At 41.9% G+C, this 59236-nt stretch overlaps 2 protein-coding genes across 4 annotated transcripts; both read right to left on the bottom strand.

Moving 5' to 3' along the window:
- Positions 1 to 387: 387 nt before the first annotated feature.
- Positions 388 to 25037, bottom strand: LOC308305570 (phospholipid phosphatase 2-like). The gene is made up of 6 exons (XM_080750382.1): positions 24660 to 25037; positions 7530 to 7681; positions 6682 to 6944; positions 5687 to 5744; positions 5080 to 5256; positions 388 to 1561 (listed from the first exon to the last, which is right to left on the bottom strand). Exons 1-6 carry the CDS (start codon positions 24718 to 24720, stop codon positions 1418 to 1420), a joined length of 855 nt encoding a protein of 284 aa, XP_080606508.1. The 5' UTR covers positions 24721 to 25037; the 3' UTR covers positions 388 to 1417.
- Positions 25038 to 26660: 1623 nt separating this feature from the next.
- Positions 26661 to 48905, bottom strand: LOC308305671 (interleukin-6 receptor subunit beta). 3 transcript variants are annotated; one of them, XM_080750502.1, is made up of 15 exons: positions 48796 to 48905; positions 47854 to 47916; positions 46544 to 46697; positions 37468 to 37667; positions 36900 to 37063; positions 36022 to 36187; positions 35716 to 35798; positions 34092 to 34326; positions 33555 to 33743; positions 32781 to 32885; positions 31004 to 31150; positions 30504 to 30638; positions 29412 to 29511; positions 29018 to 29099; positions 26661 to 28542 (listed from the first exon to the last, which is right to left on the bottom strand). In XM_080750502.1, the coding sequence occupies exons 2-15, from the start codon at positions 47891 to 47893 to the stop codon at positions 27625 to 27627; spliced, it is 2718 nt and encodes a 905-aa protein (XP_080606628.1). In that variant the 5' UTR covers positions 47894 to 47916; positions 48796 to 48905; the 3' UTR covers positions 26661 to 27624. The 3 variants fall into 3 exon arrangements, with proteins under 3 accessions (XP_080606628.1, XP_080606629.1, XP_080606630.1); XM_080750504.1 differs by lacking the exon at positions 29018 to 29099 and having other exon boundaries at positions 28413 to 28542; XM_080750503.1 differs by lacking the exons at positions 37468 to 37667; positions 47854 to 47916; positions 48796 to 48905 and having other exon boundaries at positions 46544 to 46638.
- Positions 48906 to 59236: the final 10331 nt, after the last annotated feature.

The following is a 59236-nucleotide window of genomic DNA, read 5'->3' on the forward strand; positions in this document are numbered from 1 at the left end:
GCATTTGAGGCGCTAAAAAGAAGCCCCTCCACCTAATGTCACATCTATTTTCTGTTTTTTGTTCGACAAAGAGTAAATTGGCCATTAAAAGAGTTCAGCAAACAGCTGTAATGTGCAAAACAGCTGGATATAGACATGACACATACGTTTTATGATTTAAAAGTCCAAGGGAGAATTTTGAATCTTGTCATGAGAATAATCAGCCCAATTAAGCCAAAACAAAGAACATTGCTGTGGATGTGTGTGGAATTAACATTAACATTAATCAATGCACCTCCAAGGCTCTAAAAACCCTTTACTAAGCACATTGAACAATACTTGTGTTCATTTTCTCCTCTGGCTTTCTTGTACTTTCTTGTAATGTCAAAACAAAGTAGTGGAAATGCATACTTAAAAATAGTTTATTAGATAGTTATAATAAAGTAGAAATTGTTAGTACTGTACAGGTACATAATGGTACACATATATGACAATTTCAGCAGTCCATCACAACACTGGTATACAGTAGGCCTATATATCACTCACAAACATTAAAATGCAGACATGGCACAGAAAATAAAAAGTTTAACCTAAAGCTAAGGTGACAGGGCGTAGATAGGCTACAATCTATTTCCAGTGTAGACAATATCCGCATAAAATAACTGGAGTCTTATCAGACCGCCATCTACTGCTGAAACAAACCTAGATGGCAACAAATTGAGGAACAATCCCATGATTTAGTTGCTCTGTTCAAGGACAGAGAGATGGTTTTGAAATCTGCACATAAAATCGAACACATAAAATATCCTCAGTGTTAATTTAACTCTGAGATGTTGCTGTGTAGCTGTCTTTGGCAGTTTACTCATAGTTTAACATCATATCTTCATATTGGAAAATTACTATCAAGTAGCTTAAAACTATTTGTCTATAAAAACAAGTTAAGAAAAACAAAAGATTATAAAGGTTGCTCACTGTCAAATATTGAACATACTCAACTTATATAAATGCTACAGGTATAGACAAAATACTCATCTCACACACATTTGACACACAACCACAACATTCATGCAGACGTTTCGTGCACACAAAGTCACTCTGACGCCTGATATCGACTTGGTTGTGTGGTGCCGTCTCACACCGAAAATAGTCGTTCTTAGCATGGCAAGTTGTGAGCTCATAGATCTGCTTTTTCCGTGTAAGACACGATGCGCAACCAAATATAACTCAGACATTTAAGACACATACACAGTAGAACATTTGTTCGGGTTGATTATTAGGTACCTCTGATACCTGTAAAACGGTTCTGAAGACATCTTCAGGGTGTGTGTCACGATTGAAGGCCAGTGGTTATTGTCTTTATGAGTCCACGAGTTATCATGGATGTAGTGGTGCACAAAGCCGGTGCGTTGTCGTATGGCTGTTAGTTGTGGTAATGTGTTCATGCATTGTAGTTGTAGTGGTTTCCTTGTTGCGAGTCAGGGGCCTGCGGGGAGGGTTTACGTTCCAGGTGTTCATTCTCTGCCGGGTCTTCTCGTGTACAGTGAAGGGGCCGCTGCTTAAAGAAGTCTGAGACATAACGAACCTGAGAGGAGAGGACAGGAGTAATAACACTCCAGTGAGCAAGGTGGTACTGACCAGTGAGCAAGGTTATTAAAGGTTTGTATTTTGCCATTTTCTGACCAATTCGATTTTTCTACCATTTCGCATTTTCAAAACTCACTTTTTTTTTTACAATATACTGTAGATTTTGCCTGAAACTCATACAAAATCGGTACAAATTAACACTGGAGACCCAAAAACGCTAATGAAAAGAAAACAAGAATTGACACAGTCAATATATAAGCTGGTCAGATGGAAAAAAAAATGTTTTTTGGAAAAAAAAAGTTTTGAAAAAACTCGGGCGTGCTCAAACAACAGTAATAACTGCGTATTACCTTACTGTACTTTACTGTACTGTATACTGTACCTCACTGTACTGTACTGTACATATTCTGTGTTCTATATCTATTAAGTCTGTGTTCTAGATCTATGAATTTTGTCACTCCCCCCCCCCCCCGTGTGTGTGTGTGTGTGTGTGTGTGTGTGTGTGTGTGTGTGTGTGTGTGTGTGTGTGTGTGTGTGTGTGTGTGTGTGACTTTTACTTATAACTGAGTACATCTACAGTGCAGTATTGATACTTTTAAGATACTTTTAAAAAAACAAGTGTAAAACATTTGAGTACTTTTTCCAACAGCTACTTTCCCCCATAGCCTGGAGGACTCCTGCTAAGTTTACAGTTGCCATATAGCCTATTACTCTATAAATCTATCTGTGATGTCTGATTTTACTAAAACTAGCATGCTTATTAGGCAGTAGTGGGAAAAGTACTCGCATTCTTTACTTAAGTATCATACAAGTGGAAGACTTGTATTCAAAATTTACTTGAGTACAAGTATAAAAAGTTTGTATTGAAATGTACCAAAAGCAGAAAGTACGCATTATGCAGAACTTAATGTAACCAAGGTGTTCAAATAAGTGTATTGATTGTAGGCATTTTCCAAAATCTTGTGGTATTTCACTGCTACATATCGTTCTAAATATATGCTTTCTTGTCATTTAGTACAATGAATGTGTTACCGTGTCTCTAGAAATGTGCTCATTATTTGTGAAGATACTAACTGTAATTCTCAAAGACTCGCATTGGTTCATTCAGCACATCGTTTTTGCTCTGTTTCATTTGATATTAAAATGCAACTCGAATTAATCTACTGTGTGGACACTGATCAGATGACAGGAAGAAGCAGCTCATCAATGAATGTACTTTGTGTTGCTTTTGTAAATTGTGTAGGGTACGATATTTTCATGACTTCACACCAAAGCCCATATCATGGTCATAGAGTTAAATCATTGACAACTTGCATACTCGTTCAGTTCATATGTTAATGCAGATGGTATGCAGATGGTGTGACACATCACCTACTACAGCCTACAACGATGCCCAGGGCAACACTGCATATTGTCTATAAATGGCTCACAGTTTAAATAACGTACGGTTTATTTGGACAATCATCTGTAACAGATGAAGTATAATTAAATACGACGTGATTAACGTTTGTTTGACATCCTCATCACAATTACATTGGATGCATCGCGTTGATTAAAGTGAATGGCTGCTATAGTTTTGCTAGTTTTCATCACCTAATCACCTTCCTTTCATAACCTAATCTCTACGTTTAGAATTGAAAGAAGAAAAATAATGTTAATGTTAGTATGAAGCTAATTATAAAGCTTAAATGGATGATGATGTCAACAATGACTTGTGAAAATCAAAGAATGATAGCCGATCTACAAGCAATCATACAAACATTTTGTACTTTGATGCCAATACTTTTGTACTTTTACTCAAGTATAGACCTCTCTTTTCTTCTGTTTCATTTATCACAAGCAGGCTGGCCACAGGCACCGCCTCAGTGTGAAGGAATGGTGCTCCCTGCTGGACAAAATATTTCATTACAGCAGTACAGATCTGGAGGGCCTGGCCAATGGATCATGAGCTCGGTGACCATGTGACATGGACAGCCAATCGGCAAATAGGTCCCCTAGGTCCCCTGAATGTCTCAGGACAATGTAATCTGTTTAAAGAGCTGGTCCTGCTGACCAGCTAAAAATCTAATTCCAAGGCCCAATTGGTTCAAAGATTTTTTTTTTCAAATAATAGAACCGAACCCGGATGATTTCTCCCAATGACGTTCAACCAACACATACCAGTTAATGGAATCTAGCAGCTACTGTATGTTGCAGCCTACAATAAGAAGAGACAATGACATTACACGTTTTCACCTCAATAAAGGAGGAATCCATAATCACTTATGTCAAGGTACTCGATTCCATGGAGGTATAGTTTGATATAGTTTGAGCTCTCTGCTCTCCCAAGTCACTGAACTCACAACTGGTACTGGTCACCTTATTTTGCATTGCAGTATTCTGATCCCAGGTCAGCCTAATCATCATGAAGCACTGATTTTCTCTACTGATCATCATTACGGACTACGGGTCTTCATGGATCCACTCTGGTATTACACATAGTGATTAACCCCTAGTTTAAGAGCCAGGCACTAGTTTAAGACTTCTACTGGAATGAATCTAATTTGAATCACATTGAGGGTCCCCTAAACAACAGAAACAAAAGCGATTTTACTTTCACCATAAATGTCACTGTTTGTTGCAGAAACAATTTGTTTTCACCAAATTAGGTATGCCATTTGACTATGACCGTCAACATGGTTTTGAACCTTAAAAAAATATGTGGGAGCCATACCCCGCTATATATCATGAACAGAATAAATTAAAAAACAACTTAAAACAAGTTAAATTGGATTTGCATGTTGAGGGCCCTCTATAGAGCACACCTCTAAAAGTGCTTTAATTCACAAACACAAGTTCCCCCATAGTTAACTTGTGTCCTGATGGCTAACCCAGCCTGGCAGAGATCTGTGCTCTGAGGAGTGCACTAGTTTTTATTAGTTTCACCATTTGATTCTTATTATACTACTATGGCGGTTATGTGTCAGGGACAAGATTTAACAAGTTCAGAATAGGTATTGTGTAATAGAAACACCAAAGGCAGGTACACATCTTAATGAACACATGCACCAATACCTCCTCTTGCTTGTTGTGTTGACACATTTGACAACATTCACAAACACTAAAAGTTATTATATTTTGTGCATATTTGTATGCCATTTTTGTTTTCTGTTTTTTAACAACTAGTTTTAAGTTTAGTTTTAGTTAACTCCAATAATCTTGGCAGTGTGGATTTTCTGGCAAACTACAAGCACAATAAAATGCATTTAAATGTTATATGTCTAGATTAATTTTTGAAATAAATTACTCTAAAACCCATTTGGGGTAGAATTAAAGTACAGTACATTACACAGCATTCTAAGGTTGGCTGTATATCTTTATGTATGTAACCCTGTTTTGTCCCATGTGTTATGTCAAATGTGTGTATATACTGTATATGTTTTACATACTTGGCTGCTGTGTCGCAAGACAAATTTCAGTGCAAACTGACAATAAAGTACTAGACCATATCATATCATATCACACCCATATACTTACAGTGAGCACAGCGATGAGGGCTCCTTGAAGCATTCCCACCAACACATCGCTCCAGTGGTGTTTGTAGTCAGACACGCGTGTGTATGCTACGTACACAGCAAATGCCACCAGGAAGAACTGGATGGTGGGTCTGACCAGGCGTGTCCATTTGCCCTGCATACGCGCCTGTACATACAGCTGCACACAGTGATGGAAAAAGTGCCCAAATGTTTTACTTAAGTAAAAGTAGCAATACTGCAATATAGAAATACTCTGTTATAAGTAAAAGTCCAGACTTCAAAATGTACTTTAGTAAAAGCACAAAAGTATTGGCATCAAATGCGTTGCATTGCAACATGTTGTGAGATATGCTATTCTCCCCAAAGGGTCGCATTAGAATAAAGATGCTAGGGTTCAAGTGGTTAAAACTAAGAAAAAACAGGCGTTTATTGCTTTATTAGACACAGCCATTATTAGGACACTGAAGAGAGACGGGAAAATGGCGTAGCCGTAGAGACAAAGGCTCTTTAAGTTTCTACTGTGCAATCACAACACTGAAAAAAGGCATAACAGTAAAATGATTTTTGTCATAACATGGCATAACATGTCAAAATGATGTGACACTTACTGACAGAAAGAGCATGCAGTACATCCCAAATGAGGAGTGACCAGAGTAAAATGATAACCTAGGAAGGAAGATAGAGATGGGAGATCATTCATTATCTTTACAATACATTTTACATGTACGCCATGCTCTTCATACATACAGTACTTGAATAACATTCTAGTTGCTTGAGTACAAGTTACATTATTTCTTCATCACAGAATGTACATCATCTCTACAGTCATGTGATCAACACGGATCTGTGAAATATTTCATATTCCATCCTGATTGGCCAAGATTGGCAATTTGGCAGGAGTGGCTCGTTTTGAACAAAATGCCTCAAATCATGAATGCAGTGTCCGATTGCATGCACATTCCCAATAGGCAGAGGAAGAAATGCCACACATTAAACATCACACAAATCTATACACATTATCTCTATAGTCCAAGTGATCAAGACAGATCTGTCTGATTTTTCATATTCCATCAACAGTGCTGGCCTAAAACCAGTAAGACTCCCTAATTCGGGAGATAAGCGACCGTCATGTCGCATACAGAAACTTTAGAAGGCAATCGTAGCCAATCAGGAGGGAATGTGGGAAATGGGACAGATCCATGTTGATGACATGACTTTAAAGATACTGTGTACTGCTTTGCGTGATTTTAGGCCAAAATCTGTAGGAGCAGTGTCCAAAAATGTGTTTTGCAAAGATCAACCTGATGGTGGCGCTAGAAAAGGGCCATGTGAGAAATCAGTTGTGATTTGCCATCCAAGAGTGTGTGTGCAAAGTTTGGCATCGATAGGGCCAACGGTGGCAGAGATAAGAGTAGGGGCAAAAGTGTGACGTGACGTAGCCGGACCTTGCGAAGGCCTGTGCTCAGAGGAGCACCTTTTCCTAAGAGCAGCTTTTCCCATTATTGTTATCGTTATAAAATCCGGCAAACACAAGCATCTCCATAAAAGTATAGTTGTTTATAGTATAGAAATGCTTCTGCACCAATGAGTGATGAAATCATACCTGGACTCTGTGACATTGCGGGGGTTGCCGGTGCAGTTGATGTGCAGTATGTATCCATTGCAAACGCTTGGAGCACATACGGCGAGGAAGTTTGGGCGGGGCCGGCCTATGGTGAACTTGGCCAGGTCAGTCAGCGACTGGCTAACGGCAGCTCCAAACAGGAAGGTGCCCACCACCTTGTAGAGTGCTGCGAGGTACCGGTTGAACTGGGAGTTGGAGCGAAGTCGCTTTGTGTGCACCAGGTACGCCTCTCCCGTTGTGATCTGTGGAGTGAATTGGGGGTGGAAGTGATGAGGTGCAATTATATTATTATGTTATATTGTTTAGTAGTGTCTTGTGTGTCTTGGGTGTAAGAAGTGTGTACATGTGTGTGACTGTTACAGCGCTGTCAATAAATGTTTTCTATTATCTTTTAACATCGTTTCTGAGTCAAGGTTTGCTGATCTTTTGAGAGCTTCAATTCCGCTATAAAGTCCATAAATTAAGTAGGATTTCTACGTCAAAAGCACCGAAAATGCAGTGGTGATAATAATGGATGTTGCTAAGAACATTGTTGCTATCCTTATTTTCACAACACTCAGCACAATATAATTTCCCTAAATAATCACTTAATCGTCTCTGGTAAAGTTCTATTCATTATAAGTCATGTTTACTGTCTATTACGTTTGTTTGTGTCTTTGTTTTAGAGGCTATTTCTTTCCAGGGAGACTTTTATCTAGCTTCTAATTCCAATGACTAATAATGACTTTATTACAAACCCTTTATAAAGAAAAACAAAGACGCCAGGCAGAGTACACAGTAATTACGGGTCCATCATTACACTATCCTATGTAGCTGTTGGTACTCACAATGAGTATGGAGCTGCTGATGGTGACCGCCGCCATGCCCCCATGGGAGATGGTGTCCCTCTTGTACGGGTAGCTGATGCTTTCGTCATCACAGTAGATTCCCCTCTCGTAGGGGCTGAACATCACAGTGAGGATGACTGAGGGCAGGCCCGCTGGAGAGAGGAAGGGTGAAGAACAGAACGTCAGCGGTTCCACTTAGCCACCGTGACTAGAACATTGACACTTTGACAGACTCGACACATTAACACACAAATAGGGATGGGACGACAATTGTTATCGTGATAAAAAACACTTAATAATCGTATCGTGGAGATTTCGATTTATCGTGAAATTATCCTCCATCATGCACTGGGATCAATTCACCTTTTATTTGTGAGCTGAAAATCCTGTACTATTTAAACCCTCTATAGTTGGTAAAACGGACCTGGAAATCACGTACTTGATACAGCTGATCAACAAGCTCACAACACATTGCAACGCGTGAGTTTGTATGCTATTCTTTGGCATATGTTCCGCCCCAGGATAATGGATGTTGGGGATATTTTGATTATCACGATAATATCGTAAATCACAATTTCTTTGGTCACAATAATCGTGACATGAAGTTTTGATATCGTCCCATCCCGACACACAAAGTTCAAGGACCTACTTTGAGGGTGGTAAACAAGAGTGTTTGACCCCCAGCAGCAGAATCGGTAGCTCTCTCTCTAAAGGATGTTCTCATGAAACGGTACAAACCCAATAATGCATTTCTGTAACTTGTTCTGTGAGCAACACAATCCAATCTAATGTGGTTATCCAAATAAAGAGGGATGTACTGTCATGTGTAGCAACATTCATTTGCAAGTTAGATAAGGCTGTCATGCATTAGTCAGACTGGCACCGTGTCAGCAGAATATTACTGGCACGCAGCCCCGCACACATAAAGGAACCTCACAATAATAGAGGACCTGTGTGAGAACTTGGATAAAAGACACGGTCGAGCACGCCAGCTGTAACGATAAAGGAGTTACAGCACTAGTCTGCCACTAATGATGAATTGATGTTTGTTTGTTATCACTGTGAAAAATCATGACATGATACAGACATAAATAATACAGAACCAAGGTCTCCCCCCCCACCCCCAGGCCCCCACATACACACACCCGTAGTACCGTTGCAACATACTGTACTACTTGCAAAAGATTGACCCTTTTATAGTAATATAAATAGCAGGCTACCCTTTTCTCAGATAAATTTGATTTAGGTAGTATAGTCAGGGGAATACCAGAAAAGTCGCCCTCTTTCAAAGTCGCCCCAGACTCGTTTCCCAACGGGTCTGTGGCCTTAAGCTAGATGCAGACTAAAATCAAATCTGTGCTTCTGGGGGTCCCTGGAACAAAAAAGTTTGCAATAGGGGTCCATCCGTGGAACAAAATATTTTGAGATGGGGGTCCACGGCCAAAAACACATTTTGGGGGTCCTTAACCACTGATAGGCACATTCTATAATGTCTTCTAAATCATAACAATTTTCTGAAAAATAAAAAACGTATGTTGCCATCAGTGTTTCTCAAACTTTGTCATGTGAAGGACCCCCAGAATGATACGTATTTGGCTACGGACCCCCATCACAAAATATTTTGTTCCAGGGACCCCCAGAAGCAAATATTTGATTTGAGTCTATTCTGCATCTAGCTTAAGGCCACAGACCCGTTGGGAAACGAGTTTGGGGGCGACTTTGAAAGAGGGCGACTTATCTGGCTACCAGTCAGGGTAACTAATAGTTTTTTGCAAAATCACAAAAGCCCCTTGGGAAGTCCACCCAACTGAGGGCAGAGCAGAGTTCAGGGCAAATCCATCAGTTCTGCGTTGACAAGTCACACGCCACTCTGCCACGACATACTGTAGGGTCTCAGGAAGCAGCCAGAGACGCTGACAAAATAATCTATTGGCCAACAGGGCGTCAGGGCAGGAGGTCTTATTGTACCAGGGACGAGCAGAGAATGTTAGAGAGGCAGGGGCTGACATTTCTAAAAGGGCCTTTTGGTGGAAATATCGAAAATAGCAGACCTCCAAGCTCACAATGCGCTGCGACACGTTGTTTGAGGTCGGCTATTTTCGGTGCTCTCTTGAATGCTGCCTTCAGGTATGGCATGGAAAGAGGGCATTTGCATTTCTTTCACCATAGTAAAAACTGAGTTCATGGTCTGGAGAGGGCACTTTTTACAGACGGATAAAAGGGCAGGGGCTCAAGGCCCCTTTGATGTCTATGTGTGCACGTGCCTGTATTGTACCAAACAAACACGGAGAGTGTTTGTCACCAGCTCAGCTCAGTGAGGAAGGCTCAGCCTCTAGAAGCAGCATCCCCTTCATCTCTCCCCACAGAGGAAGCTGCTGTCACCATGGATACACTGCTGGGCAGAACAGCCTTGACCCATGACCTTGGCGCAGCGTTTACAGAGTCAAGGGCCTGGGAGCCAAAGACTTGACCGGACGGATGTACAGCCCTCAATGTAAGTGTGTCACACAGAGAGATACACACTGACACACATATTGTAGACACAGACGCAGGCCTACTGGTCAGGCATTGCCACATAGGCATTGATGCCTGACGACGTCGCCAGTTCGATTCCCGATCCGGACGACCTTTGCCGCACGTCACTCCCTGTCTCTCCCCCCATTTCCTGTCAGTCTACTATCCTATCCAATAAAGGCATAAACACAAAGGACACAGACGCACACACTCACTTCACAAAATGAGCCTTCTTTTTCTTCCCCATTTAAAATGAACACTACAGTGTGCATGCATATATGTCCAACCAACCACACGTTTGTGCAAAAAGAAAAAAAAAAGAAAAGAATAGTGGAAAATATTATTTTCCCTAATTTCGTAACTTTCATATATTCAATCATCTGAAGTCAGAGTTGCTTAAATTTCCACAGTCAGTGATGATTTGGGATCCTATGGCATCTGCTGCTTCCAATGCTTTTTTACATAATATTCTAATTTTTTTGAGACAAAGCTGTACATGCTGTAAGGGGTTCAGATAACCATGTATTTATAGTGTCATCATGTGAAATTCCCTCAAACTGTTCTCTCACGGCAGAGGTCCTGTTATTTCTAATTCCTCCACCCCCATCTTCTTCACATGCTTGTGAGGAGAGAGACAAATAGAGGAGAGGGAGAGAGGGGGGCAGAGACAGGGAAAGAAGATACAGTAACTTTAGGTTTTTTGCACTCTAGTTCTCCGATTAGCATGAGTGAGTGTCGCAAGTCCAAGTTCCAGAGTGACGCAGAGGGAGCCCAGACAAAAGCTAAGGTCCAGACTGGCACATTGGCACCAAGCGAACATAAACCTGTCTCTTAAATCTGAACAGGACAATAGCCAAGCTCTACTAGCTTGATGTCAGGAACTTTCTACACGAAGCCTTTAAATAGCCTTCCTGTTTTTATGAACTATTCACTGTTCTGCTGTCAGTTAATGAGTGTGACGTGGGCGCGTGAACTGTGTATTTGTTCGTCAGAGTGTGTGAGCACTGGAGCTTTTCGGTTAGAGTGTGAGTCGTGGATTTATTTCGGTCATGCCTCAGTGAGGCTCTCAACATATTGTTTCCTTCCTGAAAAGAGATGTGCCACCTGCTGTGACAGGCAAGAACACACACGAAAACATCTTCCAGACAGGTAATTTTAGCAAGAAATTTCCAGAATGATGTCACTGTAGAGTGAGCACATGAAAATGTGTTTTTATGTGTGTAGAGTTCCCATTCCCAAGTCTGAGCTCATATATATTGTTGAAGTTAGGATCAGGTGTGAAGACTGTGACTGTGACCATTATACTGAAGTCTCCCCACTTCTACTTCTCCTCTTCCTCCCTCTGGCCGTGGGCTCAGTGTTAGTCCTCTCCACCGACGTTGCAAAGTGGAAGCGGCAGAAATCCTGCTAATACTAAATCGTGGTTTTGGGTTTCAACCGCAAGCAATTCACTGAACACAGAGATGCTTTTCTCTAGGGATTATACAGGATATAGTTCTCACCCATATTAGAGGAGGACATGGAGTTGGGTTTCTCACGGAGGCCCATAGGCCTTCCAGACGGCCCAGTGCAATGAAAATCAATTGCATTCCACTAATGTTTCATTCATTAGAAGAAGGAAATCCCCAAAAGATTTGTCTTCTCAGACAAGACCAAGTCTTATTTATCACAGTGTGTGGCCAAATACAAATCTATTAGATGATGTTCCTTAGCATCAATAACAATGGCAGAATCAATACAAGTTGTAAGCTTTGCCATCATGTAGATGTATTTAGACCTAAGGCCGACTCTAAAAACATCTCCTAAAACCTCAACTAAGGTTTCTGAAAACCTTCAAATTTGTATTCAAAAAATGTAAAATAAAGTAACCAGGTCTAAATGGTCTTAAATTTAGTGTTACAGTTCCAGTTTAATCACTTACAATTTCCCTTCTTTATTCTGTGTCAGTTCTCTCTGCTGCTTGGATAAAACTGGTATCACGACCCGAAAAATGGAACACCAACGTGAAACCAGCCCATGTCTCTGGTCAGCCATGCTCTCCCAGCAGGTCAAGCATGCATTGGGCTCTTCTTTGAAGTATGGGGCAATTAGTGTTTGTTCTGCAGGGTGCAAGGATAACATTTAGATAAGAGAGGGCTTGTTTGACACAGCTAGGTCCCTGGTGATTTGGGATGTGGGTGGACCGAGGCTTGTGTTGTGCACACATAACACACGTCCATACATGGACAAACGCATGCGCACGCGCACCATTACCATGTACAGTAAGTAGTACACTTGTTTACATAAACACAAATTTATGTGCCTCTTTGCGTGTGCGTGTGATGCACAAAAATAATTTCACAACAGAGGAACTGAAGGAAGTCAATTCCCTTTCATACTGCCCACGCTCCAGTGCCATCTCTTTTGGTGTACTCTCTGGGGGCAGAGCCCATAGAGAGAGTTCCTATTATCTTAGTGGAGCAGCCTGTTTTTATGGTGTGTATTATTCCAGGGGGCCTGGTATGTTTTTATAGGCCTCTGGTATAAACCCCAGAGGCTGGGCTGAGCTGGTAGAGATGGAGAAAGGCCAGGAGAGAGAGACACAGATAAAAGAAAAATGACCACGAGTAACGATAGAGCTCCTGACAGATAACCAGCAGTCTCTCAGATGGAACACTCTTGTAGTGACGACAGCGGGAAACATTTCTGTCCCGTGCCGTGGTGGAAAATTATAGTGTCTTCCTTATTTCATTCCAGACAGTGTAGTTGTAACAATTGAGGATATGTTTTTTACTGTTTGACAATGGCAAGTTGGAGACTGACAAACACTAGAGAATAATTATATTCTTTCCTTGAAAGTGACTCATGCATACTGGCACAGTGACACACACACACACACACACACACACACACACACACACACACACACACACACACACACACACACACACACACACACACACACACACACACACACACACACACACACACACACACACACACACACACACACACACACACACAGAGTGTTTCTATTTGGAAACAAAACAGACAGGATGACCAGAGAGCAGATAAAGGAAGCAGAGAAAGTATTGTTTTACACTTTCACAATCGCTTCTGGCAGCAGCATTGTGTCTGATTCCTCCATGAGAAAATAAACATGGTGGAATTTGGGATCGGACACAAGTACAACTTCCCCTTGACCTCTGACCTGACAGGAAGTGGAACAGTTCCTGAAGTGTTTGAGATAAGACGTGTTGGCCCTCGTCACCACTGTCACAAAGCTGCCACATCCAACGGCGACAACAGCAAATGACTGTGAACCTCTCAGATCACAGCCACCCCGTCGCCAAGGCTGAACACCTTTGGGAAATGAGTAAATGGACACTATTTATATTTTATAGTAAATGGACTGCATAAAGCGCCCTTCTCCAAAGCGTCTTAAGTTACGATGTGTTTCACAATCACCCACACCCCACATATTCACACCATCAGAAGCAGTTAGGGATTCAGTCTTTTTCGAGGACACTTCGACATGCAACCAGGAACTATAGGGATCGAACCACCAACTTTCGATTCCAACACATCCTGAGTCACAGCGTGTAATCACTTATAGGTAGAGCGACACAAACCTTCCTTTAAAGTCGGACTGAAATGGTCATTTTATTTTGAAGTATCAGTCTGAAACGGAACCCTTTGATTTTCTGAACCAATCAGAAGGGACCAGCCCTTCAGGTGATGGGACGGTAAAATCTGACTCAAGCATCACGCCATGCCTAATGTTTGTGTTTGACTTTGCAGCCATATTAGCCTGCAGACAGCAGGCAGAGGGAGATGGCCAGTCGGCCTGTTGTGCAGAATGTTTGTTACCAAGTTTCTTATTATTCTAACCTAGATTGTTTTCAGATACATATTTTAGTGTGCTGATTAAGTTTACAATGACTAATACTGGACGTCATCCTAAATGACATTCAAAACGGAGAAGCTCTGTAATTAAAATCAGCTGTATTTGGTGGAACGTACAGCTATGGGAATCAAACAGATGAATGTAATCAAGGTTCATGTACAGTATATTCAGTAAAGTCTTGCTATGTCATCAGCACGTTTTTGTTCACAGGAAATAATTACGTTTTTGCTTTTTATGGACTTGATATACTTGGACTGATATAAAAATACACAAAAATTGTTTATTTTCTCTTTTTTTGGCATCTAGTGTTGGTAATGCCCATAATGTTTACCACAGATAAGCTGATGAATCGATCATGGTTAAAATGGAGTTTGAAGTTACAATGGAAGTGTATGGGGAGCGGCCCTGGGCCTGGAGGGCCTGATAACATTTACATCAAATATCTAAATATTGAATCAAGCACATTAAAAACTGTTCAGGGTGTTCATAAAAGCCTGATTAGACGATAAAATGACCAAAAGTTATTTTGAAAGTGAAATACCCCTTTAAGCAAACCTTCCTCTCAGCATGCACCCAAATCTACTGACTTTACACACCATAGTTGTAGCGAGCACAGAGGTACTCTACCTCAAGCAACTTGTCTATTCTCTCTATAGATCTCTCCCTCCCTCCATCTCTTTTCACACAGGAATGTAAGGGAGCACAAGTCAACAACACTTCCCACTTCACACTGACACATACTTGGCAGAAACAGACTGTGTGTGTCGGTGTGTGTGTGTGTGTACTTGTGCGCACATTTTGTCAATAAAAGAGTTGGAGAGTAAAACGTTACAAATAGCGCATAAATAACGGTCCCCTGGGACGAAGTGCAGCAGCTGGTGACATCGATCCTTCATTGTGTCCCCATGTCCCTTGACTTGGCGTCCCCGGCCAGCTGTGGTGCAACTACAGTATATACAAGTGTTGAGACATCGCAAAAGCATAATCTCATGTTGTTGCTGCTGTGATTCACATGATGTGGCTGGATGCAGTAAATACGCTTTGAAATAGACATATTATATATTGTAATATATTGGATGGATATTATATATTGTATTAATATTGTAAATATTGTACTCAAATTATACACAAACGTTCAAAAATACATTATAAGCCCCATTTCAAATATAGTGGAAATAGCCGATCTACAAGCACACAGCTGTCTTATTTACGTGAGTATACACTTTGCAAATATTTAGCAAATATCTAAATGTTATTTTTGTTATTTAAAAAAATACATTTAAAACTAGGGCTCAAGTGGTTAACTCCACTGTCAAGAGGGTAAACCAAATGGGCTTGCAAGGGTTTAGGATTACATGAGTCGATGGCGTGAGCTTAGTTGACTTTAGCATATTTGGTGTTCACCAATGTCAGCACGCAGAGTCTGGAAGGTATAAAAGAACCAACTTTGGTTAACCTGGCAGAGAGGCCTACAAGGAAAACATTTTTCAGAAACCAACAGTGCACTTATTTTTACACTGATGCATGTGGAGGATTGCAATCACAAAATAGGTTTTAACAGATTTCAAAGGTGATCAGAATTACAGTGTGTGTGTGTGTGTGTGTGTGTGTGTGTGTGTGTGTGTGTGTGTGTGTGTGTGTGTGTGTGTGTGTGTGTGTGTGTGTGTGTGTGTGTGTGTGTGCGCGCGCGCGTGTGTGTGCGTGTGTGTGTGTGGTGTTGACTCTATACAGCAGACAATCGGAAGGTTTAACTGTAAAACAAGCCCTTCTCTAGAGGTATATCATATGATGGTACTACCGGTATGTAAGCAACCTGACACCATCTGCCTTTGTAAGATGCTGTGGCTGTAACTGACACGTGCCTATTATCTGGCACCCGAACAAATCACAACCAACAGCAGGAACTACACAATATTGATCAACTGATGAAATCGGGACAATATTTGTATTTGTGTATCGGGATGCAGATACAGTATGGTAGATTTGTTTCACAAATACTTTTGGGTTCAGTTTTGGTTCGTTTCAAGATACACATCGTTGATGAAGTTGTTGATTTTCACTATTCTACTGCTGTAAACAACAAGAGTGATTAAAGTGTGTAGAATGAAAGGCGTGTGCCCAGATAGAAGATGCCTTTTAGGCCAGGTAGAGAGTTCACTTCAATAGTTATGGACTAGACCTTACCCGTTCGAATATATGTGCTGCACAATATGTGCAGAGTGTGGGTTATGGGGAAAGTAACTGTAACTGCATGGTGCGTGCGTGAGAATATGTGGGAGCATCATAATGTAAGGAGCAGCCCATCGAGGAGTGTATATTTATGATGGATACAAATAATTTAACAGCAAAATTAGGTGAATAGAAGTATGAGGATGTATTTGCTCCACATAATTTTTCTATACCCGTTGGAAGATGAGACACACATCACCCGTTGCATGCGTGACCCATGCAGAGAGAGAGAGAGAGAGAGAGAGAGAGAGAGAGAGAGAGAGAGAGAGAGAGAGAGAGAGAGAGAGAGAGAGAGAGAGAGAGAGAGAGAGAGAGAGAGACTGCAACATTCCTAACTGTGAGAGAGGTGTGTGTGGGCCCGGGGCTACAGATCCCATGGCCTGGAGGAACGGACCGTAACCCTGACAACAGGCTGTAGAGCTGTAGAGTGAAGAAACGCTAATAAATAGCTAGAATTTGGGAAAAATGAAATTCGGGCTCCGTCACCGTGTGTATAATGCTAATGGCCAATGCCATGTTAAATTTGAGATCAGTCGCTGAAGCGAGTGAATAGATAATGCATTTTGTGACCTACTGACTGACTGACTGACTGACTGACTGACTGACCTCTCTCTCTAATTATAGTATAGATATCAGAACCTTTGAGAGAGAGAGAGACAACTGGGCCATGATATCAGCCTCACGGACCTTAAAAGTCCAAAATCGAGGTGTGGATGATGTAAATTACTCTGGAGCCATTGATTCTGGGCCATTGTTAGGGCTGTCACGATTATGACATTTTACATGACGATTAATTGTCACTCAAATAATTGCGATTAACGATTTAATTGTGTTTTTGTCGTTGACAATTACATTCCTGTTTGGCTTGTAGGCTTTGAAGTTGCACATGGCAGATATGACACATAAACCAAATATACAAAGAAATGAAGGACATATTTGACAACTAGCCGATGCGGCGCGTTATGAGCTTGTAGATCTGCTATTTCCACTATTTTTTTAATGTTTGAACATATATAAACATTTTTCAACATGTAAACGATTATGACGATATTGCGATTATGTCAAATAATTGTGATTAGACGAGTATGTAATAATTGTGACAGCCCTAGCCATTATGCTCTTGTCTCATAAGTTATGACCCCCCACCCCTCCGAGTATGACATAAGAGCAAAATGGCTGCCTTGTTAACATTGTCAACTGAAACAGCTGAATGATAAAAAAAACTGATTGGATACAGATGAATTCCGCAAGCCCGAAACAAAAAGCAGCAACAGCTGTGGTCTGAGAGATTGCAGCTCTTCAATGTGTCATAATGTACAAATAAGATGAGATAAACATGCGAGTAAAGGCCCATGGCCAACGATTGAACTCGGTAAACAAGTGGAAACAGAGAGTTACCCTAAAAGGCAAGACAAGCCCTATGAATCTTTGACAGACCTGAACGGAGCACATTATTTGTTTGCAACAGTTGGGCTGCTCCCTGCAAAACATGGTGTGTGTGTGTGTGTGTGTGTGTGTGTGTGTGTGTGTGTGTGTGTGTGTGTGTGTGTGGCATGTGTTGTGTGCTTGTTCCTTTGTGTGAAAAGTCAAAAATGTATGTGCATGTGTGTTTAAGCATCCTTTGTGTCAAAAGTATAAACCACATTATGTGCAAGGGTGTAAACATGTCTCTGCGTGCATGTGTGTGCGTTTATGGGTCCGTCCTTTGTCAAGTCTAAACTTTATGTGCAGTTGTGCAAACTGTGCGTGCGTGTGTGTGTGCGTGCGTGCGTGTGCATGTGTGTGTGTGTGTGTGCGTGTGTCCGAACAAAGACGACAGGAGAGTGAGAGGGATGAGGGATGTGTGGAAAAGAGCGAGAAAACGACAGAACGAGAGAAATAATGTCACAGAGAAAAACACATTAAGTGTGAGAAACAGACACCCAAGGACTGCCAAAGGAGACTCTTTGGGGGAAGAATGAGAGAAAGGGTGAGTCAGCAGCTAGGACGTGACAGAAATATATTCACATTAATAAGGGAAACATGAGAAAATCTGCGAACTAAATCGTTACCAAGAAATTTCTTCACCAATGTGTTTCTAAAGGTGTGTAATAATATGTACTAAAAGGTTGAAATTCAAGTCCCAGGGGAAACTTCATAAAAAACTGATGAAAGTGTGTATCGCATTAACCTAAAAGATACAAAAAATAAATCTGCTTTCAGTAGCATGTGAGGGGTCAAACTAGGGGTTTTTCATTATGCTGAATCCATTGCAAGCATTTGTTTTGCACGAAGAACATTCCTTGGGCTAAAAACACCCCCACAAAATGATGGTTTAGTGATGAGTCATAACTTTTCCAGTTTTGTGGGGGCCATTTGTAGCCCACGGAATGTTTTTCGTGCAAAACAAATGCTTGCAATAGATTCAGCATCATGAAAAAACCCTAGTTTGACGCCTCACATGCTACTTAAAGCAGATTTATTTGTATTTTTTTCCCTGTATAGTAAGGTTAATGGGATACACACTTTCCCCCGGGAGTTGAATTTCAACCTTTAGAAACACATTGGTGAAGAAGTTTCTTGGTAACGATTTAGTTCGCAGATTTGTCAAATATCGGATAAAAATCCCCTTATTACATAGCTGATGAATGAGAGAGATGGATAGAGAGAGACAGAACATGTTAGTGTAGGCTAACAGTATGAATAGCATGGGGACAGGGTTATATAAAAAGGGCAGAGAAGCGTTGAATAAGAGGACAGCGAAAAAGACAAAAGAGAATGACAGAGTGTCATAGGGAGGGAGGGGATTGGAATAAAAGAATGAGTGTGCTCCAGAGATCAGTTACAATTTGGAAACTCAGCACATTCCATCCATATCAATCTGCTGCCACACTGTGAGGAAACCCAGAAAGGAACACACACACACACACACACACACACACACACACACACACACACACACACACACACACACACACACACACACACACACACACACACACACACACACACACACACACACACACACACACACACACACACACACACACACACAAAGCAAAAAAAACAAACTAAGGCCTGCCTAGTGCCTACAGACCGTAGCAGATTATCAATCCCAAGGGAGACCAACACTAACAGAAATAGGGCGTAGGTGGGCATCAAGGGACAGGAAATCTTAACCAATTTGACCCTGGTGTCCCAATTCCGGCATGTCATTGTAGGTGAAATGAAAAGAATACTGAAATAATTTGGATAATTGGTTAAAGAGGTGGTGCCATAGTTTGTACTTTTTCTGTTTTGTATGTGTCTATGGGGTTAACATTATTCTAATAGATCCCCAGGTATAATACGCAAACATGTCTTCCCTGTGTACTTTTGGTTACTTCCTGAAAGCTGAAAGCCTCTGAGTCAAAAGGCCCAGTTGAAATACAACGATATAATGACATCACAATATCATCCCCTCCCCTTTTTAGAAAATCACGGCACCCCATCTTTAAGTGGTCGGTGATGGATTGACTGAAAAATAAAAGACAGTGTTAACTGACATCAGTGATGGGATTTGTGTAATCCTGTAGGATTAATCCATGTCTGATTCACCTTTTCTCTAGTCATGAAGTTATATGTTCAAAGAACATATAACTTGTGGGTAAGTGTAATTTCTAATAAATCACAATATGACTGAGGGGATCAATTCATTCTTGACCGATTCATTCTTCCACCTCAGAAACATAGCCAGACTCCGTCCCACACTCAACCTGCCAGATGTCGAAAAACATGTTCACGCCTTTTGTCTTCTCAAGGCTTGACTACTACAACATACTTCTCATCAAGAGCATCCAGAAGCTCCAGTACATTCAGAACAGTGATGATAGGATCCTGATGAGAGTATGGATTCTGTGGAAATATGAACATATCACACGCCCATGCTCCATTAGCTACACTGGCATCCAGTCTCCTTTAGGATAGAGTAAAAAGTCTCCCTTCTTACCCATCAGTGCATCCACAGCAACGCCCTCTCCTATCTAAAGAAACTCATCAAACCCCTGACCTCCACCAGCTCCCTCCACTCTGGAAACTCAAACACGCACAAAAAAAAAAAGAAAGAAATTACGGATCTCCAGCTGCGGAATGGCCTCCTTGACCAACTGAGAGCACCACAGTCTGTTGAAGCTTTTAAAAGGGGACTAAAAACCTTTTTAACAAGGCATTTGCCTGGATGGACTTGATGCCCCATAGCTCAGGGGTAGAGATAGAAACCGTCATTAGAGCACGAAGGGTTCCCAGTTTGAATCCGGGCTCCCCCTGAGTTAATGTCGAAGAGTCCTTGAGCAAGACTCTGAACGACTGAACCCCTAGTTGCTCTCGGTGAGCAGGTTGGTGCCTTGCCTGGTTTACTCCGCCATCGGTGTATGAATGTGTGTGTGTGAACTGTGAATGGGTGAATGCAATGCACAATCTATGTAAAGCGCCTTGGATAAAAGCGCTATATAAATGCACCATTTATGCTTTGTGTGTTTTTAAACTTTTTCTTAGCTGTGTAATAGTTGACCACTGATCTGAATTTCATTAATTTCTTTGCTTTTATTTGAATACTTTTTTAATCACACCCCACCTATGCTATCTGACCATGTTAAGTGGTCAGATGGGTGGCCTGTGTCCTTGACCCAAGACACTGGGTGCTGCTTGTCTGCGCACTGCTCGGGGCTGTTAAGTATGACATCATTTTGTAGGCAGAGGAGAATTTCTGCCCCCAGTTTCCGTGAATCTTTTTACTATTTTTACTATTTACACATTTTTCTTCTCTTTGTTGTTGAAAGGAAAGTGTTAGAATTATACTTTAGTCGTTATTTTTGTCTCAGATCTGTTGAAATAGCGAGGGACAGAAAATGCTCTGGGGGCAGAGTTCTCCTACACACACACACACACACACACACACACACACACACACACACACACACACACACACACACACACACACACACACACACACACACACACACACACACACACACACACACACACACACACACACACACACACACACACACACACACACACACACACACACACACAGAGAGAGCTGGTTAAACATGTTGCCTCATGCTAGATGCAGAATAGATGTGCCTCATGCTAGATGCAGAATAGATAGTAGATACACCATAAAAATGCTAATATACAGCATACGATTTGTGAAAGTGACAAACGGGCTTCACAGTTATGTCAGGTGTGTTCATATGCTTATGGTGATGCGATTTCAGATCAATTGCTCCAGCCACCGAGGAGAAACGCTGTGACAGACAGACAGACAGACACTCACTCACTCACTCACTCAGACATTCGCAAAATTATAGTATAGATATATTGACAATTTTGTCAAGAAATAAAAACGAGAACTAAAGAACTAAAAGACAAGTCATTTTATGTTTGGTTGCACTCAGGTCTTGCACTCGGAAAATAGCCGATCTACAAGCTCACAATGCATCGCGGCACGACGCGTTGTGAGCTTGTAGATCGCCTATTTTCAGATGCAACAAAATGTGTAAAATTAGCCAAAAAGACACCATCAAGGCTCGCCAAAAATGTTTTGTCAACAAACAACTAAAAACGTTTCAGATGACTAAAATATGACTATAAAACTAAATCGCATTTTATTCAAAAGACTACAACTAAAACTAAATCAAAAATGTGCTGCCAAAATCAACACTGCTTACAAGGAGGATGCTGGCTAAAACAAAACTAACTCTCCCTCTCTCTCTCTCTCTCTCTCTCTCTCTCTCTCTCGCAGATGCCTCCAGTATGACGGTTGAACCTCAGAAGCGTGGCCGTGGCCGTCCCAGGAAGAACCCTGTCTGTCTGCCCTCCCCTGCGCTGCAGTGTCAGTGTGTGGTGAACCAACCTCAGAAGTGCAAACCTGGCCGTCCCAGAAAGCATCAATGTGGCGGTGAGTCATAATTCTAAATAATTCTCAGCCCTGATTTACAGTTGGCGCGTAGCGCACTCACAACCAGCAGATTGTTTGATCTACAAGGTCATATCGGGATCACGCAACGCTATATTTTAGCGGTAATTACGAGACGATTTCACCTAAATTATTACAAAACAGCAGTACCACAGAGAAATGGGAATACATGTAAAATTAGATATAAACGTTTTTACTTGTTTTATTTTCAAGGCATTAAATTCACTGGCCCAAACGGGCAAGTCCCTGGTGAGTTCTGGTGGCCCTGTCACTCTAAAAAGTACATCCGGGCCAGAGGGCCATTTATAATGTCGACCCCTGGTGTTATGGGATGTACAGTATATTCTCAATGTCATTGTAAATGAGAGCTTCCTCTTAATTGATTTGTTGGGTTAAAACAAGATTGAATGAACGACAGACGGACAGACGGGTCAAATACAGAGGATACGTTTTATGTTATTTCATCCTGGATCCTAAGTCAGAGACTTGGACTTTGGAAATTCATGTTTGTCTTCTTCCACATGAACTCTTTTCATGAGCGGAAGTGGACCAATGCAAACATGTTCACGCGCGCCCACACACAGTCATGGGAGATAAAAGGGTAGCCATTATCATTCCTCCCTGTCATTCACCAGATGGCTCCACAATTCGCACGCACGCACACACACACACACCTTTCTGGGATACCTTCCACAGTTTCCTAAACACAGGTACTGTATAGAATCTGTGATTCACAAATCAAGTTTTCAGTCAGTGGAAAGGTTATACCAACCTGAATGAATTATAAGCACACTAAATGCCAAACAATAGCATCTCACTTCACAAATCATTTGTTTATACCTTTTTTTTAATAGAAAGTTAAGCTAACAAATTGCAATTTACTTTTCTGTTCATTTTTTTCATCATCTCTATCACCCGCATTGTGTGGATAGATGTGGAAAGATGCAGAAAGAGAGAGACTTTGTCCATCCCAAAGTAAGTCCTAAACATGCAGTTTTTCAACTCCTGGGCAAGTTGGAACAGATCGGTAATAACAATACACATCTCACTCACTCACTCACTCACTCACTCACACTCACACTCACACTCACACACACACACACACACACACACACACACACACACACACACACACACACACACACACAGAGAGAGAGAGAGAGAGAGAGAGAGAATTGTTCTCTTCTCACCTGAAGTCTAAGAGCCAGAGGGTACATGTAAATATGGGAAAAGGGTCATGAGAACAATGAAAAAGAGGCCATGCGGATAATGCCTGAACTGCTGTGCAACTTAACTTCCCTTAACCAAATAACCACTAACCATAGACACAGACAGACAGGATGGGTCAGAGATGGACAGGTAATTTAGGCTACATACATGCATACTGTACATAGGCTTAGGCTACTGTAAAAAGCCTCTCATACATCTCAGTTCATAAGATAGGCTACATTAGCAATTCCTAAGTCTAAAGTGGGCTGCAGCTGAACGCCCTTTCATAGTGCCAAATAACTTTCAATGCTTGTTGCTATAAAAAGATGCGTCATCTCATTTGGCTGAACCATCCAACCACATCTTCACTTCTGCTCCTTGATGACATCAGCATAACTCACAAATCATTACTGATGATCAATAATAAGATTCTTGCCACAGCTCTGGGTGTGAACTGTGAACACACACCAAAGCAATTTCATGTCACTCACTCAATGTGGTTCTTGTGAAAGACATGTGGCCTGTTTTAACAAGATATGACTGACACTGACATCCAATATTCAGTACAGGTGTTACTATAAGCACTGAATCACTACCACATCTAGATATATTATCCTGACCCGGGCCGGGGACCCCATAGCACAGTGGTTCTCAAAATTTTCCTGTCAAGGACCCCCAAATTGAAACCTACTACTTACTAGCCAGTGGACCACCAAAAGATATGCCAGCCAGGGACCCCCACAAGAGAAGGTTTTTACAGCAATGATTCCCAACCATCTTAATTTCAAGGACCCCCAGTTTGACATGCATTAGACTTCACTAGGGGCTCCTATATAATGGCATTTCTATCTCTGAGACCCCAATTTAAATAGTAAAATCAATTTAACTCGAAGAGTGTACAAATGGAACCAAATTCCAGTTCCATTTGTACACTCTGAGTACATACACAAGGGTCCATTTGGTTCCTACAGTAGCTATCATTTAGCCGGGGTCCCCCTGGAACTCCCTCAAGGACCACTTTGAGAACCAATGACATAACATACAACTTGTAACTGGTGGGTCTTTTCCACGTGGAAAGCCCAAACGTTAATTTACGGACAGGAGGTGACTCAAGTCACCTTTGGAATGCTTGCAAGTTGCAACCTAGGCTATATAGTAGCCTATAAATCGTCTGTCTGCAATTTTGCAGTTTGTAAAGTTTGCAAGATTGACGTTGCCTTTAAAAACATAATTATGTCTATACTTATTTTTTAATAAAGCAGGATCACGCACGATAACGCTAGACATATGACACGCATTTAATCTCAGCCATGTTGGCAGCAGGAGAAAACTAAATGTTGCTTAGGCTACTTACCAACGAGGACACAAAGGACATCCACCACAATCAACATATTCTTCTTTCCCTGCTCTGTCATGGTGCATGTGTTGCCGTTTTCACTTTCATATATAAATTAAAAAGAGGAGCTGCGGTCTGGCAGGTGTATTAATAAGCCAAATTTGAACGAGGTGGGGGGAGAGAAAAAAGAAAAAGTCAAAGAGTAACCCGATTTGCTCGTTCTTCCGGCTCCACTCCTCTACCTGTCCTACTCTGTTTACTCCTCTTGTCTAGGTGAGAACAGGGGACGGGCTTCCCACACGACAGCAGCGCAACACCGCGGCGTCCTGCTCGGCTGCTTCACGCACAGAAACGTGCTGGTGGTGGTGCTGTGCTGGTGGTATGATGGTGGCCGGGGTCGTGGTGTCGTGTTGATGTTGTCCACATTAGACTCTCCCCCACGTTTGACAGATCCAGAGATCCCTCCTCCTCCTCCTCCTCCCTGAAGAGTTGTCGGAGATAGGCGGGACCGTACCTATGTTCCCCAGGTTCTATGCTCCCCACTTACCCCCATACAAAAAGTTCTATGTTCCCCAAAAAAGGTCCTATGTCGCCCAGGTTCTGTGTTCCCCACCTTACACCTACCCCCACAAAAAAGGTTCTATGTTCCCTGCTAATCCAAAAATGCAGAAAACATTCATTTCTAATTATTAATAACAACTCTAAACACACACAAGGAACATAATGGGGAGAAATTGGGACCGGGGGCACTAGGGACATCTGGGCACCATCATTTTGTTAAGACTGTGCAATGGGCATCTGGACGAGTGGGCACCTGGACATCTGGGCACTATGGACATGTGGCCTTTTTTAGACGAGTGGGCACCTGGACAAGTTGGCACCTAGTGGTGGAGACCTCTGGGCCCTAGGGACATGTGCACCTGGACAAATGGACAGGTGGGCACCTGTTCTTAGTGCCCAGATGTCCCACCATTTCCTGCATTTGAGTTGGGAACATAGATTTTTTGGGGTGGGGAACATGGATCAGTTTTTGGTTGAGTGGGGAACATAGAACCTTTTTGGGGGGAGGTTGGGTGGAGAACATAGAACCTGGGGAAGATGGAACCTTTTTTGGGGGGAGGTTGGGAACATAGAACCTGGGGAACATAGAACCTGGGGAACATAGAACCTGGGGAAGATGGAACCTTTTTTGGGAGGAAGTGGGGAACATAGAACCTGGGGAACATAGGGAGGACACCGATTAGGTAACCAACAACGCCAGTGCGGAGTTGTCTCCTGTGATGTTGTTGGAGCTTGTTGGATGGAAAAGTCTGCAACGGTTTCAGAGTTTTCCAACAACAACATGAAGTATTATTATGTGCCAAACACAACAATCAATTGATTGATTGATTGAAAATTCTTTATTGACAAAATGATGGATGCATGCAGCCATGCATGCATAAAATTAAAATAGGACATCACAGGGCTGGATTATCCATTGGGCCGGTGGGGCCGGGGCCAGGGGCCCTTGGCTCTCAGGGGCCCTTGGGGGAACTGGGCCGCGTGGTCATTGACAATTTTCTAAAATTATACGTATAAGTTAATCAAATATCAAATGTGTGGGCCCCTCCTCTGTTGTCTACAGGTGATTTCTTGACCCACAGATGATCATCATGGCTTAAAATCTTAGCTTGGTTGTGCGCGTCGGTCGAGAGGGGGGGTTATGGTGGGGGGGGCCTCGCCCTCGTGGGGGATAATCCATCCCTACTGTCAAATCCAGAGATTTTATGATCATTTGAGTGTTGCCTAGTAAGTGTGTGTGTGTGTGTGTGTGTGTGTGTGTGTGTGTGTGCGTGTGTGTGTGTGTGTGTGTGTGTGTGTGTGTGTGTGTGTAATGGGGGTGGGGAGCCATTTGGCAGGGATAATTATTACAGAAAAATACAATAAAATCAATAGCGAATACATTTTATACAAACAGTAATAGCCAATAATAGTTCATAAAGCCCTTATGACCCTTGACTGATTGATTGAAAACTTTATTAGAAGTTTGCATAGGAAAAGGTACAGTTTCATGAACAGTTTTCAGTTCACTGGTACAAGGTCAACTAAAAGGATAAACCCCAAAAAGCCTATATGGCTTGATCTGTGTGTTGTAACACATACAGTACTGTGTAATACTGTGTGTTGTAATACATACGACTCCGCCTTCTCTGATTGCATATAGAATCTACGATAGCCTGAAGAATTCATATTAAGGAAAGGTTTTGTGGTTCTACTCCCGCCTTCAGGTAAAGAATCCTGCCTTTGCTTTCCGAACTACAAGCTCGCAACGCATCACAATAATGCGCTGAGGTCTCGTAGATTGACTATTTTTGGCAAATGTTCCCCCCAGAATAGACGTGCAGCTGGGGTTCAAGTGTTAAAGAAAAAAACAAGCAAATAAGTATAAGTAAATTACAATAGCCTAGTAAAAACAAAAGCATGCCTGTTATATAGCTGCATATGCTGTATCTACATTTCAACATACAGAAAATATTATTTTAAACAGCTTTAAAATAAATCTCATCTCAAAACAACAATAACATGTCAAAACATTGAATAGTTTCAGTTGCACAATATTACATTCACTGAAGACTTGCTCAAAACAAAACACATGCACACACACATTTTAACAAGAAAAATGCCTAGTCAGCTTGGCAAAAAAAATAAAACCAATAAATCATGAAATTACAGTAGTCATTGAAAACAGCTAGCCGTATTATACATTTAAATATAATGTGAGCATATACAGTAGAGCTGCATTTTCTTCTTATCTACATATCATCATACAGCTTCAAAATGTCAGAACACCCAAGTTAAAAGAACATAATAATCTGCATTATAATTTCAATCAACATATTGAATAGTTTCAGCTGCACAATATTGCTTCACTGATGAAGACTCACTGAAAACATAGCAACAAAAACACACGCAAGAAGAAACATAACATCTACGGTACCAAATACTAAATAGCCGTGGAGATGTACATATCACAGTCCTCAGAAAAGACATTGGAAATGAAAGGGCAGGACAATAGACCTGCCATGACATGATGAGGAATTGGGGAGAGAGCTGAAGAGAAAGTGTTTGGCAGAGACGCAGGGAGAGGGCAGAGAACACCAGGTTCAGGCTCTGATAGGTGAACAGGTGGGGAACAGGAAATCGGGTTAAAGTGACTCGGACAAATGGCAGAAGGGGGCCAGTCATAGCATCGGCATGAACTCTCTTCACCTGATAGGGAAAGGGAGGAAGAGGAGTGCCAGACGTTGGTCAAGTGAGAAAGGGGGAGGGGCTTGAAATGGCTGGTCGGAGCAAGAGAGAGGACAGGAATGAGGCCATTCTTCTCTGCCAGGGTAAAGGGAGGGTTCTCCAGTTGGTCTGCCTGAGACCGAAGTAAAGCTGATCCTCTGACATGTTCACCCTGCTCACACCTGTGTGGCTCACTGCCTCCACCTAGCTGCGGCTCACAGTCATGGAAGCCAACAGTAGTATACTGATAGTCCAGGTCAGAGTAGGACAGGGGAGCTTGAGAAATAGTCTGGGGCAGCTTAGAGGTGAAGACTTGGGTGTAGATGGAATCACAAGGGGAAAGGAGAGGTTCAGAATGATTGTCCTCCTCGGGAGCAGAGGTGTTGGGGGACTCAGTTGGGGTGATTGGTAGCAGCTCATCCAGGGGAACTTTGGTGGCATGTGGCGTTTGGACCAAGGCAGCACAAAAAGGAGTGTTTGTGTGTGAGGAATGCATGTTTGGGCTTTGGACTGTGTGATAGCTGACGACTTCAAAAGGGCCTGAGTTCTGCTGTGCAGCCTCATGAGCAGCTTCATCATCTAAAACCACTTGCTGGATGTGGGGCGTCTCTGCCTTCAGCAGAACACTCAAATTCTAAAGGGAAAGATCAAAACTCAGCTGTGAGATGTAATGGATGATACTGCTTTTAAATAACTGCTTTTTTCTCTTTGAACGTGATAACTATTCACTTAAATATGGGTATATATATAACACACACACACACACACACACACACACACACACACACACACACACACACACACACACACACACACACACACACACACACAACGTTACTTGCTTATTGATCAATCAATACATCAATCAATCATTCAATACACCACATATTGTAAAAAAAAAAAAAAAAAGTGCTACAGTATCTACTAAATAAACACAGATGCATTAATCAGTTGGTTCAATGAACTGTCAAATAACAATTTAGCATGTAAGCCAGGTTTAGATGAAAACCTATGAGCAGGAATGAGGGGATAGAGATTAGTGGGCACTGGGGGAGCAGAACAGGGGGGGTTAGTGCAGTGGTTAGAGTCCAGCAGGTGTTAAATGTCACCTCCAAGAGTGCCTTAGGAGTCCAGCGAGCCAGGCTGCTGTGAGAAGGGTTGGGGATGTCTTGCCACAGGGTCTGTTTCACCCTACAAGGTAATACGTTAGTTTGGGTTAAGATCGAGGCTCTTTAATCTTTCATCTATGGACAGTGTCTGTTAACGTTACCCAAAACCAAAAGCGACCCTAGTCATGCATGTGTGACTGTGTGTGCGCATGCGTGCTCGTGCATATGTGCAGTGCACGTGTGTAGACAGTGATAAAACATGTGTGCATGTGTGTGTGTGTGTGTGTGTGTGTGTGTGTGTGTGTGTGTGTGTGTGTGTGTGTGTGTGTGTGTGTGTGTGTGTGTGTGTGTGTGTGTGTGTGTGTGTGTGTGCATGCTGGTTTGGTGATCTTACATCTCATTAAATGCCAGGCAGGCTATCAGCACAAACACCACTGACGTCAGGAGGACAACTGGAAGGATCATGATCATCATTACATCTGCATTCTCAGACCCTACAGACACACACAAATGCATGACACACATGCACATACATTTAAAGTTGAGTTAAAAGTTACCTTCCATTATTATATGTTGAATGGCTGTAACATGACAAACTTCCAAAATCCATTGCAAAGTTTTGGTCATAGAAATGAACCACGCATACATGTATGCAAAGGTTGCATTACATTTTGGATGTTTGCAACCTACCGGTATGAGACTCCTTCACTCTTTAACATGGCCACACGTTTTTGTTCTATGAACCTGCTATAAACTTTCTACATTGATCAAATGCTATTTTCTCATTGACCGTGTGACTAAATAAGGCTATGGGTATAGAAATCATCACCCACGTATCCATTGTAGGCCTCAGTAAACAACCTTTGAGGCGGCTGTGTACAGCTCGGTTTGGATAACCTTTAGGTTGTTACTTTATAACTAGTTAGTTTATTTTGGTCATGAGTCATATACAAATATATATGTATATTATTATATATGACATTATATGACAATAAAAACATAAACAAAACAGCACAAGACGGCTAGACCGAAAAGGTGTAGGCTGAAACTTTAGCTTATAGTGCCTATATAAAACAGAAAAACTATTGCAGAATAATCAATCAGAAGAAACAAAACAAAGACAGTATTTATATAATTTGAATAATTACATAATTAATACATATTATATTTGTTATTGTAACCTCCATTATTATTATATTTCATTACCAAATAAATTAGCAGATAGAGCTGCACATCTTATTATTATGTTATTCCATATTTGTATCGCTTTTGCAGATACAAATTGTTTTTAAATATTTGTTCTGGCCTCAGTCACTTTGAGCATATTTGTTCCTCGGGCAACAATGAATATTTGGTTGATGTAGATTTATCCTACAGTACAGTACAGTACAGTACAGTACAGTACAGTACAGTACAATAAATCATTTTTTCATAAATCATTTAAGGTTGTTGTGTATGTGCGTGCGTGCATTGCTGTCCACTTCACCTATAATATTAAAGTCAGAGGTTGGTCCTTTAACACCAGGGCCAGCTTCAGTGTTCCCCTGCATGGAGATGCTATAGTCACCAGGTAACAGATTCCTTAGAGAGTACTGATGAACATCACCAGGTATGAACACTCCTGGAAAACAACACAAAACACTGCAATTATGTTGTGTGTGTGTGTGTGTGTGTGTGTGTGTGTGTGTGTGTGTGTGTGTGTGTGTGTGTGTGTGTGTGTGTGTGTGTGTGTGTGTGTGTGTGCGCGCCTGTGTGCGTGTGTGTGTGTGTGTGTGTGTGTGATATGTATACGCATGATGCACATGTGTGTTGTGTTGTGTTGTGTTGTGTTGTGTTGTGTTGTGTTGTGCGAAAAACTGCTCGTCACACTGTAGAGTCCCAGTAGTCAGCAGAAAGCAACTAGGATCTGTTGTGTAACTTTTCAAATCAATCTAAGCTCAATGGTGTATGTGTGTGTGTATGTGTGTGTGTATTTCTGAGACCCACTCTTGGTGTGTCCGTCTGAGTCTGTGTAGTGGAGTGTGTAGTTTCGGATGAAACCATGTTGCTGCTCAACAGGTATGGCATTCCAGCTGAGCTCCACCCTGTTGGAAGACATCTCCTGCACCTTCACCTTTGGACCAGCAGAGGGCACTGCACAGACAGAAACAATTGCCTGGTTGTCAACCATCTTTTTGTTTGTGGAAGCAACAATTTATGGTTTAGACACAACACAGGATTTTTCTTTCTCACTTGTTTCTCTCTCCATCTCTCTCTTTTTCTACAATTGGGCGTATTGCTTGACCAGTAGAGGGCAGCATGCTGTTTAAAATGTGTCTAGTCTGACACAAATCTACTACATGGTGACTTGATCATGGTGATGAAGAACAAGAAGAATGTAAAGAAGAGAGCAAGAAGAGAAAGTAGAAGAAAGAGAGGAAGTAGAAGGAAAAAGGGGGAACCTCAATGCACATTGTAGAAGACACAGGCTAAACCAGACAGCAGCACACACAAGACTCACACCTTGCCATTACAGTAGCAGGTGATTTAACAGAATACATGCAGATGAGCCAAGTACCAGAGATGAGCCAAGTACCAGAGTGCAACATGGTGATTGCATGATTGCTTGATTGCTTGTTAGCTGGCTTGGTTGATTGGTTGATTGATTGATTGATTGATTGATTGATTGATTGATTGATCGATTGATTGATCGATTGATTAATGTGTTTATTTGACTAGCCCAGCATATATGAGCTTACAAGACATTGGACAACAACAATATCTAGGACGGACTAATACTTTTGTATTGTTATGAAAATGAGAACATATCAAAACATAACATTTCCATGACAGAAAGGTCCTTTTATGTTGGATGCAGTGTTCTCTGTCTTAGCTTCCATGCATTTAAACATTGCTAAGACAAAAGTCTTAAAAATGTGTACATTCCACATATTACCAGAAAACCAAAAACAAATCAGGGTTTTTCAATTGAATCTTTTCAAATCATTGTACACACAAAGCAGTGGAACACAACATGAAAATGAAAACACCAAGATCACAAAAACAGATAACTGTAATAACTGGAGTTATACGGTATCTGCCTACCTCAATTGCCTGTGTAAGGTTACAGTTCCTAACTGAGCACATGTGATGGACCTCAGCCCTCTATTTAAATTAAATGTTATCTGATGTTCTGTAAAGTAATGTTCTTGTATTCGAACGTGGTCCCTGAGCTTTGACTTCTTCAAATCTCCTTGCATTATTCATTATCAATCTTTAGCAGTATGTGACTATATTTATATTACACAGCAAATTGTTCCTGAAGATTGTGAATCATATTGAGAATTATATTTCGAACACACTGAACCATGACAAATAGTTAGATTAAAGTTTGATAACAATTTCTGGGTTTACATTGAGAGAAATGCAACACTTATATAAATGTAAACAAACATAAACTTAAATGTAATAATGTCAACCACTTTGAGAGCTACTTTTCGGTTTTTCCTTTCCAAATCTATTGTAGGCAAAAATCTTGCACCGGGCCTGCCCATATATGGCATATATTTGTTCTGCTATTGCCCCAGTTGTAGGATGCAGCACTGCTCTTCAATGAACACGAAGGATTTTAATGTGTGAGCACATTCCATTGGTCTGACTCCCTCTCCTTAAAAAAAACCCTCCACATTTTCCACAGCCATTCCTCTGAGTGCTGTTATCATAACAACTCATCAAAGTAAATGGGAAAAAAAAGCCAGACAATAAGACAATAACAATGGTGTACCTCCTTCACGTGCGTAAACATGATGTATCCTGCCCCGCCCTGCTCCTTGTTCACCATGCAACGCCATGACCGTCACAGCATAGCGAACGAGCGGTTCTACTCCCTCTGAAACGACACACAGTAAACACATCTATGGCCAATGGTGTACTTGCTCTGCATGTTTGGGGATATGTCATATACTAGTGATGCTGTTTAGATGACTGAGAGCTAGGATTAATGCGTGATAATCTTTACGAAAAGCCACCCAGGATCCTGGTGAATCATGACCATAAAACCATGTGTCTTGTGTGCCTGTTTAACATAAATGGCACTTTCTTTGCACTATAAATTAAACACGCTTGCAACATGGAGTTAATGTTTTGTAATATAACAAATGTTGGAGTATTATTAGTTACTTTCAGCCCATCAGGAGAAAGTACCCATTTATCAGCTTCAATTCTTTAGTGTTCCAATTCCAATTTTGTCTGCTCATTTCTTTGTGTCCCCACTTCCAATTCCACTTGTCCTATGCAAGTTCTCTCTCCTGATTGGATACAATTGGTATCCTCACCTGAAAATGCAATTTCTGTTTATTAAAGAGCTGGAGAGACGTCTCCCGTTAATGAACTCTATATCGATGAATCGGAATATAGAACTTTTTATTTCTTATTTTGACAAACAAATACTACCTTTAAGTGGGCATCAAGGGGTGAACTTAATATTGCACATTTTATGTATTTATAATTATGCTTTATTGTTTATGAATTGTTATGGGCTGTGTCATTGTTGGCTTACCTGTGATGATCAATTGTCTGCAGGAACCATTCAGCCTTTCCCACTGAAGACTGTTCTTGTTTTGCTCTGCAACAGCAGACCATTCCACTACAAAGCCAGTCACCGTCTGGTCATCTGTAGCTGTCCATTGCACATTCAGTCTGTTATCATCCAATGAGGTAACAGTGATTTGGGTAATGGGTGCGAATTCTGAACCAAAAGGGGAAAACATAGAACAGCCAGGTGTTAATAATCACATTAATATCTATTCAAGGTCCAAATGTAGACCTACTATAGGCACATAAAATAGGCATCATATTGTCCAGGTGACATGAATTTATCTTTGCTCTATTCAGAAGCAATGTCAGAATGTTGGACATAGAGGTATTGGTTTTTGCTCAAGATGTAAGAACGTCAAACCATAGGACAAGAGCAATTACCAAGACAATAACATTGTGCGAAGGACAATATCAATGGGTGACAGCCAGGAAGTATAAGGTGTACAAAAAGAAGTATTTAAGTGCAAAAATAGCAGCTTCAGTCATTTCCTGCAGTTACCTGTCTCAGTCGAGCCAGGTAGCCATATATGGGCTTCCGGGGAGGTCCCCGCAGAGTTGGAGGCGGTCAGAAAGCATTCGCACCTCTCAGGAGGGAGAGACAAACTACAGGACGTCCTGTTATGGCACAAAACACTGCAACTTCCATGATCGCTCAGTACGTGAGAAGAGCTACTTGTCTGACACCTCACATTGTAGGACGTCACAAAGCCATTAGCCAGAGAGGGATCCAAGGGCTGTATGATGCAAACACAAACCGCAGAAAGAAATAAGATGTAAATGAGGCGTTGGTGACTGCTATGACACAATAACTTTCTAGCACACAAGCTCAATATTTACAGACACAGTCTTTAACCCTTTTGTTAACTCTTTGTCAGTCTGTTTTGACTGTATTTTGTATTTCTGTTCCCAGCTTGGAACTACTATATACCACAGAGCAATTCTACTAGTAAGAAGCCTCAGGGTGACATGCGACCTCGCCCTAAAGGGCGAGGTCACGGCAATTCTTGGCCATCTGGCCAGTGATGTATATCGGACCAGTTACCCATATATGGAGACCCCTGCATGATAGTCAACAATGTTATGTCAAAACATGCCCATATACTGTATGGGCATTACCAAATATGGGCATTCCCAGATATGTCCTTAATATTGATGACATTGGGACAGGGATCTCCATATATGGGCATAAAACGTATGTTAATTAGAAAAGCCAAGCAGGGCCTTGGCGAGTTAGGGCCTGGGTTTGATGCCTGGGGATCCTCATATATGAGTATAAGGGGGTACCCTAACATGGCATCATCTGGGAATGCCCATACTGTATATGGACATTTTATTTATTTTATCCTTTATTAATATATATCCATATACATATGGACGTTTTCGAGGAAGGTAGGGTGTAAATCAGAGTAAAGAAGGCTCTTGGTCCAGTTAGGGCATGGGATTGATGACATCAGAAATCTCCATATATGGCCATAAAAGGGATTTTGTTTCTGGGAATGCCCATATGGACTTTCTATTTTATTTTATCCTTTATTAATAATAATATGTATCCATATACATACAATATGTTTTATGCCCATACATGGAGATCCCACAGCCACACAGATATGGGCCATGTCTATGGCCCATATGGGCATTCCCAGATATGCCCTTGATATTGATGACATCGGGACAGGGATCTCCATATATGGGCATAAAACAGACAAGGACGTAATTAATTTGCAAGTGTGATCTGGGAATGCCTATATATTATGGGCATGTTCAGACATCACATTGTCGACTATTTATGGGCATAAAATATATGGGCATAAAGAGCGTGATGTCAGAGCGGCAAACCCGAATGGGTGTCACAGTGACATCAGAGCATGATGTCAGAGCGACAAACCCATAGAACCATACACGAACCCATAGAACCATAGACTGTAAAAATGTGTACTGACGGACGGAGGGACGGACAAGCTGCGACATTTCTCATGGTATACTGAAACCTTCGGTCGCAATTAAAACAGCGTAGAGATGTAGATGATTAAAAAGTGATTTAAATTATTTTATTAATCTCAGGTGGCATGAACAAATCTTTAAACACTTAACAGTCGTTTACTCTAAACACACACACAAACTACCTTCCACAGAAGAACGACGTGTCTCCATCCATTTTCGTCAGTTTCATTCATCTGATTCCACAGTTGTGGTGCAACAGCTGGAGCTGATACATTGCAGACAGAGACAGAACTTATTGCGTGACAAGACAAAAGGTTGATTGCCCTGGCCTTATTCATGAACCCAGAACCCTGGCAGTAGTAACAGTGGTAGTAGCTTTTGTAATTCTACACATGCTGTCCTACTGGACGTTGTCCTATAGGACAATGTCCTACTGTCTGTAGGACACTGTCACGTTTATTTCAACTAGATGTTGTCCTTCGTCTCACCGGCTTCTCCTGTCCTCCCATTGCAGGGGTTACTCCACTGGCTCCAGGGGGTGGCTTCACTGCGGAAGCGGTGGCGGAGTCTGATGGTGTAAGTGGTGTCAGGTTTGAAGCAACAAGCCACAAAGCTGCTGTCATTTACTGGCACATTACTGACCTGGGCATTAGGCTGCAACATATAGCGTATACAAAAAGAGGAAGGATTTCGTTAATAATTTAGTAACCTTTATTTATTTAAGCCCACAGAAACATGCAGAGGGCCGAAGACCAGAGCATGTGAGCGGGCGCTCCACTCATATGCTCTGCCGAAGACCCACACTTACAATCTTGCTTAGAAACAAAAGCAACAATAGCAACATTATTAGTGTTAAAACTATCTATGAATAGCAGTTCAGGTGCACCTACAATTGAGGATCAACTTGGGAGCTTCTATATTACAGGTGTGAATCTTCAGTGGCCTCATGATTCAATTCGATTACGATTCACCTGTTAATAATTCAATTCGATTCTATGATGCGCATGTTAATGCATCTCCATTTTCAAATGTGATGTACTTATAACCACTTTTGTAAATGTAACCTTAACTGTACCTTTAATATTTGTGTCGTTGTATACTCTCCTTTATGTGGACATGAATACATGTGTGGGTATTGTATGAGTATGTACAGTATGTGTATATACTATTGTTTGGGTTCATTTATATTGATCCCCATGAGGATATTCATTCTCTACATTTGACCCATCATAACTATTAGGAGCAGTGGACCTTCCGGTTCCCAGATGATCACTCTACCTCTTGAGTCTGCAACCCTATACAGTAGGTTCCATAGGAATGTGAGGTTCTGTGCATTTTGGTTGTGTTAGTACATGTGGTATCTGACCTGCCCCTGTGCGGAATACTCAATCTGGGAAATAAGTCTTCCTCCTATAATCTCTTCTTCAGACACAGCGTAGGAGGGTGTAGGAATCTCCCAGTTCAAGTTCAGACACTGAGGACTTCCTCCAATCTGCTGCACTGGTCCCAGTGTTACTGGGACCAACATCACTGAGACACAGAGAGAGAGAGCGAGAGAGAGAGAGAGAGAGAGAGAGAGAGAGAGAGAGAGAGAGAGAGAGAGAGAGAGAGAGAGAGAGAGAGAGAGAGAGAGTGTGTGTGTGTGTGTGTGTGTGTGTGTGTGTGTGTGTGTGTGTGTGTGTGTGTGTGTGTGTGTGTGTGTGTGTGTGTGTGTGTGTGTGTGTGTGTGTGTGCGTGCAGAGAGGGAGGGAGGGAGGGAGGGAAGAAGTGAAGGAAGTGAGTTTAAACGAAAGAGAAATAGACAGATGAGGGATAGAGAAAACAAGAGAGAGGGAAGGAGCGAAGGGGCACAAGACAGAAAGAGAGAGGTGAGCCACAGAAACAATGGTCAGTATACAGATACACAGAGACACGCGAAAGCAAGACACACACACCTTCTTTTCTGCCAGTCTGACACGGCCTGGTTGATGTTACCACACCGTTGGGAGTGTGTGCTGTGACGTTGATGCAGAACCTGAAGGAAACATCCTTTTTGAATTCCACAGTGCATTCAGTGCCCGATGTGGTGCAGCTCAATAGATTCACCACCCTAGAGGAGCAGTTCCTCACCTCACCAACAGAGCACCTGAGGTCACTGACTCATCACGCACGCACACGCACACGCGCACGCACACACACACACACACACACACACACACACACACACACACACACACACACACACACACACACACTTATCTTATCACGGCTACTATCTGGTCAAACCCTCCGAGGTGATGACAAACCAAAGCAACAACAAAGCATTATTGTCAAGTAAGCTAATAACCAAATTATCTATTCTAATATGACTCACTTGCTGTCACGAGAAATTCCTAATTCTCGAAGGTGCCATGATGAAGCTCCAGATAAGAGTTCAAACAAAAGAATAAACATATTCAATAAACATATGCATTCAACATATTTAGATTAATTGAACCAGAAACATGACACGCAGGGTTAGGGTTTTTTTAAATAACGAATAGATGGTGCACTTTGTATTTTTTAGTTTATTGAGACCGCTGATCAGGAATTTGAATGAGACTGACAGATAGATGTGCTCAGAGGGCGTCTAGAGTTAGCCTAGAGTAATTTCTGGCACCCACCAAAATTATAATTGAAAACAAAATATGCTTTAATTTAATTTCAAACCTTTATTTATGCTCAATGGGCACTGAGATTATCCTCATTTACAGTGATGATGAGTGAACAATAATTATACAAATAACAGCAGAAATATCAGTAAAATAAACATAGACAGGATGAAACATATTTTAAATTTAACCAAATTTAAAGCTATACTGTGTAAGTTGCTCAACTAGTGGTCAGTAGCGTCCGCGTCTTTCGGCCGTTTTTCGCCGCGGACCGGGCCTCACACCCCCGCGTCACCCCCGCGTCTGCCTCCACCTCGCCGAGATCTATCTTTAGAGGGGTCCCTGGTTCCTGTGCGTTCAGGCATTCCGGAGAAACGGAGTGTTTCACCCGAGTATAGATAGAGACACACGGGCGCCTACAAATATGGCCGCCCTATTGTGATAGCTAGCGACCCCACTTCAAGATGCGCTGTGATTGGCCGGCAGTGTATAACCCTCGCTGTGATTGGCCGATAGTGTATGATGACGTAATTTTTGCGCGAAAACCGGACCCCGGTCAGGATCATAGAAAACATATAAAGAGAAGGCTTCAGAAGCTGAAAATAACGGAGTGGGTGTTCTAAAACTTTAGCGATTTAAGAGTTAGGACAATTTTAAGATTTGTTTTATAAAAAAAGTTACATGGTACAACTTTAAACTTAACCAATAAAATTACAAAATATTTAAATACTATAAATACTAAAAGCAGTTACAGACAGATAGGTCCTACATAGTGTTGTGTAATCAAAGATTTGAACTCTGCAAAACTCTAGCTCTGAATTAAGTTTTAACATGTGTTGTAATCCAGGATTCAGGGAGCGTAAAAAGAAAAACAAATAACATTTTCCAATGTCAGTGTAAAACCTGGGTAGTGTTTTACTCGAATCAATGACTCATCTCGAGTAAGGTCTTGAGTCCGAATTCTCATTGACTCGGACCCATCTCGGTCTCGCCCATGATTTTACTCGGTCTTGACTCTGTCCCGGACTAAAGGACTCAGGACTTTTCCTCAAACCGAGTCCACTCAATCAAGAGTCACTATAATGCAATTAAATAATTGTATTATACCCATATTATTCACAATTCAGTAGCGAAGTGTGATGTCACTTCCGTGAAATGGCGTGAAATGTCGCCCTCTACGGGGTTCATGCTGGTATTGTTTTGTATTCAAATCGCCATTGGGGCATTTGCGATCACCGCATATAAGAACTGTGTTAAAAATATAAACACACCATGCTCTCGGATTGACCCAAATGGATATGAAGCATCGACTAAGGTGGAAATGTACAGATTTAACCAAAGAGTAACACAATAAACGCTAGAAACGAGTTACAACAGGCTATATCAGATATGAATGAATATCATAAACTATGCAGAACCCCCCCGCTGACAGAAACGCGCACATGGTGTGTTTATTTTTTTAACACAGTCCTTATATGCAGCGATCGCAGATTCCCCAATGGAGATTTGAATACAAAACAATACCAGCATGAACCCCCTAGAGGGCGACATTACGCACAAATGACGACATGGCTTCGTTTCTCTATAACATTAAAAGAGAGGCACTTTTCATGAATGAATTACTAGATGTGTATAAATGCTTTAGTAAGTAAAACCATAGTCTAGAAAATGTGTCAATCTTTGTGCAAACCAGTAAGACTCCCTAATCGGGAGATAAGCTACCGTCAGGTCGCAGCGTGATTTTAGGGCAAAATGTGTAGGAGCAGTGTCCAAAAATGTGGTTGAAAAAAATCGTCCTGATGGTGGCGCTGAGTGTAGACATAGTGTGTACCGATTTGTGTGATTTTAGGGCAAAATCTGTAGGAGCAGTGTAGACATACTGTGTAGCGATTTGCGTGATTTTAGGGCAAAAATTGTAGGAGCAGTGTCCAAAAATGTGTTTGAAAAAATCGGCCTGAAGGTGGCGCTATATGGGACAGATCCATGTTGATGACATGAGTGTAGACATACTGTGTACCGATGTGAGTGATTTTAGGGCAAAAATTGTAGGAGCAGTGTCCAAAAATGTGTTTTGCAAGAATCCGCCACATGGTGGCGCTAGAAGAGGGCCATGTGAGAAATGAGGGGTGGGTTCCCCGCGCCGCCGAGGCGGACGAATAGGTACCGGCCCCGGCTCTCCCGGTCGCTCCTAGCCCGAGTTACGGCATTTTATGTGCGCTGCAGTGGCAGGGGGTCCTCCACTGGGGGCGCCACCACTTTTGCATCCGTTCTGGAGCACCAGGAGTCGGTGGTCCCCGGGAATTCCCCGTGAGCAGCCCCGTTGGGGTGGTCATTTGGTCATTTTTGCACATTTGGTCATTTTTTACATCTGGGGGTCCCCCAGGGACCTGGGGGTCCCTGGAGCTCCGGGGGTCCTTGGAGGTTGTAGTTTGGCAGGCAAGGAGTGTGTGTGCAAAATCTGGCATGGATCGGGGCAACGGTTGCGGAGATATGAGCAGGGCAAAAGTGTGACATGTGACGTGTGACAGACAGACTGACTGACTGACGGACGGACTGACTGACTGACGGACGGACTCACAGTTTGTGGAGGTTTTGATAGTAACTGCGACCTGACGGTCGCAATAATATCAGGAATATAAGCTTTTCAATATGTTAAATTACAGTATGTCAGTATGTCCTGAGAACCCCTCGACGTTATACATATATCTATCTCCTTCATGTTGCTCTCAAAGTACACTAGAGTAGTACATCTATACTACCAGTAAGACTCCCCAATCGGGAGATAAGCGACCGTAGGTCTCGCTAGAAGAGGGCCATGTGAGAAATGAGGGGTGGGGTCTCCGCGTTGCCTTGGCGGACGAATAGGTACCGGCCCCGGCTCTCCCGGACGCTCCTAGGCCGAGTTAGGGCATTTTATGTGAGCTGCAGTGGAGGGGGTCTTCCACTGGGGGCGCCACCACTTTTGCATCCGTTCTGCAGGAGTGGGTGGTCCCCGGGAATTCCCCGTGAGCAGCCCCGTGGGGGTGGTCATTTGGTCATTTTTGCACATTTGGTATTTTTTTTACACCTGGGGGTCCCCCAGGGACCTGGGGGTCCCTGGAACTCCGGGGGTCCTTGGAGGTTGTAGTTTGGCAGGTAAGGAGTGTGTGTGCAAAATCTGGCATGGATCGGGGCAACGGTTGCGGAGATATGAGCAGGGCAAAAGTGTGACGTCTGACGTGTGACGGACGGACTGACTGACTGACGCACGGACACCTGGTGGAGCTTTCTGTAGTAAGTGCGACCTACGGTCGCAATAATTTTGCGAATGTCTGAGTGAGTGAGTGAGTGAGTGAGTGAGTGAGTGTCTGTCTGTCTGTCTGTCTGTCTGTCTGTCTGTCTGTCTGTCTGAAACAGCGTTTCTCCTCAGTGGCTGGAGCAATTGATCTGAAATCGCATCACCATTAGCATATGAACACACCTGACATAACTGTGAAGCCCGTTTGTCACTTTCACAAATCGTATGCTGTATATTAGCATTTTTATGGTGCACAGCCTGTTCAGCTCAGCCTGTTGTCAGGGTTACGGTCCGTTCCTCCAGGCCATGGGATCCCATAGCCCCACACACACCTCTCTCACAGTTAGGAATGTTGCAGTGAAGAGACACACGCTCTCTCTCTCTCTCTCTCTCTCTCTCTCTCTCTCTCTCTCTCTCTCTCTCTCTCTCTCTCTCTCTCTCTCTCTGCATTCATGGGTCATGCATGCACCGGGTCATCTTCCAACGGGTATGGAAAAAACTATGTGGAGACAGTAAGTGCATACATCCCCATACTTCTATTCACCTAATTTTGCTGTTAAATTATTTGTATCCATCATAAATATACACTCCTCCATGGGCTGCTCCTTACATTATGATGCTCCCACATATTCTCACGCATGCACCAGTTACAGTAACTTGGAGCACATATCTTTGAACGGGTAAGGTCTAGTTTAACAAACAAATGCAAAGAAAGGCGATAATACCCACTGACCACACGGTCTGTCCACACCCCACCACCCCAACACATGGCCAGATTAGATTAGATATCTGGCCAGCCAGACCATTTGCTACATGCCACTACTCTCTCTCCACGTTTCCTGTCTGTCTCCACACAGTACCTATTAGGATTATTTATTGATTTATTTTTATTGCCACCATAGGTCGCAGTTAACTATGAAAACGGGCACATCTTGTCCTCACGCCTCAGTCACAATGTTGTGACATCACCTCATCAAAGCAACCACACTAATATAATCCCTTTTATGCCCATCAATATTAAGCCCATAATTATATGGGAATTCCCATACAATAGAATCCCCTTTATGCCATCAATATTAATCCCATATCTGGGAATGCCCATATATGGACATATTGTGTCAGTTTAACCAGTGTGATTGCCGCAACACAAGTCACACTTGCAAATTAGGACATCTCACATCCTTCACAGGGCGTGAATAGGGTGTATATTATTTATATGTTTAGACCAAGATAGAGAGCTGTTGATAGTTACTCCCAAAGGTTTGATTGTGTTCACTTGTTCTATTTGTGTGGTGCCAGTTGACAGCTTTAACTGAGGGTTCTTGCCCAACGTGTGTCTATATCTAAGCACAATGGCCTTTGTCTTAGAAATATATTGAAGGAACATAGGATTGAGTCTGTAGCATTCCTATGGACGTCACCATAGTCCAACTGATAAGAACACTGCTTCCATGACCCATTTTATACAGCCAAATAGGAAACTGGATCTACTGCATGTCTGAACAAGAAGCATATTTTCTGGTGCAGCTTGGAGGCAAGTTTATTAAAATAATGTTTTTCATCAAGCCACACACCCAGGTACTTGTATTCAGGGGCTCAATGCTAGAAATGACAAATCAAATCAATATCACTGTTTCCAAGTATGTTTAGGTTGTGTGTGTTCACAGCATTGTTTTCATTGATGTTTTATTTGACAGTAATCAACAACCTGTAACCAAATGCTAAGTGAGTGTCCATAGGAATACTGAATGGTACTGTGTAGTACTACATGTACTCCAGGTAAATACCGAGATGCACTTTCACTAATGAGGCGTAGGCTTAAGTTATGCTCCATCACACAGTGATCAACAGTGCATAAATTAGGCTGTACACTGCAACTTGTTATGTGATTTTAAATCTGGCATTGAAGTTCATTGGGTCCTCTTCCATTTGTACCATGTAAAAGTCCAATGAACAACATGCTCATCAAAATAATTCAGAAATCAATGGTACTGCACTCATAGCACATCAGTCCACTTCCTGCCAAAAAGCCTTGTGAAGGAAATGCTCTAATCAGCTCAACAGAAAGTTTAAACCTCACATAAGATTGTTTTTATAGATTGAAGGCATTTCCAAAACTGATTTAAAAAGAGAACAGTTAATGCACTTTATTACACTAGATTTGCCACCATTTAAAAACAAGTGTAAGTGACACTTTCTCTGGTAAATGGCACAGAATACTGTAATTTTTTAACTTTCTGTAGTGCATATTTCTTTACAGACATACCACGTCATTAAGGAATTGATACACTCAAAGATAGGTGTGAAATCCTTTAGATGGTGAATATCTCCTTCAGATTTCTTTTTTTCTTTTTTTTTTTTCCTTTTTTAATTTGACTTCCATTTGAGCCAGAAGGATGTTTTATGGGTCCTTGACATGAAAGTGTCAAGGACCCTGAGTGTAACTCAGAGTGTACAAATTAAGCCAATTTCATGGTTGGACACAGGCGGAGAAAATCTGGATGGACCATAACAAATCTTAATCTTGATGTTATTGGTTTACCAGCCTCCTTCCCATCATTGCAGAGGTTCATGTGCTCATTACATAACAGGAAAACAGGAAACAAAAGGACAGGGGCACAACATATTCATTACACAATATAAAACCAACTTTACTATGTTCCAAAACCACTGATGAGGAACATACCAGCCGATTTCATCATATAAACGGCTAATGGAAATATGTAATAAGTTGAAGAAATACACACGCACCGACGCACGCACGCGCACACACGCACGCACAAAAGCACCCACCGACCTACACACATGCACGTACCCACGCACGCACGCACGCACGCACGCGCGCACGCACGCACGCACGCATGCACGCACACACACACACACACACACACATACACACACACACACACAGGTAGTAGTAGCCAATCAATAAGCAAACAGCAATCAAATACTGAAATAATTATTAGCAAAATACATACAGTAATAGCCTGAATTAATGGTTTTAACCAAGCATAGTCTATTGGGCATTTTCTGTAACAAAATGAAATCCTGGCGTGAGCACTGGTGAAGCGACTAAAAATATACTGCTGTGTGACATCAATTCAGCTAATGGTGTTTGGTTTACAAGGGTTCACGGCACATTCTCCGACCTTGCACTTTTTAAGTCACTCTGGATAAGAGAGTGTGCTAAATGCTTATTGCCAAAATTGCGATAGTAACTTCCAGGCACAGTACTGGGCTTGGCCAATATATGTTTACAGAATATACATACATATATACATTACCAGAACGTACCAGTGGTTTGCAAGGCATTATTGTATATAGGCTTGTAATAGTAAAGTCTAAATAGAAAAAAATGCGTCACACTTTTCCCCTACTCATATCTACGCCACCGTTGCCCCGATCCATGCCAAAGCAATGGCCAACGCTCCATATGCGGACAGTATTTCGCCGGACATCGCGTCGCTCGCGTGCAGTGCGGATGAGGGTTTATCCATTCATTCTGGTACCAGAATTTGGTAAAGGATCTACAATTTGGAATGTTGAATGAGATGATGTGGATTGGCATGTTGGTTTATCATTAGATAAATTGGGTTTACCTAATGATAAATATTGGTTGGTCTATTCCTTTAATGTTAGCCAGGCACAGGCTACAACTGTACCCCTTTGGCATGTTGATAGAATCTTTGGTTCTAGTACAGCAATGTGAGGGTTTGTGTTTTGAGCTGAAATGATGTTCTGCGGTTGTTGTGTTATGTATGGGACTGACCTGCAGGCAATTTTGCCCTTGATTACAAAAGGTGTTGTGCTGGTGTAATGCATTTGATATATCATCATATACAGACTGCAGACATTACGTTAAACAAGCAATATGCTGTTGTTGATGGGTAAGACTTCAGTTCACTGAAGCGCACGCCTGTGCTGTACTGGATTCCCTGGAGAAAACTTTGACCTGCACTCTGACCAAATGGACCTATAAGAGTCCGCCAGCTCCATTCGGTTCCATTTGTGCACTCCCAGAGTTAAATTAACACTGACAATTTTATTGTGTTCCCTACATGAGTTAGCAGGATGGGCATCCTTAACTGTAATGTGTGCTACCAACATACCAACAATAGGTGTTACTCAACTTACCAGGTCAGTACAATTATAGATTGAGGTCGCTGAATTGCATATTGCAGGGGTCTTCAACAGGGGGGACCCCTAGGGGGTCCTTAAGAGTGACTACAGGGGGCTGCCAAATCCTTGTGTGATAGGATAATTCTTTTAAATGAACAACTTAAACCCTCGCATCCCTATTCCGAGGAGAACTGTAGCCAAAAATACCAGATCTACAAGCTCTCAACACCTTGCAGCGCGATCGGCTTGTAGATCGGCTGTTTTCTGCAAATAGGTATGAGTAGAGGTAAAACAATAGCAGACCAATTGCATAGTGAAAGGTCAAGTTTACAATATATCGATGATTTAAGTGGTTAAATGTCTGAAAATACACATTAACCCTCTAAGGCCCACGGTTGTAATATTACAACGTTTGTATTTTATCCAAAAAAAGGTTTAAATCATTTTATTTTAGCTCCCCCTACCACCTAAACACCACCATTGGATTCTATTGTTTAGTATTACAATGCCATTGGCCACAATATTTGCATATAAATACCCCCCACAGGGGCTGACATTCACACCCGCCACACCCGCTGAAATTCCAGAGTTTTGACGAACAACATCTCACTTTTTCATGGAAGCTATACCTCAAAAAAACATAAGTAAAATGCCTGTACTATTCTTTTTGGTGATCATTAGAATGTCTAGAACATGTACATATGTTATTATTTTGAAAAATATCCCCCATATGTAAATTAGAGCATGATTTATGATTTTTGATTTATGGCTATAAAATCTTACAAAAACATTTTTTTGAAAAAAACATTACATTTTCCTCTTAATAGGACTCCTACAACACCATCTGATTTTTTTCAATTTTTTATTTCAAGTATTTCTTAATGCGGGCCTTAGAGGGTTAACATGAATCCAAAATACGTTGAAAATGTTGAAGACCCCTGGTATATTGTATAACATTTGAAACAAAGATGAGCTTGAACTCACCTCATCTTCGCTATGTATAGGGTGTAGTTTATTGCAGATGAGGGTTGGGGGTCTCCAGGCTCCCAGCGACAGGTGATGTTGGCTCGCTCCATGAATGTACAGTTTAACAAGCGTGGGGCAGAGGTGCGGTACGGGCTGTTGAGGCTGGTGAGGGCTGGAGGGTTTAGACAGGGACACAGAGTTAGCGGACCATGGAAAGCCTATATGGAGGTGCAAAAATAAATAAACGTTTGCACCCCCAGAAAGTCAGCTTTTACAATTGTGTATTTGATATTTTACACAATGTGTTTTGTGGGTGGTACTGTAATATTAGCGTTTGACATATTGACAGATATTTCAAATTGGGCAATAAGAGCTAGGGCAGATAGGATAGTTTAGGATGGGAAAAGAAGGAATCAATCTTTAAAGAGGCAAGAAAAAAAGCAGAAAAAAAGCTATGTTGGGAAATAAATTATTACTTTTAAGAAACTGTGTCTAACAAGAAGTAAAGGAAGTATAATGCTACATACAGTAAGTAGAGAGAGATGACTGCAATAAAGCAGAAAGCCTGCAACACTCCAAATTAAGTATAAGTATTTAAGGTGCACTGCTCGATTATGACATGAAAAATGAAGAAGTAGACAGCACATAAGGAATATCCTTTTACAAAGATGAGGAATTGGGTTGAAACACATCTGTTGATTCTGTCCAGAAGAGGTAAAATACACCATGTGAAAAGGATATTCTTTGTGTGCTGGCTAGTCCCAGTAGGCAGGACAACAAGACATAAAAGTCCTGTACTTCCTTTATTTCCGCAGTAATTCTTGGGAACTGGGAATGAGGTTAGAAAAAACAGCACACACACAATCACATCTCTCTACACCAGGGGTCAGCAACCTTTTTGAAATGAAGTGCCGTGTTTTTATTTTCTATTCAGTCATCAAACCATCAAGCCATCAAACATACTGACATATTTTGATTGGCAGGACAATGTTATAAAAGATCATTAGACTCAAGAAATAATCCACATTTCTCCCCAACTCCCTCCCCAGTCAGAGTTCAGAGTTTGAATGAATGTTTAGAATTAACAATATTTGATTCTAAAATAAAACACCTCTCTCACACACTTCTGGCAGTGTGCCAGTGATCACCCTCCCCTGTGCCAATGTTGGCACCCGTGCCTAAGGTTGCCTACCCCTGCTCTACACTGTCTACAGTATACCTCTCTCTCTGTACCCATCTCTATATCCCATTTAGACAGACAAAGTATTTGTACTAAATTAGGTTGAATGGAGTTAAGGCAAAGGATTAAGTTGATCTGAGTTACCAACCTGAGGAAAGACAAGCCCCCAGCAGCCAGGCCCACAACATGACAGGGGTCACCTCTGAACAACCTAGATTATATTATTAAAGAATAAATACATTGCTTTAGATTGTGAACTAATATAAAAACAACACATCTCTTGGTAAATTCATTTCCTGCAGTAAAATCGTGAATAGGCTACTCAGCCTGCTCATGGCAGGCTCCTTGCACCCTGCAGTTAACAAATAGGCCTATATTTGAATCCAAATGCATGGAATTTCAATCAACCCACTTTATCAGGATAAGCTGATATAAACTTATTTGGGGGTAAATGGGGTGTAAAATGTAAATAGGCTATAACTGTATTATCGCCCTAAACTTGGCTAATATTACATTAACAACAATAACAATAAGATGGTCATTATTTTGTCTTACTTGAATAGCCTACATCTGTACTGTATCCTGTAGGCTATTTGTGACGTATGCTGCTACGTACAGTTGTTCTAGGCTACAATATGGAGCCTTCATCCTTTCTGGGTTTCCAGGTAGAAGCAACACTCGTCTGTTGTAGAATGATCTATCCTAATGATCGATCCTAATAAGACAGCCAGCTGTAGGAGCTCAGTCAACTTTCGTCACATATTAGGGAAAAGATAATAAGCCTACTTTCGCAGACTAGACACATTAATTAAACGTTTCAGTTTCAATGATAGGACAGACAAAGTTTAGTTCAAGCGTTTAGTTAAAGAAGTGTCAATTAAAATACACATGATGTAGCCAGGCTATAACTCTGTGGGAAGTCTCTTGACAATCTTTCTGTACTGTAAGAAAAGAAACACCTGGATTGTAAATCGGCATGAGGTTACCTTTGATCAGATTACATTTATGCTTAAAACTACTATGTCAATAATATTTATGCTGTTATCTATTAGTCTATTGTTATGGCTGTGTCGAGTGTCGACGCACTTACCAGTAGCTATGTTCTTATCTCTGTTCCCGCTTGCTTGATGGAGTTGGGAGTGGGAATGTGTTGATCAACACGTGCGTCTGTCATTGACCGTGGTGTCACTATCAACTGGAGCAGCTGGAAGAGCAGCAACACCCCCACACTGCTTAGTAGTGTAGCCTAGTGTTGGGGGTGTGTCAAAGTGTCAAGGACGTCCCTGTTATGTTATTTGTGCTGTTATTGTGGGCTCGCCTATAAGGCGAGCACACTTTAGATATTGTCATTATTTATTTATCTATCAGGCAATCAGTAGACGGGATCTTCGGTTCCTTTCTACTCCTACATACTTAGTGAGAAAATGAAAATAAAAACATCAATGTGTTCAGTTTACAGTGGCGAAGTGTGCTATTATTTTTTATAGCAATCGGCCAAATGGTGGCGCTGTAGGAAGCCTTCGAAAGTGCGATCTTTGAACAGGTATAGCTCATGCTGTGTTATACATACAGCCATGAAACCTGTATACACTTATGCGTCTCCTCATGCCGAACAACTTTTTCCCTCTAACTTTTGACCTCTGACCTTTAGGTCTCCCACAATTCGGAATTATATGAAAAACAGTAAAAATCTATCTCCTCCTGGGATTTTCGCGTCAAGTGCACAAAACTTTTTTCACATGAACTTTGGACCAATACGGTCAGATTGATCAACCAGATTTTTTTTAAAGTGAAATATAATTTTTTAATAATTTAATCAATATTGCGGTTTTATGCAAATTATTCTTCGGCCTCTAAATCATACATGCAAAGGTACACGTTCATGGCATTTGGCAAAGATGTGGAGGGTTAGTCAAAGTATCACTGAAACCAATTTTATTCCAATCGGCCAAAGGGGGGCGCTATACGAAGCGTTTGAAAATTCAAACTTCAAACGGGCATAAGTCATGACTCGTTTCGTTTGAAGACATGCAACTTGTTATACGCGTGCTTTGACTCGAGCGGAAGACATCTGTGTCGTTGTTAAGTAAGCTCCGCCCTTCGATTTTCCGCCATTTTGAGCAGTTTGTAAAACGCGTAAACCCGCTTTTATTCTGGAATTTTCGCTCCACGTGCACAAAACTCTTTTTTACGTGAACTTTGGACCGATATCTAAAGATCTGTCAGATCGGATTTCTTTAAAATTGAAACATGCTTTTTTAAATAAATTCAATGAATATTGCAGTTTTATGCAAATTATTCTTCTGCCTCTAAATCATACATGCAAAGTAACATGTTCATGGCATTTGGCAAAGATGTAGAGTGTTAGTCCAAATATCACTAAAACCAATCTTACCCCAATTGGCCAAAGGGGGGCGCTATATCATTTTGAGCAGTTTGTGAAACGCTTAAACCCATTAGGATTTTTTTTTTTGCAATTTGCATGAAACATTCTACACACAATCTAAGGACCTTTATCTAATATGCCTATGAAGTGCACACACACAAAAAAATAAAAAATAATAATGAATATAGCTGCAAGCAGCGATAAAGTGGCCAAAGCCAAAAACACCTCAAATCATGAACACAGCCTGCAATGGGTGTGAAATCTTGCAAGCACATTCCCAATAGGTCAAGGAACAGATACCACCCTTCTTACATTGGCCTGTTATAGCGCCACCAGCGGGTCAACTTTTGCACAACACATTTTTCGAACAAAATGGACCAATCTTTGACGTCAGTAACGTCAAAGAGAGCACTGCCTGCGATCTTGACATTTTGTACTTTTATAGCCATTGTTTTCCGGCTTGAAGCGAGCCCACAATTGTTTCGAAGGAACAATATTTTTCTAGTTCAAGTTAGAGAGTGCTTTGCTTTTTGTTTGTGACTAATTGTTGATTGATTATTAATTATTATTATACATTCTTTTCTTTTTTTTTATCATTTGTTTTCATAATGTGTCTTGTGCATGACTAGCTTAATTTTTTTGTAGGCCTACATACATCATCAACCATAAACCATAGTAACAGGACCATTAGGTAGGCCTATATACAGAAACAAAACTATAGCCTAAATAGAAAATAATTACACTTTAACTTAATACAACAAGACACCTAGAAACCTATAGAGGGTATGCGCGTGACATCATCATACCAGGAAGTTATGCGGGAACGCCTACTGAGTGGCAAAAAAAATACTTTTTGGACTTGACAGCCCATACACCAAACAGAAAAGTCCTATCTGATTGCATTAAGCAACGTTAAACAATGTTAAACTCACTTTGCCACTCGATGTGCCATTCACTCTATTGCATTAGAGAGTTCCAGATAGAGAGAGGCTATTCCTCTGTAATTCACATTATTCAGTTGGCTATTTTATCAGGAAGCACCATCAAACCCATCAAATGGTAGGCTATTGGCCCCATTAAGTCATAAATAATTTTGCGCCTTGTCAAGCAATGATAATCCCAGATCAGAGATTGGTAAAGAGTCGTGCACTGCAAGGATGGAGCAGGTCCATAAGTGACTTTCCATTTCTTTACAAAAGGCCTCCTTCCTATAAAAGCAGTCTGAATCCAATCAGCTAAAGAAGGATACAAGTGTAGCAGGATCAACCAAGATAAACAGAATGGGGGAGAAGAGGGATATCCAGACTAGTCATCCTTTCCAATGCCATATGTAGGCTATGGCAGACCAACCTCCTGAATTTCTTTGGACAACTTCAGAGCATGTGTAGTAAAGCAGTGGGTCCAAACTCCCCAAGCAGTGGGCTTTTCCTTGGACGCCCCCCTTCTTACAGAGTTATAAGCACACCTGCACTTCTGGTTACACCCCGCCATTCCGAAACACCGCTATTCCGAACGTTGACTTCTAACCCTAACCCTACCCCTAACCCTAACCCTAACCCTAACCCTAACCCTTACCCTAACCCTAACCCTAACTAACCCTAACCCTACCCCTAACCCTACCCCTACCCCTAACCCTAACCCTAAACCTAACCCTAACCCTGCTTCGGAATAGCGGTGTTTCGGAATGGCGGACTGTTGCCGTGCATAATGCTGCTTCTTCACATTTAATCCTAATCCTGGGGAGAAAAGCAGACCTCTCCCAGATGACCTGAAAGGTCTGGATGGTTCCTTATAATACAAGATCAGAAATGCATTTTGGTCCTAAACCATTCATTGCTTTATAAGCCAAGTTAGCCAACAGAGTTATTTTGAAATGAATTATTTGACAGACAGGAGGTCAGTGTAAAGTGCTATCAGAACTGCTAATATGGTCTACCCTTTTTTATTTTTTTTAGTAGGACTTGAGCAGCATTCCGAATCAACTGCAGTTGTCAGATTCAGTAAATAGAGACCTGTAAACTATGTAACTAGCTAGACAAGTCTACTAAGTGAAGGTGAATGTATGGAAAAGTTTTTTTCAAGTCTTGCAGAGACATGTCCTTTATCTTGATAGTGATGTGAGGGCGGCTGACTTTGTAATGGTGTTAATGTGGCTGTTACAATTTAGGTCAGAATCCATGACTACTAGGCTACACATTCTAAACACAACTAGAAGCAATGCTCTTCCGAGCACAGGTCTCCGCCAGGTCAGATAGGTTATTGTGGTGGTCCTGGTGGTCCTATAATAGGCCAATGTGAAGGAGTAATAAAGAATGTATTTTACATAAATCGGCCTCCTGGTGGCGCTATAAAGTGCAGATGTGAACAATGAAGATTCTATTTGTGCTGTTTTATGTGGTCCCTGACCACACAATATTTTCTTCCATGGAACAGTGCACTAAATTAATGATCTGACCAAGAAATTCAACAGAAATTCTCAAGAAGGGGGAAGTGTAGCCCGCTGAATCATATGTGTTTGCTCAATCATACATAAGAAACACATCTGTATACAGTAGGCCTATCAGTTAATATGAGTTTAGTGGAAGGTTGGATAAAGTAAGAGAATGGAATAAGGGTAACATGGGATAGGAATAGATCAGTGGTTCTCAAGCTTTTTTCAGCTTTGGAGTCTGGACCACTCGTATTCTTCAGTTAAATTGCACATAGTTGTGTGTGTGTGTGTGTGTGTGTGTGTGTGTGTGTGTGTGTGTGTGTGTGTGTGTGTGTGTGCGCGTGTGTGTGGCTATTAAACCTCGAAGTTGTAATTCCCTCCATTGACAGCCCATTGACTTTATGTTCATGTTCAGGCCTTTTATTCTGCACTGTAGGATAACACAAGACTGCGCTCTGTCAAGATGCCAACTTGTGCCTTGTGCTCTCAAGGCCATATGGTGTAATTGTGCATCAGCAAATAGTGTTAATTCTGGCATCAGTAATGTTTGGTGTCTTTTGACAGGATGTGTGTGGGCACGTTGGTAATCAATCGATGTGCCAACTAGTTTCTTGTGCACTTGAGGCCTACTTGAATGACACCAAAACGTGTCATCGATAGAAAGTTTGTTGACAGCAGAGCGATATATAAGAGAGTGGCGTCACGCTTTGAACTCGCCGCAGACCGGAAGTGGCTTCGCATGGAGCCGTTCTCATTCCTAGCGAGCCTCTGCCCCGTCCGCCCCCATTCTAGCCGAGGCATTTAAAATCGCTGGAAGTAGACCAAATCACGTCTTTTTCACCATTGTAACGCATTCACGGGCCTCGCTAAGGTAGAACACATTATTAAAAGAGTGAAAAAGACGTAATTTAGTCTACTTACCAGCGAGTGACAAAATGAATGGGGGCGGACGGGGCAGAGGCTCGCTAAGAATGAGAACAGGCTCCAGTAAGCTAGGCTAAGTTAGCTTCCCACCATAGAGTAAATAGGCTTTCAGTTTCCACGCTTACTATGGGAGTCGACGTAAGTGACGTAACTCTCTCTTCTACAACTCTGGTTGACAGGCCAGAGTGTAAAATGTGGGTAATTTTTTTTTCCTTGCCAAAGACCTGAGGTGTATGCCTCATCACATCTGGACTTTATGTCAGGTGTGTGGGATACTGTGGACAGTTAAGCCCCTACACAAGGCTATACCCGCCTCCAGTAGGGCTTAAGTGCCAATGTTCCCACGACTTACCAGCATGCCTCGTGAATTGACTTGAACTAATTGCACTTATATTTGTGATGAAATGTGTGTGGGTTTTGTTGTTGAAACCATGGCATTAAAAGGACACCGACATAACGACATATTACCCAGCCGATCGCAGTACTTGCACGCTCTGCTCGTTTTGTAGGAGCCATTTTTTATGTGAGACCTAGAATAATTCATTTCCTATTATGAGGTTTCCGTGTCTGTTCATTCTAATTATTTTACAGTAATAATTACTTCTGCCCACAAGTCTAGTCTAATGTCATATTGAGCCTTTTTTTATGTTCATCATCTGTTGTTTCTCTGGGATTCACTTGCATCAAAGGCCATGTAGTTGCAATAAACAACAGAGCAATTAGACGAATCAAGAGGGTCTCAAAGCAATAATCCTAGAATGACAAGGTGCTGGATTCATTTATTTCAAAGATTGCTTTCCAGTAATTAAAAAACACATCCTGCTTTTCCTAATAACACTTGCACATCATGTGAAGCCAATAAAGAATATTTGATAATAACGCACACTGCACAGTACATGCACTGATGCTATACTTGAGCTTAATGCACCCTAATGTCCCCTCAAGTAAGGGTTCGAAGAGGCTATCATATTCCTGTTTGAGCAGTACTCCCCATAGTGTTTATTAAATGTATGATAAGGTATTTGTTGTTGCCCAAAGTTGTGCAGCTGGGCTGGAGGTTGATTATAGAGAGCTACAACAAATTGACGGACGATAATTTCTTTATTTCTTCACGAGAAATTGCATTTGATCAATACAGCAACACAGGGTAATGTACTGTATGCTCAGTTCAGTGTGGTATATTCACAGTGACAACCCGTGGCGTTGGTGGCACTGATCACACATGTAGTCAAACACTTCTGGGTTGCCTCCCTGGAAGGTGGGAGCCAACCCAGGGCAAAGCCAGTAAAGGAAAGAGGCGTACCACCTACAGTACGTAGATACACTGCGACGAAACAGCGGTTGAAATACGCAGGCGTTAAAATATGCACATGGAAATAAATAAATTTTAACAGAGGGTGTGGAAAATAGCACAGTGTGTGTGTGGCTGTTGTTGATAGTGAGGAAGCAGGGTGTTATTTTATAGCCCTCTCTATAGAGCAGGGGTCTTCAACGTTTTCAGGCCAAGGACCCCTTAGTTGAGAGAGAAGAAGAAGCAAGGATCCAAGAACTTGTTCATAGATTCTATATAGTTTCATTGTTTGGCAGCACGAATCTGCACGATCATCAGTGCATATACTTAATAAACTTACTTTACCATTCACTCTGTACTTAAGACTGCTCCTTTTCCCCTCTACACCAAACCCTTTGTCGAAAATAGCAGATCTACAAGCTCACAACGCCTCGGCTGACGTTCTCAGAATATGAACACGGTTCAAGGGTATGGTTCAAGTGGTTAATATGAAAAAGGAGAAAAAAGGTTTCTATCACACAAAGATTTGGAGGACACCCTGTAGTAACTCTGAGGACACCCTAGGGGTCCCAGACCCCCTGTTGAAGACCCTTGCTATAGAAAACAGACACCAGAGTTTATCTGGTCCTGCACTTGCGGGGTAGGGGCAAACAGAGCTGGTGTAGCCGAGATGAAGGGCTGGCCGATACAGCAGCCCGGCTAATGATGTAAGGGTTGTAGCCCTCAAACAGAGCCTTTCTCTCCTTGGGATGGGACAGCTCCCGGACTCTTTCACTTGCCACCGTCTCTCTCACTGCCCTGGGGACAGGCCAGCTTGCTGGGCGCTGCCCCACATACTTAGGGTGGCTTTGCTTAGGGGCTGGAAAGAGAGAGAAAGTTGAAGTTGTAGAAGGCAAACTGAAAGTGAGTGATTGTCTGTACTAGTTAGGAAAAGAGAGTACTGCTAAGTTAAGATCGCTTTCAGAACGATAGAGACAGCCAAACAATTAACAGAGACGAGGAGATAATTATGAATAGCTAATGCTATCAAGCATTCCTAGCCCTTAATAATTAATCATTTGGGCCAGATTATATTGTGGCATTCCGCAGGATAGATGCACGGTGGTGAGGAGAGAGATGCTATTTGTTTCAATAAGTACACTTTGTTGCTGATACCAAATATTTTCAAAGACAATTTTACTAATCCATCCTGTGTGAACCCATTCCATTCTGGTTTACTTTTCTCTGCACAGCATACAGCAGTAGCAGGTCATCCATTTGGGGGCTCTGACAATGACAAATCTGGAGCATGCCGCAGCATTGCTGCACGTGCATGGCACCACTGTTTACTGAACGTTCATTATCACATCACATCACATCATTATCATTATAGTTATCACTCTTAACAGCTCAGTGCCCATGTGGTTAGAGTTTCCGCCCTGAGGCTGGGAGGTGGGTTTTAATCAATGAGTCATGACTCATGATACAAAACTCTATGAACAAATAGTACCCACTACCCACTGCCTCCCTGCTTGACAATCAAGGGTTGGATTGGAGGTAAATCCCTGAGCTACTTACTTTTAATTCTGGTTATGGACAGTAAATATCTTACTAGCGAGGAGCTCTATACGTGGGGATGCTTTAGCAGGCCTGTGGGATGCTGACACAGTCCTTGACTCATGGATGGTGCCTTCCAGACCTAGTTTTGTCTTGGGCTGGGCCAGCAGGCAGATCCGTGGAGTGGCCTCTGCATTTAGTACCGCTCGACCCACCTGCAACCAAACAGACTGCATGAATAATAATTTACACATCCGTGCACAACAGACATTTCTTCTAAGCATTTAAACCACACAGAGAACATGTGTAAAGGAACTTTAGGACTAATTATGTTATTCCATCCTTGAGGCAAACTCAGGAGATCATTGGTTTATGCAGACCAGAATGCACAAACCCTACATTGCCTGGTAACTGTGATCCGTTGCCAGGGGTGTCGCACCAAATTCTGGGCCCTGGGTACTTTAAATATTGAAAAATAGCAGATATACAAGCTCGCTGTGTGGCACCGAGTGCCACGCTGCAAGCTTGTGGATATGCTATTTTTGAGAAATCTTGAAAATGTGTGCAAGTCTTTGAATATTTCAAATCCTTCTGAGGTTTAAAAAAAAAAAAAAAACTATGCTTGCGACAGTCAGGTCGCAGTTACTATCAAAACCTCCTACGGCTGTCAGTCAGTCTGTCCGTCACGTCACACTTTTCCCCTACTCGTATCTCTGCCACCCCTGCCCCTATCCATGCCAAACTTTGCACACACACTCCTTGGCTGCCAAACCACCCCTCATTTCTCACATGCCCCTCTTCTAGCACCACCATGAGGAAGATTTTTGCTAAACACATTTTTGGACACTGCTCCTACAGATTTTGCCCTAAAGTCACGCAAAGCGGTACACAGTATGTCTAGAGTCCTGATATCAACATGGATCTGTGTATACATGTGACCTGACGGTCCCAATTAGGGAGTCTTACTGGTTTTAAGTCAGTTGTGCTCAAACCTTTTCATGTGAAGCACCCCCAAAATGATATGTATTTGGCAGTGGACCCCCATCTCAAAAACATTTGAGTTACAAATGTTCGCTTAAAAAATATATATATTCAAAGATTTGCACACTTTTTCACGACTTTTCGAAAATAGCAGATCTGCAAGCTCGCAGCGCGGCACTGTGAGCTTGTATATCTTCTATTTCTCAATAGCTAAAGTATCAAATAATTACGACCCCTCCACCTTGGGCACTGGTAACTCAGTCCCACTTCCCCCCCCCCCCTTGTGACGCCCCTGTGTCTGGTAACTGTGATCCGTTGCACTCACAGGGGCCAGCAGTGGTCGGCTGGGTTGCCAGCCAGCCACAGGGAGGCGAGGCCGAGCCAGAGAACACAAACGATCAGAGGGCTGTGCCTTCAGGGCCCCCTCACTCACCACCCATATAGGAGACACCCTGGAGAGCAAAGGAGAGGGATGGACAGAGGGAAGAGGTCGAGAGGATAAGAGCCAGGGGGAGAGCAAGATGAGAAAGAAAATGAGCAGAGAAGAAAATGAAAGTGTGGACGAAATTGGGGCAAGCAAAAAAAAGTAAAGTTGCATAAAAGATGAAAAGATAGGGAAGGGAAGATAAATAGCAAGGAGGATAGGAAGGAAGTGGGGTGATGGCAGAAGAGGAAGGAAGGAAGTGGTGATGAGAAAGATAAATAAGAGTAAGTAATCGCTGACTCTGAAAGTTGTACTATAAGGAAGAACGTTGTGTGGATAACATGAAATATTTACCTGATTTGTTCAACATCCCCATGTAATTTTTTGCCTCTACACAGCTGTGACCATCGGGGTGTTAATTCTGCAAGCAATACAATTAAGCAATTATGGAGGGGGGTGTGTGTGTGTGTGGGGGGGGGGGGGGGGCAGGCATGACAGGTACAGACATACCAAATGTGGTCGTGGAGTCGGTCCTCTCTTTTGCCAGCTCATCCAGCCAATACACAGAGCGACTGGAATAGAGAGTAACTAATTAGTGAATAGAGAGAGATAATTCATGGTTTTGGGAGGGGATGAAGGAGTCCAAGAGAGACACACGAGTGACAGATAGAAAAATACCTACCGATCTGGATATCCGAGCAGGTCAGGCTTTGGCTGAGCAAGCTGTTCTATCCGAGTTGCCATGGATACTGGAGCCGAGAGGACAGAGAATCATGCAATTGTTTTAACTATTCCCCTACGTTATTGCATGGCTTTCCCCAGACAATGGCTAGTGTAAAAGTGGACCTGAAATGGATATCCATTTGGGTAAAATGTTTTACCCATGGAGTAAAATGAATACAGGATTTTACAGTGTGCTAAGGAAGATCCCTATAAAATAAAATAGTTATCTTCGATCCCAGACTGTGATCTCAGACTATATTGTGTTTTTTCTGTGTTTGCAGCTCTACATTAAGGCCACAGCATTGCTGCACACCACAGTAGAATTCCATCCAATATCATGCATCGGAAAGCATAATCATCACTGTATGTACTGGAAGCTACAGATTGCAAAACATAACCTGCTAAATGCAAATACAAGTTAAATGTATACATTACTGCTGCTAGTATAATGAATGATTCTGTAATCAACTTTACCTGTCGCTGCAGCAGCCCGAGCTCTCTGACCCGACACCTGGCGGTTGCTATGGTATCAAGTGACACACACAGAGTACAATTCATAACGGTGAGTCAGAAACTGAAAATGTTCCTTCTACACTCTGACTGAATGCGAACAGGTATATATATATATATATATACTTTTTATCCCACGTTACTGTAACACCTTTTTCACCCAGTGACAATTGCCGAATCTGTAGTTCAGTTCGGAGAGCCCCTGCTTCCATCACTGTACGAGGAGTGAGCAGGCCGCTTCTTATCACCTGACGGGGGACGGGGGGGAGACACAAACACACACACGTTATTCCAACCAGATCCTTTCCCCCCCATTAGGTGCCCC

Source organism: Nannobrachium achirus, assembly GCF_963921795.1.
Source record: "Nannobrachium achirus genome assembly, chromosome: 20".
NCBI classification, from domain to species: Eukaryota; Metazoa; Chordata; class Actinopteri; order Myctophiformes; family Myctophidae; genus Nannobrachium; species Nannobrachium achirus.

Coding starts and splice junctions, on each gene's coding strand:
- LOC308305570 (XM_080750382.1), bottom strand. CDS start 24,720: ATGACAGAGCAGGGAAAGAAGAATATGTTGATTGTGGTGGATGTCCTT. Junction 5,745..6,681: donor CGCAATGTCACAGAGTCCAG/GTATGATTTCAT, acceptor CTTCCTTCCTAG/GTTATCATTTTACTCTGGTC. Junction 5,257..5,686: donor ACTGCATGCTCTTTCTGTCA/GTAAGTGTCACA, acceptor CACTGTGTGCAG/CTGTATGTACAGGCGCGTAT.
- LOC308305671 (XM_080750502.1), bottom strand. CDS start 47,893: ATGTTGTGGGCCTGGCTGCTGGGGGCTTGTCTTTCCTCAG. Junction 30,639..31,003: donor CTCAGACGGACACACCAAGA/GTGGGTCTCAGA, acceptor GTTGTTTTCCAG/GAGTGTTCATACCTGGTGAT. Junction 29,100..29,411: donor TGCCTGGCATTTAATGAGAT/GTAAGATCACCA, acceptor ATTACCTTGTAG/GGTGAAACAGACCCTGTGGC.